General features: G+C 40.9%; 1 pseudogene; it reads right to left on the reverse strand.

Moving 5' to 3' along the window:
* Window positions 1-34,110: 34,110 nt before the first annotated feature.
* Window positions 34,111-35,669, reverse strand: LOC132504453 (RNA-binding protein with multiple splicing 2-like; annotated as a pseudogene).
* Window positions 35,670-60,830: the final 25,161 nt, after the last annotated feature.

Raw genomic sequence — 60,830 nt, forward strand, 5'->3', positions numbered from 1 at the left:
AGAAGATCTGAGTGCCTGGTGAATGTATTGCTAAACAGACACATTAGAAGTGAAGTTCTCTACCACTTCATTGAAACCAATCTTTTGCTATAAAAACAATGGATTTGCATCAAGCAAAATGTGAAAAAACACCATCTGACCTCAGGCCATGTAAATAACTTCAACAAGCAAAAGCTAAACCATACTGAGCCCATCTAACAAGAAACATATATTGAGAAATCTAGCATGTGGGAGAACTTCAGCAGATTTTTGAAAATCCAGCAAAAATGGGAACTGAACAGCTCAGATACACCTGATTTCCAGTCTTATACATTCCGGAAGCAAAGAATGGAAGGCTTATGGAATGCAATGAAAGTAACTTCACCTTGAGCCAAGAGTTTAGAGAACCAGTGCCATCCCTTTTCTCCTACCCTCCCGCTCCCTCAGTTCTTGAATTGAGGTACCATTGTTAACAAGCCAGCCATCCGCTACAAGATGAACACCACAGTTGTCTTTCCATTCATTCCCTGAAGAAACTGGAAGAGAAAAAATATATTCTTATCCTATTGGATAAAAATATCTCTTGATAAATAAGTGCTGGATTCTTAACAGGACATTGTACAACCAACACCAAAAGTATTCTTTCTTCTGCAAAACTTTAAGCACAATTTCAGGTCAAAGAGTTAAGAAACAATTTCCAAAAAACAATTCGGAAACTACATCCATCTGTCTAAAAAGACCTCGTTTCCAAAACCCTGTTGTTAAGCTTTTTGTTTCCCTGAAAATGTTTTTCTTTTCATCTCAACTTTTACCTAAAGCAAGAACCAAGATTTACTTACAGGAATAGCTCAGAAAATTTTTTTATCCCACAGTCCTTTTTCTTCTTGATTTCTAAGCATTGCTACCCACAAAGCAGGATCTTTCTGTCTGTGATAATTACTGCGTGCAAAGTTCTGATCCTTTTATGTGAAAATGTGTGTTTTTTAGATTAACATCAACTTTACATTCAGTCAATTGTTCAGAGTTCGAAGGCTTTAAACAGTCATCTTCATCCTTCCATTGCTGCCATGGAGACGTAAGCACCTAGCATGCAACCCCATGTCTCCTAAAAGGGACATTTGCTCTTTGTATTTAAGAGGTACATGGGGCACTGGGTGTCCTGAGAGTTTGGAACCATCTGGTACATGGCACAGAGCACATTCCAGATGGTGGACTCTAGCACGCCGTCCTCCGTCCAACTGGAGGGTGGCAGTTGGCTAATGAGGAACTCATGTATCAGTCTAGCAGCTGGAACTTGAACTCTTGGTCCAGAGAAGTAGTGTTTTCTAACTGGCCATAACTGAAGTCTCTCTATGATTCAGGGCAGTAAGTCCTTTTCTTGAAATGTACAAGTAATCAAGGCATGGAGGTGTTAAGAACAAGACAGCAGCCCCAAATGGAGCCACTTATGCTACACCCCACATCACCCCCACTGAGATTTATTTACAGTTCTAGCCTCTCCCAGAAATGGAATGTGAAACCAGTCCAATCAGGTTTCACCTGGTCAGCGCTAGGCCTGATCGACCCCTGCCATCCCCTAAAGGAAAGTGACCTTTCCACAATGAACCCACTTTTCTGCCTCCCTGTTTCCACTCCCTTCTCCTTTCATTTCACTTTGAATGTATTGATATTTGCCAAACAGAAACAGACTCACAGGCACAGAAAACAAACTTGAGGTTACCAAAGGAGAAGGGAAGTGGGGAGGGACACATTAGTGGCATGGGGTTAAGAGAGACAAACTACTATGTACAAATAGATAGGCAGCTAAGATATACTGTACAGCACAGGGAAATATACCCATTACCTTGTAATAACCTATAGTGGAATATAATCTGCAAAAATACTGAATCACTGTGCTGCACACCTGAAACTAACACAATATTGTAAATCAATTATACTTCGATTAAAAAAAAAAGTCTTTCATTTCTCTCTGCTAGATTGGATGCCGCCCGATTCACTGAATCAAGCCAGTAAGATCTTGAAAACTTATTCCGTTGAGTTCTGTTTTCCAAGAGAGGACAGGGTTGGGTCACCTCAGGGCTTCATTCACTTTGAGGCTGAGACAGCTAAAAAGAACCACCGCACAGAAGCAGAGCCCTAAGAACGGGGTAAGGAACAACTGCTCTTCCCAGGTGAGAACATGTAAAACCTCAAGCAGCTCTTAAACCTTTAGGCCGTACTTAGCTTTGTCTCAGTGCGCTCGGCTCTGGGCAAGGTAAGAGGGGCAGAGGAACTGACCGAGCTTCCGACGGCTCCAGCCGCCACCATTTTCAGAAGCTGATTTAAATAAAGCGGAAACTCGCAGAAGATGTCTCCCTGAAGTGCCCACAGAGTTTAAGGAGAAACAGAAACGTACCTGGCAGAGCCTGGCTGGGTCTGATTTGTCTGCGGAACCCTCCCGAGAAGTGAGCGGCTCAAGCACGCTGTCTACCTGGGATGACGACCTCGTGTGCGGGCGCGTGCGCGGGCGTGTGTGTGTGCGGGCGCATGCGCGGGTGTGTGTGCGGGCGCATGCGCCATGAGCGGCAGCCATGACGCCGCGCTGGGCTAACCTAGGAGGACGGGCACACGCAGGAATCATCGCCGTCTGACGAGAAGGGACAAAGGCATGTAGGAAAGGACACGTTTGAGGTGGGAACGTGAACAACTGGGGGGCGGGGGGGATGTGAGCGGGGACAGCAAATGCGAGTTGAAAATAATCAGTGTATTTGGTGAGGAGAACTTCTTAATACTTTTCAAAAAACCCACAAAACCCCAAGCGAAGAGCAAAACAGGTAAGAAAGAGGGAGAAAAGGGGGAAAGTCCGCGAACTCAGGTGTAAAAAGCCTTGTGGCACTGAACCCCGCGGGGCCCGGCCGGGCGGCCCCCCCAGCCCCACGCGGTTCCCCTTCTCTCGCCGTGTCCTCCGCGTGGAGTCGAGCTGGTTCCCGGGTTAGCTCCGGGCAACGGGGGGAAACGCTCTGTGGCGCTTCGGGTCGCCGCGCTGCCCGGGAGCCCCGGGCCTCCACCAGAGCAGCGCGCAGGCGCGCCCGTCCGGTCCCGAGGCTCCCCTTCGCAGCGCGGACGCGGGGCAGCGGGGCTCTGACGGCCACCCTCCCCCACCCCCCGGCAGGTGCGTCAGGTCTCGCTCTTTGGCGGCCGCTCACCCACCCGCCCCCTGTCGCCCAGCCGCTGTGCCCGGGCAGCGGGAGGCGGCGGGCGCGGCTCAGGAGCCCGGGCAGCGCGCGGGGCGGGCGCGAGGCCGGCCCACAGGCACGTTCGGCAGCCCCGCGACGCCGCGCAGACGGGGAAGAGGGAGGCGGGCCTCTGCAGGCGGCCCGGAGGGAGGCCGGTCCCGTGAGTCGCGCGGGCCGCGACGAGGACCCGGGTTTGTCCCGCGTCCTGGGACGTCACCGGCGGGCTTGCAGGGAGCAGGACGCCTCCGGCCTCAGCTGGCGCCTCAAGAGAATCGCTGACCCGCCTACCGGGTTCGCGGGAACGTGTGATGAGAACAGGAACACCCCAGTTCGGACGGCGACGACTCACGACGTCGGGCTTCCTGCTCTGGTGAGCGGGGTCTTCGGACGTCCCCCCGTGGCAGCCCCTCGCTTCGTCCGAAGGGACCCCTGGACAAGCCGGGCAGAAACCCTGAGGGCTGGAGCGACCCTCCAGGAAGCCGGCAGCCCGTCGCGGCGACAGGCTCCCCACCGCGGCTTGGCAGTAAAGCTTAGGACGGAGCACGTGGGGAGGAAGAGGGGGAAGAGTGGCCTCTCCAGTTCCAGCAAGGCCGGCTTTACCGATGTTGGCAAACGGAGTGACCTTCCTCAGCGAGGAAGCTCATTTCAGCCCGGTTCACCCAGCCGGGCTGGTGGGCAGCCACAGCAAGTGTCCTAGACCAGCGGCCCCCAACCTCTTTGGCCCCAGGGACCGGTTTCGCGGAAGACGACTCTTGCACGGACGGGCTGGGGACAGTTCGGGCGGGAACGGGAGCGCTGGTTCAGGGGGTCACGCGGGCGACGGGGGGCGCCGACGGAGCTTCGCTTGCCTGCCCGCCCGCCACTCACGTGCCGAACAGGCTGCAGACACACAGCACTGCCTCTCAGGAAAGAAGAGCGCTGCCACCCCCCGGAGCGAGTGAGGGCGCCCCCCGGGAAAGCAGCCCGTTCACTTCAGGCTGAGACTGTACTACGTGTTAACGTGGATTTACCTTCCTGTTCCATGACACGCCAAGACCTGTTTTGAAATTTAGAGATTACCGCAAGCGAGGCTTCGGTGCGTGGCAAAAGTGGGAGCCAGTTGGAGGTCCATGCCCCGCCTCCTGGGGCAGTGCCCACCTCATGGAAGCTGCCGCCCGGAAGGTTCTCAGGTAATGAAAGGACCGGCTGCCTCTGGAGCTTTTAAGAGGAGACATATGGAAAGTCTGAAAAGAAATGTCTGCAGCTTCCATTAAAAGCGTGCTCTTCCGAGGGAATCCCATGCGCTCCCAGTTCCGTGGAGGGAGCCCCTGGTGACCAGAGTTCGTTCACAAGGGCGTCAGGAGGAGGTAGGTGGTACTCTGGTCTTGAAGAATGAGTACGATTTGGGTGGGTGCTGTGCTCGGAAGTGTTTGTGTCTGCCCAAAATTCATATGTGGTAATTCTGACCCCCAAAGGGAATGGCATTGGGGGGGCGGGCTTTGTGAGGTGCTTAAATCATTAGGGTGGAGCCCTCACGCATGGAGTCAGCGCTCTTACACAGGAGGCGCCAGAGAAATCGCTAGCCCGTTGCGCCATGTGAGAAGTCTGCTGCTGTGCTGCCGCCCTGATCTCAGCCTTCCAGCTCCCAGAGCTGCGAGAAACAGGTTTCTATCGCTTAATTAGCTAACTAAAATGAAATTTAGAAATTATAATGTTTCAAAATATTTTATCAATTAAGCTATTTTGCTTTCCCCTAACAGTGTTCTGATTAAAAAAAAAAAAATCCAACCCTCTGACACGTTGACCTGACAACGTTGATGCTGCCCTCAGGGTGGCCTGCTTCCCAGTGTGAGAGGTGACACTCTAGGGCCATCAGTGCCGCCACTACCACCCCATGCCCCAAGAATCGGGTGCACACACCAAAAAGGTGTAAATGGAAGTCGGGCCTGGGTGGGGAGGGAGGAAGGAGGAGCTGAGAATCCTGCCCGGGTTCCACAATATGCCTGGATTTTCAGATGGCGCTCAAGTCCTTTACTGCACCCCTAACCCTACAGGGTGAGCCTCTATTCTTCCTGCAACCCTTGGGACTTGGGCTGATTCCAAGTTCTACAGCTGTTGCGCCACCCATCAGACCAACCTCTTTCCTTGCTTACTTTTGAAGAAATGCCATAAGCTGTGCATTCGCAGAAGGAAACCAAAAGGTCTTACATCATCCTATGTTGGTTCAGATGTATTGCTCATGAAGTTCACGTCAGTTTTTCTGTTTTGCAAAATCACCATGCTCGTAGCCAAATCAGCCATCAGCTGTTATCTTTTTAAAATTTCAAATACTGAAGTATTCTTGTTTTCCTGAAATGTCTGAAAAAGGTTATTTCCAGGCTGACACTCTGCTTGCCAGCTTTTATTTAGAAGCACATTTTTCACATATTCACTTCAATTCTCTAAAAGAGAAGAGGACCAAGAAAGTAAATAAAGCAGTGGCCGAGGTTACTACCCATCCATCAATCCCTGGGCCCTGATTAAGCCCAAGCCATGAAAACATAGCCTTTGAAGGCAGTGGCACCTGCCAGACCCTCTTTCAAAAGGGACCCTTGTTGCCCTTGAGGGTTTAGAATTGAAAAGGAAAGCTCTTCAAAGCCATCAGAAAGTGAAAATTAATCTAAGTGCATCCACGTAGCACAAGAGTGTCAGAATTTATAATTAGGGGTCATAAATCTTTTTGCCATGGAGCAAAAATAAATAAGCATGCGAGAGCCAAATCGAAAGGCAGTGGGCGTTCACACACTCCTAGTGTCAGCTTTAATTTATTTCTCTACTTGGAAAGGGGAGACTTTGAAAGCTGGCTGCCAGTCTGGAGGGAGCCCCCTCAACTCTTCTTCTGGCCCAGACAAATGTCTGAACGTTGAGGGGAGACATCCAAAGAATAACACAGGAAGCTTTTGACTTCTTACATTGAAAAAGAGCTCTTCACAAGGTAGGGGTGTGGTTGGGGGAGAGAAAACAGAAAGAGAAGAAACCTCTTCTCTAGGAATCTCTTTTGTGTAATTCAGAATACTCAGCACGTTAAAACCAAATACCAGGACTTCCCTGGTGGCACAGTGGTTAAGAATCCTCCTGCCAATGCAGGGGACACGAGTTCGAGCCCTGGTCCAGGAAGATCCCACATGCAGCAGAGCAACTAAGCTCATGCGCTGCAACCACTGAGCCTGTGTTCTAGAGCCCGCAAGCCACAACTACTGAGCCCGCACACCACAACTACTGAAGCCCACACGCTCTAGGGCCTGTGCTTCACAACAAGAGAAGCCACCACAATGAGAAGCCCTTGCACCACAACGAAGAGTAGCCCCCGCTCGCTGCAAGTAGAGAAAGCCTGCATGCAGCAATGGAGACCCAACGCAGCCAAAAATAAATAAATTTATATAAAAAAAACCCAAATACCAACAAACAAGTGAAAAAGAAAAGTCTGGTTTACAGTATGCTGTTGGATGCACCTAGAAGGGGCTTTGGAAAGACATTCACAGACCATTTTAACTGTATTGAGAACTCTACTAGGACAACAAGTATATGTATGTAAATATGTACATATGTATTCACACAGTGCGGAGGGCACATAATCATTTCCCTTGCGAATGGAAACGACGTCATTACAGCATTAAAACTGGAGGGGATCGATAGTAATAGAATTTCCTGAGAGCTCCACGTGGGGAAAGGTCAAGGAAAACAGCACCTGTGGAACCAATTACTTGTCATCAGACTCAGTGGCATGAAAATACACCCGTTCCCTCTCTTCTGCTGTCACTCACTTGAAGGCATCAAAACAGAAAGCTTCTTGTGAGCAAAGTAAAAGAGCCACTCCAGGAAGATTGCAGAAGTTCTCTGGGAAGATGTCTTCTGCAGCAACCTTTCGAGATTAGCACTATGCTAACAAGTTTATGAGCCGAGTCAGTGTCACACATGAAGCTGCCAGACTCCTGAGTCACCCCGAGCTTTCGTGTTTCAGTTTCCCTTGTCTATTAAATAAGAAGACGTTTCTGTCCTAGTGAATCATTTTTATGTTTACGATATAATGAATTAAGAGATTGAAAACACTTTTAAAGTATGAAGTGCCTTAAACATACGAGAAATGCATTGCTCTCAGATTACTGGGCAGAGAACACAGGGCACAGAGTCACCCACACAGGAGAGAAGGCTTTGCTGTCTTCTCATGGTGGCCAGCGTGGGGTGGAAGTTGGTACGTGGAGCAAGGAGCAGGTGACTCTGTGCTAGACTTGCATGAAGCCAGCTGGATTGGAAGGCGGGAGCTCACGGGCAGCGGTGGGCTTGTTTGATAGACCTCTCCACGTAGGAGACTCAGAAGAAGTCTGACTTGCTAAAATTGCAACCTCACTTTCCAGACCTGTCTGTCTTCCATCATCAAGAAGAGCTGAGGAGTTAACCAGCATTGGGAATTAGTCTTTGGGGAGGAAAATACCTGATCTTATGCTAGACTTTGCATCATTGCAGGAGGCAAAGCCCACCAGTTTATCTAAGGCCTACGTAGAATGCCAGTGCCATAGAGAACAGGGCACCTGTAACACTACTTGGCCGTGCTAAGTCGTGGCTCCCATGAAGAGTCTCTCAAGGACCAAGGGTCAGTTGAAAGGACCATCTTGAACTCTTCTGGCAAAGGAAGCAGGCATCTGCATGTAGTAACTAAGGGCTTAGGTTCTAGCCAGTCCCCCCACCCATTTCACCACCCTTCCCCTACACTCAGTCTGTCCCTAAGCTTAATCAGCAGTTAACCAGCTTAACCAGTGGCCTACTGCTTAAAAGTTTTATTTCATCTGAGAAGCCCACACTTCAATATTTGTAAAATATTGTGGAATAAATACTCTGCTATTCCGGGAAGCATGAACTAATCCAGGGGTACAATAACATTAAGAAATTCATCTTCTTTCTGCCGATGTCCTCCCCTTTAAGCTGGTCCCCGTGGTCACCTAATTCCACCAAGAAGAAAAAATCATTCCCTCTGTTCAGTAGGTTCATTTCTTTTTTTTTTTTTTTAACATCTTTATTGGAGTATAATTGCTTTACAATGGTATGTTAGCTTCAGCTTCACAACAAAATGAATCAGTTATATACATACATATATTCCCATATCTCTTCCCGCTTGCGTCTCCCTCCCTCCCACCCTCCCTATCCCACCCCTCCAGGCGGTCACAAAGCACCGAGCTGATCTCCCTGTGCTATGCGGCTGCTTCCCACTAGCTATTTACCTTACGTTTGGTAGTGTATATATGTCCATGCCTCTTTATCGCTTTGTCACCGTTTACCCTTCCCCCTCCCCATAACCTCAAGTCCATTCTCTAGTAAGTCTGTGTCTTTATTCCTGTTTCACCCCTAGGTTTTTCATGACATTTTTTTTTTAAATTCCATATATATGTGTTAGCATACGGTATTTGTCTCTCTCTTTCTGACTTACTTCACTCTGTATGACAGACTCTAGGTCTATCCACCTCATTACAAATAGCTCAATTTCGTCTCTTTTTATGGCTGAGTAATATTCCATTGTATATATGTGCCACATCTTCTTTATCCATTCATCCGATGATGGACACTTAGGTTGTTTCCATCTCCGGGCTATTGTAAATAGAGCTGCAATGAACATTTTGGTACATGACTCTTTTTGAATTATGGTTTTCTCAGGGTATATGCCCAGTAGTGGGATTGCTGGGTCATATGGTAGTTCTATTTGTAGCTTTTTAAGGAACCTCCATACTGTTCTCCACAGTGGCTGTATCAATTTACATTCCCACCAACAGTGTAAGAGGGTTCCCTTTTCTCCACACCCTCTCCAGCATTTATTGTTTCTAGATTTTTTGATGATGGCCATTCTGACTGGTGTGAGATGATATCTCATTGTAGTTTTGATTTGCATTTCTCTCATGATTAGTGATGTTGAGCATTCTTTCATGTGTTTGTTGGCACTCTGTATATCTTCTTTGGAGAAATGTCTATTTAGGTCTTCTGCCCATTTTTGGATTGGGTTGTTTGTTTTTTTGTTATTAAGCTGCATGAGCTGCTTATAAATTTTGGAGATCAATCCTTTGTCAGTTGCTTCATTTGCAAATATTTTCTCCCATTCTGAGGGCTGTCTTTTGGTCTTCTTTATGGTTTCCTTTGCTGCGCAAAAGCTTTTAAGTTTCATTAGGTCCCATTTGTTTACTCTTGTTTTTATTTCCATTTCTCTAGGAGGTGGGTCAAAAAGGACCTTGCTGTGATTTATGTCATAGAGTGTTCTGCCTATGTTTTCCTCTAAGAGTTTGATAGTGTCTGGCCTTACATTTAGGTCTTTAATCCATTTTGAGCTTATTTTTGTGTATGGTGTTAGGGAGTGATCTAATTTCATACCTTTACATGTAGCTGTCCAGTTTTCCCAGCACCACTTATTGAATAGGCTGTCCTTTCTCCACTGTACATTTCTGCCTCCTTTGTCAAAGATAAGGTGACCATATGTGCGTGGGTTTATCTCTGGGCTTTCTATCCTGTTCCATTGATCTATCTTTCTGTTTTTGTGCCAGTACCATACCGTCTTGATAACTGTAGCTTTGTAGTATAGTCTGAAGTCTGGGAGCCTGATTCCTCCAGTTCCTTCTTTCGTTCTCAAAATTGCTTTGGCTATTCGGGGTCTTTTGTGTTTCCATACAAATTGCAAAATTTTTTGTTCTAGTTCTGTGAAAAATGCCAGTGGTAGTTTGATAGGGATTGCATTGAATCTATAGATTGCTTTCGGTAGCAGAGTCATTTTCACAGTGTTGATTCTTCCAATCCAAGAACATGGTATATCTCTCCATCTATTTGTATCGTCTTTAATTTCTTTCATCAGTGTCTTATAATTTTCTGCATACAGATCTTTTGTCTCCTTAGGTAGGTTTATTCCTAGATATTTTATTCTTTTTGTTGCAATGGTAAATGGGAGTGTTTTCTTGATTTCACTTTCAGATTTTTCATCATTAGTGTGTAGGAATGCCAGAGATTTCTGTGCATTAATTTTGTATCCTGCCACTTTACCAAATTCATTGATTAGCTCTAGTAGTTTTCTGGTAGCATCTTTAGGATTCTCTATGTATAGGATCATGTCATCTGCAAACAGTGACAGCTTTACTTCTTCTTTTCCGATTTGGATTCCTTTTATTTCCTTTTCTTCTCTGATTGCTGTGGCTAAAACTTCCAAAACTATGTTGAATAAGAGTGGTGAGAGTGGGCAACCTTGTCTTGTTCCTGATCTTAGTGGAAATGCTTTCAGTTTTTCACCATTGAGGATGATGTTTGCTGTGGGCTTGTCATATATGGCCTTTATTATGTTGAGGAAAGTTCCCTCTATGCCTACTTTCTGCAGGGTTTTTATCATAAATGGGTGTTGAATTTTGCTGAAAGCTTTCTCTGCATCTATTGAGATGATCATATGGTTTTTCTCCTTCAGTTTGTTAATATGGTTTATCACATTGATAGATTTGCGTATATTGAAGAATCCTTGCATTCCTGGAATAAACCCCACTTGATCATGGTGTATGATCCTTTTAATGTGCTGTTGGATTCTGTTTGCTAGTATTTTGTTGAGGATTTTTGCATCTATGTTCATCAGTGATATTGGCCTGTAGTTTCCTTTCTTTGTGACATCCTTGTCTGGTTTTGGTATCAAGGTGATGGTGACCTCGTAGAAGGAGTTTGGGAGTGTTCCTCCCTCTGCTATATTTTGGAAGAGTTTGAGAAGGATAGGTGTTAGCTCTTCTCTAAATGTTTGATAGAATTCGCCTGTGAAGCCATCTGGTCCTGGGCTTTTGTTTGTTGGAAGATTTTTAATCACAGTTTCAATTTCAGTGCTTGTGATTGGTCTGTTCATATTTTCTATTTCTTCCTGATTCAGTCTTGGCAGGTTGTGCATTTCCAAGAATTTGTCCATTTCTTCCAGATTGTCCATTTTATTGGCATAGAGTTGCTTGTAGTACTCTCATGATCTCTTTTATTTCTGCAGTGTCAGTTGTTACCTCTCCTTTTTCATTTCTAATTCTATTGATTTGAGTCTTCTCCCTTTTTTTCTTGATGAGTCTGGCTAGTGGTTTATCTATTTTGTTTATCTTCTCAAAGAACCAGCTTTTAGTTTTATTGATCTTTGCTATTGTTTCCTTCATTTCTTTTTCATTTATTTCTGATCTGATTTTTATGATTTCTTTCCTTCTGCTAGCTTTGGGGTCTTTTTGTTCTTCTTTCTCTAATTGCTTGAGGTGCAAGGTTAGGTTGTTTATTCGAGATGTTTCCTGCTTCTTAAGGTGGGCTTGTATTGCTATAAACTTCCCCCTTAGAACTGCTTTTGCTGCATCCCACAGGTTTTGGGTCGTTGTGTCTCCATTGTCGTTTGTTTCTAGGTATTTTTTGATTTCCTCTTTGATTTCTTCAGTGGTCACTTCATTATTAAGTAGTGTATTGTTTAGCCTCCATGTGTTTGTATTTTTTACAGATCTTTTCCTGTAATTGATATCTAGTCTCATGGCGTTGTGGTCAGAAAAGATACTTGATACAATTTCAATTTTCTTAAATTTACCAAGGCTTGATTTGTGACCCAAGATATGATCTATCCTGGAGAATGTTCCATGAGCACTTGAGAAAAATGTGTATTCTGTTGTTTTTGGATGGAATGTCCTATAAATATCAATTAACTCCATCTCGTTTAATGTATCATTTAAAGCTTGTGTTTCCTTATTTATTTTCATTTTGGATGATCTGTCCATTGGTGAAAGTGGGGTGTTAAAGTCCCCTACTATGAATGTGTTACTGTCGATTTCCCCTTTTATGGTTGTCAGTATTTGCCTTATGTATTGAGGTGCACCTAAGTTGGGTGCATAAATATTTACAATTGTTATATCTTCCTCTTGGATCGATCCCTTGATCATTATGTAGTGTCCTTCTTTGTCTCTTGTAATAGTCTTTGTTTTAAAGTCTATTTTGTCTGATATGAGAATTGCTTCTCCAGCTTTCTTTTGGTTTCCATTTGCATGAAATACCTTTTTCCATCCCCTTACTTTCAGTCTGTATGTGTCTCTAGGTCTGAAGTGGGTCTCTTGTAGACAGCAAATATATGGGTCTTGTTTTTGTATCCATTCAGCCAATCTGTGTCTTTTGGTGGGAGCATTTAGTCCATTTACATTTAAGGTAATTATCGATATGTGTGTTCCTATTCCCATTTTCTTAATTGTTTTGGGTTCGTTATTGTAGGTCCTTTTCTTCTTTTGTGTTTCTTGCCTAGAGAAGTTCCTTTAGCAGTTGTTGTAGAGCTGGTTTGGTGGTGCTGAACTCTCTCAGCTTTTGCTTGTCTGTAAAGGTTTTAATTTCTCCATCAAATCTGAATGAGATCCTTGCTGGGTAAAGTAATCTTGGTTGCAGGTTTTTCTCCTTCAACACTTTCAATATGTCCTGCCACTCCCTTCTGGCTTGCAGAGTTTCTGCTGAAAGATCAGCTGTTAACCTTATGGGGATTCCCTTGTGTGTTATTTGTTGTTTTTCCCTTGCTGCTTTTAATATGTTTTCTTTGTATTTAATTTTTGACAGTTTGATTAATATGTGTCTTGGCGTATTTCTCCTTGGATTTATCCTGTATGGGACTCTCTGTGCTTCCTGGACTTGATTAACTATTTCTTTTCCCATATTAGGGAAGTTTTCAACTATAATCTCTTCAAATATTTTCTCAGTCCCTTTCTTTTTCTCTTCTTCTTCTGGAACCCCTATAATTGGAATGTTGGTGCGTTTAATGTTGTCCCAGAGGTCTCTGAGACTGTCCTCAGTTCTTTTCATTCTTTTTTCTTTTTTCTGCTCTGCAGTAGTTATTTCCACTATTTTATCTTCCAGGTCACTTATCCGTTCTTCTGCCTCAGTTATTCTGCTATTGATCCCATCTAGAGTATTTTTAATTTCATTTATTGTGTTGTTCATCGTTGCTTGTTTCATCTTTAGTTCTTCTAGGTCCTTGTTAACTGATTCTTGCAATTTGTCCATTCTATTGTCCATTCTATCTCCAAGATTTCGGATGAACCTTACTATCATTATTCTGAATTCTTTTTCAGGTAGGCTGCCTATTTCCTCTTCATTTGTTAGGTCTGGTGGGTTTTTATCTTGCTCCTTCATCTGCTGTGTGTTTTTCTGTCTTTTCATTTTGCTTATCTTACTGTGTTTGGGGTCTCCGTTTTTGCAGGCTGAAGGTTCGTAGTTCCTGTTGTTTTTTGTGTCTGTCCCCAGTGGCTAAGGTTGGTTCAGTGGGTTGTGTAGGCTTCCTGGTGGAGGGTACTAGTGCCTGTGTTCTGGTGGATGAGGCTGGATCTTGTCTTTCTGGTGGGCAGGTCCACGTCTGGTGGTGTGTTTTGGGGTGTCTGTAGACTTACTATGATTTTGGGCAGCCTCTCTGCTAATGGGTGGGGTTGTGTTCCTGTCTTGCTAGTTGTTTGGCATAGGATGTCTAGCACTGTAGCTTGCTGGTCGTTGAGTGAAGCTGGGTGCTGGCGTTGAGATGGAGATCTCTCGGAGATTTTTGCTGTTTGATAGTATGTGCAGCTGGGAGGCCTCTTGTGGACCAGTGTCCTGAAGTTGGCTCTCCCACCTCAGAGGCACAGCACTGACTCCTGGCTGCAGCACCAAGAGCCTTTCATCCACAGGGCTCCTTAATTTGGGATGATTCGTTGTCTATGCAGGTATTCCACAGATGCAGGGTATATCAAGTTGATTGTGGAGCTTTAATCCGCTGCTTCTGAGGCTGCTGGGAGAGATTTCCCTTTCTCTTCTTTGTTCTCACAGTTCCCAGGGGCTCAGCTTTGGATTTGGCCCCGCCTGTGCGTGTAGGTCGCCGGAGGGCGTCTGTTCTTTCCTCAGACAGGACGGGGTTAAAGGAGCCGCTGATTCGGAGGCTCTGGCTCACCCAGGCCGGGGGGTAGGGAGGGTCACGGAGTGCGGGGCGGGCCTGCAGCGGCAGAGCAGCCTGAGGGCGCCGTGCGCTCTCCCGGGGGAGCCGTCCCTGGATCCCGGGACCCTGGCAGTGGCGGGCTGCACAGGCTCCCCGGAAGGGCGTGTGGCTAGTGACCTGTGCTCGCACACAGGCCTCCTGACGGCGGCAGCAGCGGCCTCAGCGTCCCATGTCCGTCTCTGGGCTCCGCAATCTTAGCCGCGGCTCGCGCCCGTCCCTGGAGCCCTCTCAAGCAGCGCTCTTAATCCCCTCTCCTCGTGCACCAGGAAACAAAGAGGGACGTAAAAGTCTCTTGCCTCTTCGGCAGGTCCAGACCCCTCCCCGGACTCTCTCCCGGCCAGCCGCAGCGCACCAACGCCCTGCAGGCTGTGTTTACGCCGCCAACCTCAGTCCTCTCCCTGCGCTCCGACAAAAGCCGGAGCCTCAGCTCCCAGTCCCGCCCGCCCCGGCGGGCGAGCAGACAAGCCTCTTGGCTGGTGAGTGCTGGTCGGCCCCGATCCTCTGCGCTGGAATCTGTCCGCTTTGCCCTCCGCACCCCTGTTGCTGTGTTCTCCGCGGCTCCCAAGCTCCCCCACTCCGCCTCCCGAAGTCTCCACCCGCGAAGGGGCTTCCTAGTGTGTGGACACTTTTCCTCCTTCACAGCTCTCTCCCGCTGGTGCAGGACCCGTCCCTATCCTTTTGTCTCTGTTTAGTTTTTTCTTTTGCCCTAACCAGGTACGTGGGGGGTTCCTTGCCTTTTGGGAGGTCTGAGGTCTTCTGCCAGCGTTCAGTAGGTGCTCCGTAGGAGTTGTTCCACGCGTAGATGTACTTCTGGTGTATCTGTGGAGAGGAAGGTGATCTCCGCGTCTTACTCTTCCGCCATCTTCCCCTTCAACCGTAGGTTCATTTCTTATGGGTCTCCCTCACTCCTCCTGTACCCTTTATTTCTTACCACAAAACCCTAGGGGGGGGGGCATCAAGCAATAGACATTTATTTTTGCTCAAGTTCTCTGGGTCCACTGGGCATCTTTGCTGATCCAGGCAGGCATGGCTGACTTCAGCTGGGCTCATGTGGTCAGTCGGCAGGTCAGCGGGGGCAGCTGGGAGGAGCCACCTCTGTCCCACATGGCCTCTCGTCCGTCCTTCACCCAGGTAGCCCGGTTGGTTCGTACGGCTACTGGGCAGGAGCACACAAAGCCTCTTTAGGCTGGTACCTTATTCTTCTAGAGCATTCTGTTGGCTAAAACAAATCACAAAAGTTGGCCCAGATTCCAGAGGTGCAGAAACAGGCTCCGTGTCTTGGTGGGAGGAGGTCACTTCTAAATCACACTGCAAAGTGTATGGATCCAGGGAGTGGAGAGTTGGGGCTATTTTTATCATCAGCTTTACCTTTAATAGATGGGACAAATAAGCCTTATGTTCCACATTAGAAGAGAATGATAACTATTTCTGTGCTTTTGCACAGATGTTTGTCCTGTCTAAATTCAAAGGTAATAATTTATTGAGTATGGAAGTCTCCAACAGCAAGTCCCCAAAGGAAAATTGCTATATTTTTTTTTATGAGGGGAGTTTTCTGAGGGACTTTAGCCTCCTAGTGACTAAAAATCCTTTCATTAACTGGGACAGGTTGTAGACAAGAAGAAGAAAAAAACCCTTAATCTCAGGTTTAAAGTTTGGGGCGTTTTTTTTAATCCTTTAAGGAAACGCAAAATCCTTAAGGAAAAGCAACTTTGCCAAAAGAGAATGGACTTCCCACAATGTCTGTTAACAGTGGAGGGTAAGATTTCGAGCTTCTTGGTTGATGTAAGCCTGTCTGTTCAGACTTCTGACAGCTTCCTGATAACACAGACCTGGCGGGTTTTCATATACGCGTCCACGCTGTTAATGTGCATATATGTCTTTTAGGTGTCTGGATCCAATTTGACAGCCTTTTGGATCTCATGTAGCATAACTGTCTATTCACTGATGTAATAATTTTAGGAGATTGGAGAGCCAGGGTTGAAAATGGTCTTGCCAAAGCCAAGGGAAATCTGGTCTGGGGAGAGGGCTTTCTGCGGTCCGTTTTGCAGGGAGACCTGCCTGAAACAGAGGTTGGGGTCACTTCCCACTTCCTTTTATTGGAATGGGCTAGCCCTATGGTAAAGAGATTGTTGGTCACTCTGTGTCCAGTCCCTTTGCCATGTGACTTTTTGTTCTTCCTTCTAAGTGCAGTGTTCTTCTTCCCTTGATTTTGGGCTCTGCTATGTTGCTTGCTTTGTCCAGCAGGCTATTAGCAACATGATGCAAGCAGAGGCTTGCTTTCTTGAGCCTCTGTCATGAGAAGAACATGCCTTGGGTAACTGAACAGTCCCAGGAAAACGAGAAACACCTGGAAGATGCTTGAACTGCTGAAATCATCCAAGCTGCCCCATTTGGCCTAAATTTGAAGCAGCACCAGCTGACCAGCAGATACATGATCCAGAAGAAAAGTTTATTTTTTTATGCCACCACGTTTTGGGATGGCGTGTTATGTGGCAGTGTTTCACAATAGCTCACTGATACTAGCCCCCATGGAAAGTAGAACAGGTTATAAATTACAAGTGGAAACCTGACATTTGGTGTATAATACAGGGTACTTACGGCTGCAAAATTTGGGAATTGTATTTTATCAATGTGACTTGATTGGTCCTCACTGACATTCAGTTGGCACCCAAGATTCCCTCGGTAACTGAGATACCAAATGGATAAACTGGATAAAAGAAAATTAGATATTTCATTTTTTCCCCATTTTTACTACAGAATTACCGTACCCCAAAGAGAATAATGAGCTGTTATACAACCATCGCCCAGCTTCAACAATTACCAGCATTTTACAAAATTTGTTGCTGCTACCCTACCCATTGTTTTCTTGAAAATTAGCTCTTTTCAATTCCAGAACCACTAGAATTTAATTGGGTGAGTCTCTAGAGTCACTTAAAGTAGAAAAGACTCTCTCTTAGGATCGCTTGGGTTCTTAAATTTGAGTTCAGGAGCTTCTTACGTCTTCAGAAATTTATGCAAAAGTTTGTGTATGTAAATGTTTCGGGGGAGGATGTCCCTGGTTTCCATCAGATTGAAAAGATATGATCTGCTTTTCTGCACAAATACCAGCCATTTTTGCCTGTTCTCACCCAACCTTGCCAGATGGCAGCATCTCGCACCCTCTGCAGGCAGAAGGTAAAGCATCAAATCACCTCAGCCCCAGGAGAATGGCTCCCTCCCTAGATGGGCAGAATCGTTGATTTGCTTATGGAGGCACAGAACTAAGGCAAAGTGTCAGCTTTAATTTTAGTAGCACTACAAGTCACAATCCTTTAAATATCAGGAAGAAGAACTCTGCCTTTCAATGGAAATGTCTTGGGTGGCTTAAGGGTTCATCTTCTAAATCTCAGCTGTCTTAACAATTTCGGATGTGGCCGCCAGCAGCCTCATCAGTGGAGAGGAAGCACCTCCGGGCAGGTAGACCAAGCCCAGGGCTGTGGTTCTTGCAGTTTGGAGAACGTACAAATCACCTGGAAGACTTTAAAATCCAAGTTTCTGGGTCCCTTTCCAGACCTACCAAATTGGAGTCTCTGTGAAATCTGCGTTTTTAACAAGTTCCCGTGATCGGTAGCAACTGGTCCACAGACCAGTCCACTGGAGAAGCACGGTCTGAGGGGCACCCAGGTCCAGAGTAACCATCTGAAGCTTAAAATAAATCTTCCTGTCTTGAATTCATATTTCATTTCAGTCTGTAAATGGGGGAGGATTTAAAAAAAATAAATTGGAAAAAAAAACCCTCTAAATTCTCTACCAGCCTAGAAATCTGATTTCCAAGATTTCCAATTTCCTTTAGGGCCTGTGCACCTCTACTATTTTGTAAGTGCAACTGCTGTTGCACTGGGCTGATCCTAAAGGTTTAGGCTCTGCAGGAATTCTCATCAACCCAAACTGGGGAGAGCAGGCCAGGGACAGGGGCCACCAAAAGTTATTCATGCTACACAGGTGGCAGTGGCAGGCATGGGACATATAGTCGAGCACGACTTGAATTTCTAAACCAGTTCTTCCCAGGAGAAATATCACAAAAGCAATGGGAGCTCCAGAAATCATCTTCAAGTACAAAAGAGAACAAGAGCATGAGTACAGAGCTCCAAGGGACAGTAATAGTTGGTCCTCCCCCTCCGTGTTCAACATCAAGGCCACTGGTGCAATGTGGGTTTCATTAATGGCTCAAAGACAATATTTCACAGAGTTATAGGTTGAAGATGTTATTGAAAAACCCATGTTGTGCTTTTTATCCCCACCTATCCTCTCCCCCAGGGTTTTCTTAAATCATTAAACTTTTTTAAACGTGGTTCCATCCAAGTGGTCATATTTCTAAGGATCTGGGGCAATGCACACCAGGGCCAGTGAAACCCAAAATGGTTTGGTAGAAGGATGATGCCATTTCCTCTGCCTCTTGGGGCTACAGGGGGGAAAGCTGTCAACCCGTTAAGTACATAAGCAGGATCGTGTGGGTGGCCCCAGAGAGAGACACCTGTTTTGCTACTAAGTGCAGGATCACAAACACAATTTTTCCTTAATACTATCCTATCTGAAGCTCCGCCAGCACTGCAAGGCCAAGGAAATTTCTAGAGAAATTTAGAGCAAGATCTCACAAGGTCTTAAAGGCGTAACCTTGGGAAAGAGCCACTGCCTTAAAAGAAAAAGTCTATGGACTTTCTTTTTCACAGATGCAGACTATTCCATGTATGGCTACACTATTTACTGGTGGACATTCAAGTTCTTTCCAGTCTCTTTTCCTATTGTAAACAAGGCAGCAATAGATAAGTAAATATATGCTAATGTAAATTAAAATGCTGCTTTGATTTCCACAGGATGGATTCCTACAATCACTGTGAATGGGTTAAGAGTGTTTATGAGCATGGACATCTGGTATTTTAATAAATATTGTTATTTTCAAAAATTACAATAACAAGTCTTCCACCAGGAGTAAAGTGCCTGTTTTCTCACATTTCTGTGATCACAGGTTATTTCTCGTCTCCTTCCTCTCCTCTGATAGGCGTAAAATGATCTTATTGTTCTTTTTATCTGCATTTCTGTGTGTCAGGTTGGCCATATTTGTATATGTCTACTGGTCATTTCATAGATATTTTCTCTTTTGTGAATGCCTGCTCTCATCCATATTAGGTTCATTTTCTTATGAATCTGCAAAAGCTGAATAACATTAACACTTGGTCTTTTGCATATGTTAATAATGTTTATTCCCAGAATTGTTTGTCTTTTAATTTTGCTCTTAAACTTGTCCTTTGACACAGAGAGATTTTTTAATTTTTAGGTAGTCAATTCTTCATGGATTCTGGCTTACGCCACCCAAAGTTATAAAATATGTGTCTTAAATTTTCTTTTAAAATATTTACTGTTAAAAAAGTAAAAAACTTTAACCCATCCATCTTAAATTCATTTTTGTGTGTATTATGTGAGGTTTGGGTCTTGGCTTATTTCTTCTGATATGTAAGGCCAATCACTACAATGTTGTCTGTAAACATCACACTAGCCTCTGGTGAGCCAGGATGCCATGGGGTCATATATTAAATTCCATGGATCTGTTTCTAAACTCTCTTTTTAAAATGCCTGTGCCTGTGCTACACTGTTTTGTTTACAGTACCTTCATAGTAAAATTTAATAGTCTCTTACTTTTTCTAAAGATTTTGGGGCAACTTTAGCATATTGATTTTTACACAAAAACTTTGTCTATTAAAAAACTGCCTACTGAAATTCTGATTGAAATTACATCTTATGTGATTAAGTCTTCCCATCCAGAAATATCTGAGATTAAGATCTTTCCATTTATTCAGATCTTGTCTAATGTCCTCTAATACTGTCTTATAATTGTCTTCATTTGGGTTATTAGTCCACAATTAGGACTCTGCTGCTAATATGAATGAAATTTTGCCATGCAGGCAATAATAATCCTCCTTATTCACAGATTCCATATTTGCAAACTCACCTACTCACTAAAATGTATTAGTAATCTCCAATCAATATGGCTGTGCTTTCTCCATCATTCACAGACATATGCAAAGAGGCAAAAAATTTGAGTCACCTGATGCTCAAGTTCCCAGCTGACGTTGAACAAAGCAACACTTTGTAAACAATTGTCCTTGTCATGGTATATTTAGTGCCATGCTTTTGTATTTTTGTGCTTTTTGTTGATGATTTTGCTGTTTAAAATGACACCTAAGCATAGTGCTGAAGTGTCATCCAATGTGCCAAGGTGCAAAAAGGCCATGATGTGCCTTAAAGAGAAAATCTGTGTATTAGAAAAGCTTCATTCAGGCATGAGTTATAAGCATGAGTTGGTTGTGAGTTCAGTGTTAATGAATCAACGATATATATTAAACAAGGTTTCTCTAAACATAAACACACATAAAACAAGTTTATGCACCGATCAGTTGACAAAACGTTATGATCAGAGTCTCACAGGAACCTGACCATGTATTTCTCCTAGGAGTTCAGTATTAACTAATTCAGTGTTATGACAGTTTCATAGAAAATAACAAGAACTGGCTGTATGTCTTTACTTGTTATCCTTATATCAGATTTTGATATTAAGATAAAGCCAGCTTCATTAATTAACAAGCTTTGAATCCTTTAATATGGTCTAGAGTAGTTTAAATATATAAATTCTTTTCTTTAGGGCAATCTGTATTCAAGGCTGAATACTCACTCCTTCTTCTATTTTCCAGCCCAATTACATCCACCCATATTGTCAGAGGTTCTTCAATGATATGGAGATAATCCCTTATGTATTTGTATTAAATACCTTATTATTTTAGTTAAATAGTAAATTTCCAATAATATAGTGTTGCTTCAAATTTGAATATAAACCCCATCCCATTATGAATTTCCTCCTGACAAATTAAAATTTGAAGATTAAATCCTAAAGAGATCAAAATCCAAAATTCTTGTTATAGCCCAAAAGAAAATATCTAAAAGTTTTTGCCCTTGTGTGTTAAAAGTCCAGAGAAATAGAAGTTTAACATTCTTCTTTCTCCCTAATGTCTGATTTTGCTATCACTAGACGGTCCTCAGTGCCTGGGTAGAGTGAGTGTTGGTCAGCAGCTGCAGACTGGGATGTCCTCTGGAAGGTGTGGCTCACCTCATACCACAGGTTGAACTAGGCTCTCATATACCCTGCCTTTGAAAAGCCCAACGTGTTCAATGAAAGGTAAGAATATCACAACATTGGCTTTATTTTCTTTAATTAATTTTTATTGGAGTATAATTGCTTTACAATGTTAGTTCCTGCTGTGCAGCAAAGTGAATCAGTTATACGTATACATATATGCACTCTTTTTTAGATTTCCTTCCCATTTAGAGCACCTCAGAGCACTGAGTAGAGTTCCGTGTGCTATACAGTAGGTTGTCATTAGTTATCTACTTTATACATAGTATCAGTAGTGTATATGTGTCAATCCCAATCTCCCACTTCATCCCAACAGCCCCCCACTTCCCCCTTTGGCAACCATAACTTTGTTCTTTACATCTGTAACTATATTTCTGTGTTGCAAATAAGTTCATCTATACCATTTTTCTAGATTCCATATATAAGCAATATTATACAATTTTTGTTTTTCTCTGTCTGACTTACTTCACTCTGTATGACAATCTCTAGGTCCATCCACGTCTCTGCAAATGGCACTATTTCGTTCCTTTTCATGGCTGAGTAATATTCCATCATATATATGTACCACATCTTTTTTTTTTCTTTTCTTTTGTGATACGCGGGCCTCTCACCATTGTGGCCCTCTCCCGTTGCGGAGCACAGGCTCCGGACGTGCAGGCTCAGCGGCCATGGCTCACAGGCCCAGCTGCTCCATGGCATGTTGGATCCTCCCGGACCAGGGCACGAACCTATGTCCCCTGCATCAGGAGGCAGACTCTCAACCATTGCGCCACCAGGGAAGCCCCACCACATCTTTATTCATTCCTCTGCTGATGGACACTTAGGTTGCTTCCATATCCTGGCTATTGTAAATAGTGCTACAGTGAACACTGGGATGCATGCATCCTTTCAGATTCTGGTTTTCTCCAGGTATGTGCCCAGGAGTGGAATTGCTGGGTCATATGGTAGCTCTATTTTTGGTTTTTGAAGGAACCTCCGTACTGTTCTCCACAGTGGCTGTATCAATTTACATGCCCACCAACAATGTAGGAGAGTTCCTTTTTCTCCATGCCCTCTCCAGCATTTATTGTTTGTAGATTATTTGATGATGGCCATTCTGGTATGAGGTTATACCTCATTGTAGTTTTGATATGCATTTCTCTAATAATTAGTGATGTTGAGCAGCTTTTCATGTGTTTGTTGGCCATCTGTATGTCTTCTTTGGAGAAATCTCTATCTAGGTCTTACACCCATTTTTGGATTGGGTTGTTTGGTTTTTTGATATTGAGCTGCGTGAGCTGTTTGTATATTTTGGAAATTAGTCCCTTGTCAGTTGCTCATTTGCAAATATTTTCTCCCATTCTGAGGGTTGTCTTTTTGTTTTGTTTATGATTTCTTTTGCTGTGCAAAAGTTATGTCCCATTTGTTTATTTTTGTTTTTATTTTCATTACTCTAGGAGGTGGGTCATAAAAGATCTTGCTGTGATTTATGTCAGTGTTCTGCCTATATTTTCTTCTAAGAGTTTTATAGTATCCGGCCTTACATTTAGGTCTTTAATCCATTTTGAGTTTAATTCTGTGTATGGTGTTAGGGAATGTTCTAATTTCATTCTTTTACATGTACCTGTCCAGTTTTCCCAGCACCACTTATTGAAGAGGCTGTCTTTTCTCCATTGTATGTTCCTGCCTCTGTTGTCATAGATTAGGTGACCATATGTGCATGGGTTTATCTCTGGGATTTCTACCCTGTTTCATTGATCTATATTTCTGTTTTTCTGCCAGTACCGTACTGTCTTGATTACTGTAGCTTTGAAGTATAGTCTGAAGTCAAGGAGCTAATTCCTCCAGCTCCATTTTTTTTCCTCAAGATTGCTTTTGTGGGACTCCCCTGGCAGTCCGGTGATTAAGACTGTACGCTTCCACTGCAGGGGGCATGGGTTCAATCCCTGGTTGGGAAACTAAGACCCTGCATGGAATGCGGTGTTGCTTAAACATAAAATTAAAAAAAAATTTAAGAAAAAAATCTAGAACAAAAATTGCTTTTGCTATTCAGAGTCTTTTGTATTTCCACACTAAATGTAAATTTTTTTGTCTTAGTTCTATGAAAAATGCCATTGGTAATTTGATAGGGATTGCACTGAATCTGTAGATTGCTTTGGGTAGTAGAGTCATTTTCAGAGTACTGATTCTTCCAATCCAAGAACATGGTATATCTCTCCATCTGTTTGTGTCACCTTTGAGTTCTTTCATCAGTATCATATAGTTTTCTGAGTACAGGTCTTTTGCCTCCTTAGGTAGGTTTATTCGTAGGTAATTTATTCTTTCTGATGCAATGGTAAATGGGCATGGTAAATGGTAAATTGGTAAATGGGTGACATCTTTAGGATGTTCTACGTATAGTATCATGTCATCTGCAAACAGTGACAGTTTTACTTCTTCTTTTGCAATTTGGATTCCTTTTATTTCGTTTTCTTCTCTGATAGCCGTGGCTAGGACTTCCAAAACTGTGTTGAATAATAGTGGTGAGAGTGGACATCCTTGTCTTCTTCCTAATCTTAGAGGAAATTCTTTCAGTTTTTCACCACTGAGAATGATGTTTGCTTTGGGTTTGTCATATATGGCCTTTATTATGTTGAGTTAGATTCCCTCTAAGTTCACTTTCTGGAGTGGTTTTATTATAAATGGGTGTTGAAATTCATCAAAAGCTTTTTCTGCATCTACTGAGATGATCACATGGTTTCTATTCTTCAGTTTGTTAATGGTGTATCTCATTGATTGATTTGCATATGATGAAGAATCCTTGCATCCCTGGGATAAAGCTCCCTTGATCATGGTCCTTTTATGGTGTTTTTATGGTCCTTTTAATGTGTTGTTGGATTTGGTTTGCTAGTATTTTGTTTAGGATTTTGGCATCTATGTTCATCAGTGATATTGGTCTTGCAATTGTGTTTTGTGATATCTTTGTCTGGTTTTGGCATCAGTGTGATGGTAGCCTCGAAAATGAGCATGGTAATGTTCCTTCCTCTGCAATTGTTTTGGAACAGTGTCAGAAGGGTTAGCTCTTCTCTAAATGTTTGATAGAATTCACCTGTGAAGCCATCTGATCCTAGACTTTTGTTTGCTGGAAGATTTTTAATCACAGTTTCAAATTCATTACTTGTGATTTCTCTGTTCATATTTTCTATTTCTTCCTGGTTCAGACTTGGAGGGTTGTACATTTCCAAGAATTTGTCCATTTGTTCTAGGTTGTGCATTTTATTGGTCTATAGTTGCTTCTAGTAATCTCTTATGATCCTTTCTATTTCTGTGGTGTACGTTACAACTTCTTTTTCATTTCTAATTTTATTGATTTTGGTCCTCTCCATTTTTTTCTTAATGAGTCTGGCTAAAAGTTCGTCAATTTTGTTTATCTTCTCAAAGAACCAATTTTTACTTTCATTGATCTTTGCTGTTGTTTTCTTCATCTCTATTTCTGCTCTGATCTTTATGATTTCTTTCCTTCTACTAACTTTGGTTTTTTTTTTTGTTGTTCTTTGTCTAGTTGCTTTAGGTGTAAGGATAGGTTGTTTATTTGAGATTTTTCTTGTTTCTTGAGGTAGAATTGTATTGCTGTAAACTTCCCCCTTAGAACTGCTTTTGCTGCATCCCATAGGTTTTGGATTGTCGTGTTTTTGTTGGCATTTGTCTCTAGGTATTTTTTGATTTCCTCTTTGATTTCTTCAGTGATCCATTGATTATTTAGTAACATATTGTTTATCCTCCATGTGTTTGTGTTTTTTACAGTTCTTTTCCTGTAATTAATTTCTAATCTCATAGTGTTGTGGTCAGAAAAGATGCTTGATGTGTTTTCAGTTTTCTTAAATTTACTGAGTCTTGATTTGTGACCCAAGATGTGATCTATCCTGGAGAACGTTCTATGTGCACTTGAGAAGAAAGTGTATTCTGCTGCTTTCAGATGGAATGTCCTAAAAATAACAATTAAGTCTATCTGGCCTAATGTGTCATTTAAGGCTTGTGTTTCCTTGTTTATTTTCTGTCTAGATGATCTATCCATTGGTGTAAATGGGGTGTTAAAGTTCCCCACTATTATTGTGTTACTGTCGATTTCCCCTTTTATGGCTGTTAGCATTTGCCTTATATATTGAGGTGCAACTATGCTGGGTGCTTATATATTTACAATTGTTATGTCTTCTTCTTGGATTGATCCTTTGGTCATTATGTAGTATCTTTCCTTGTCTCTTATAACAGTCTTTATCTTAAAGTCTATTTTATCTGATATGAGTATTGCTACTCCAGCTTTCTTTTGATTTCGATTTGCATGGAATATCTTTTTCCATCCCCCACTTCCAGTCTGTACATGTCCCTAGGTCTGAAGTGAGTCTCTTGTAGACAGCATATATATGGGTCTTGTTTTTTAATCCATTCAGCCAGTCTGTGTCTTTTGGTTGGAGCATTTAATCCATTTACATTCAAGGCGATTATCGATATGTATGTTCCTATTACCATTTTCTTAATTGATTTGCGTTTGTTTTTGTATGTATTCTTCTTCTCTTGTGTTTCCCACCTAGAGAAGTTTCTTTAGCATTTGTTGTAAAGCTGGTTTGGTGGTGTTGAATTCTCTCAGCTTTTGTTTGCCTGTAAAGCTTTTGATTTCTCCATTGAATCTGAATGAGATCCTTGCTGGGTAGAGTCATCTTGGTTGTAGGTTTTTCCCTTTCATCACTTTAAATATATCCTGCCTTTCTCCTGGCCTGCAGAATTTCTGGTGAAAAATCAGCTGATAAGCTTATGGGGATTCCCTGGTAGATTATTTATTACTTTTCCCTTTCTGCTTTTAATATTTTTTCTTTGTATTTGGTTTTTGTTAGTTTGATTAATATGTGTCTTGGTGTGTTTCTCCTTGGGTTTATCCTGTATGGGACTCTCTGTGCTTCCTGGGCTTAACTGACTATTTCCTTTCCCATGTTAGGGAAGTTTTCTACTATAATCTCTTCACGTATTTTCTCAGACCCTTTCTCTTTCTCTCCTTCTTCTGGAACCACTATAATTCGAATGTTGTTGCGTTTAATGTTGTCCCAGAGGTCTCTGATTCTGTCCTTATTTCTTTTCATTCTTTTTTCTTTATTCTGCTCCATGGCAGTAATTTCCACCATTCTATCTTCCAGCTCACTTATCCATTCTTCTGCCTCAGTTATTCTACCACTGATTCCTTCTAGTGTATTTTTCATTTCCCTTATTGTGGTGTTCATCACTGTTTGCTTGTTCTGTAGTTCTTCTAGGTCTTTGTTAAATAGTTTTATATCTTCTCAATCCATGCCTCTATTTTGTTTCCAAGATCTTGGATTGCGTTTACTATCATTACTCTGAATTCTTTTTTAGGTAGATATCCTATTTCCTCTTCATTTATTTGGTCTTGTAGGTTTTTACCTTGCTCCTTCATCTGTAACATATTTCTCTGTCGTCTCATTTCTGCTGATGGGTGGGGCTGTGTTCCTGTCTTGCTGGTTGTTTGGTCCTAGGCATCCAGCACCGGAGCTTGCAGGCAGCTGGGTGAAGCTGGGTCTTGGTGCTGCGTTGGGGACCTCCAGGAGAGCTCAAGCTGATTAATATTTCCTGTGGCCAGGAATTCTCTGGCAATCCAGTGGCCTAAACTCAGCACTCCCACCACAGGGGTCAATCCACAGGCCCAATCCCTGGCCATGGAACCAAGACCCCACAAGCCACATGGCATGGCAAAAAAAAAAAGAAAGTACATAAACCCCAAGACAAATAACAAAAACAAATAAAAACAAAAACAAAACAAAGCAAAAAACAAGAAAACAAACAAAAAAATCCACAAAACCAAAACAAATAATAAAAACAAAACTAAGAAAAGCAAGACAACAAAACAAAACAAAAAACTAACTAAACAAGAAGCAAAGAGAACAGAAACAAACACACAAAAATGACCAAAAAAGATAAAAACAAAACACAACAAAAAACAATAAGAACAAACAAAACAAACAAAAAGTAGCAAAAAAGAAAAACAGAAAACAAACAAAAAAAGAACAAAACAAGAAAAAATAAAAATAGAAAAGTAAAAATATATTAAAGAATAAAAATAAGACAACAATAACAAAACACAACACAACAACAAAAAAAAAAAGAAAAGAAATTTCCTGGGGCCTCTGCAAGCAGTGCCCATGATTCCACAGTGAGCTACAGCCAACCACTGCCTCCCCAGGGCACCCTCCAAAGCCTTTCTTTTTCCCAAGCTCTAGGTATGTCTCTGGATCCGCTGTGTCAGCCCCACTTCTGTGTGTGTTTCTTCCACCAGTTTCTGCTCCTGAAGCTGCCCCAAAGCACTTATGCCATTTCAGGCCAGCAGGGGCACAGGCATCAATGTGGGTGGCCGCTGGCGCCCGCATAACCAGAGGTGGCTTTGGTAGGGCAGTACTCAGGCCCACTGGGGCATTGGCTTTAAAGCTGCCAAATTTAGGAAGCAAGCCAACTGCAGACCCTAAGTACAATTATCCCAGAGAAAATCATGTTCCCAGAACCTAGTGCTTGTTGCCAAAGCCCAAAGCAAAAACTTATTTGTGTCTGAAGAGGGAAAGAATGGAGAAAATTTTGATTCAATACACCAAATAGTATGGTTAGTCTACGTCAGTTGACCAGTGTTTACAACCTGGGAGTTTAAACTCCATTGGAAAAAAAAAAATTTCTAGCAAGAGGGTAAGTTTGGCACCATGCATTAACATACTTAGGGGAGAAAGCCACCTATATATACTGTATCCCCTTTCAAAAGTGGCATTTTAAGAAATGCTATGCTCTTACTAATGTTTTTGTAATGATGCAGTCCCAGGCACTGAGTTTTATTATGGAACCTTCATTCCTCATCCAACATATTCAGTCGTCTTCATTTCTAATTTTCCCTTTGGGCCACTCAGTGTTGGGATGAGTGTGGCTCTGTCCAGGGTCATACTTGGCATTCTCGAGTGAACAGGCATTTTCTCTTTTCTTTTCTTTTCTTTTCTTCTCTTTTCTTTTCTTTTCTTTTCTTTCCCTTCCTTCCTTCCTTCCTTCCCCCCCTCCCCCTCCCCCTCCTTTTCTTTCTTTTCCCCGGGCTCCAGTATTTATTGTTCCAGGAAGTTAACTGGAAGGTAAGCTAAAAAGAATTTTGCTGGGAAGACTTGCACAACATTTACACAAACCCATTTCCTAGAATGTGCTCTGAGAAAAGACTGCATGGGAGAATAAGTAAGAGAAACATTTCATTTGCCTCTCTGTGTAGGAGTGAACAGGCATTTTCAATGCTGTGCTACAGTGACTCTGTGCAGAAGCCTTTGAAACTTGCTTCTGGGGTGGTTTCTCTTTCATTCCCCATGTCTGCTTCAGCTGGAAGATCAAAGCTGGTTCTGATAACTGGACTCCTAGAACCCTAGTGAAAATCATTCTTCTACTGTAGGCTGCTCCTTAATACAATAAGCTGTGCAGTTTGGGTCCTGGGCATCTAAAGCTATGTTAAAAGCATGTATAATTGATGGATCATGTATAGAGTAGCCAGCTAAATATTCTCAGCTAAAGTATTCTCAGCTAAATATGAATTTCTGATAAACAGATACGTCTGAGCATATCCCAAATACTGTGTGAGATGTATCTAAATACTAAATTTTTGTTGTTTTTTATTTGGAATTCAGATTTAATTGGGCATCCTGTATTTACATTTGCTCAGTCTGGCAACCCAAATCTTGAGCTAACTGGACACCATGTGGTGGGGATGACTCTTCAACCCAAGGACAGGCACTTAAGCCAAAGGTTGTCCCTTCCACACTTTCTTCCTTGGCACTGAATGGACGATGCCTTTTGGAGCAAACTGGTCTGCTTAGCTAGGTGCTGCTTAGCTAGGCTTGGAAACCACATCAAGCTGGAATCTCACTAGTGCCCTGTGGCATAGGTGGAATGCAGCTCCCTTGCAGTTTAAGAGTGCTAAATGTTGTTCCCACCACCAATGCCTTAGGAGGTCTGACCCCACCTCAGTCTTTCCTGAAAACCCTTGTTTCACTGAGAATCAAGGTCATGCTGCACCAGCCTTAGCATTAAACCCTTCCCGTGAAGATGGTGGACTAGGAGGATGCAGGGTTCCTGTCTCTGCACAACTAGGGCACCTACCAGGCACTGGTGGGGGGCCACAGACACCTAAGGGGACAGGAGAAACCCCTGAGCAACCGGCTGCACCACAGCTTGCAGGATCTAGGTACCCAGGCCAGGGGTTGGGCCTGAGCTCCAGCAGTGGGAGCGCCAAGTCCCAACCACTGGACTGACAGAGAAACTCAGACCCCAGGGAATATTAATCAGAGCAAGGTCTCCCAGAGGTCCTCATCTTGGCACCAAGACCTGGCTCTACCCAACTACCTGCAAACTACAGTGCTGGAGGCCTCAGGCCAAACAGCCAGTAAGACAGGAATAAAGCCCCACCCATCAAAAAAATAAGATGACAAAATATATATATATGTAACAGATGAAGGAGCAAGGTGAAAACCTACAAGACCAAATAAATGAAGAGGAAATACCAACCTACCTGAAAAAGAATTCAGAGTAATGATAGTAAAGATGATCCAAAATCTCTGAAGTAGAATGGAGGCATGGATTGAGAAATTACAAAAATGTTTAAAGAAAGACCTAGAAGAACAAAAGAAGAAACAAACACTGACAAACAACACAAAAACTGAAATGAAAAATACACTAGAAGGGATCAATAGTAGAATAACTAAGGCAGAAGAGCAAATAAGTGAGCTGGAAGATAGAATGGTGCAAATAACTGCTGAGGAGCAGAGTAAAGAAAAAAGAATGAAAAGAATTCAGAGACCTCTGGGACAATATTAAACCAACATTCGAATTATAGGGGTCCCAGAAGAAGAAGAGAAAGAGTAAGGGTCTGAGAAAATATTTGAAGAGATTATACTCAAAAACGTCCCTAACATGGGCAAGGAAATAGCCACCCAAGTCCAGGAAGCACAGAGTCCCATACAGTATAAATCCAAGGAGAAACATACCAAGACACATATTAATCAAACTAACAAATATTAAATTCAAAGAAAAAATATTAAAAACAGCAAGGAAAAAGCAACAAATAACATACAAGGGAATCCCCATAAAGTTATCAGCTGATTTTTCATTAGAAAAATCACTCTCTGCAGGCCAGAAGAGAGTGGCAGGATATATTTAAACTGATGAAAGGGAAAAACTTACAGCCAAGCTTACTCTACCCAGCAAGGATCTCATTCAGATTCAATGGAGAAATCAAAAGCTTTATAGACAAGCAAAAGCTGAGAGAATTCAGCACCACCAAACCAGCTTTACAACAAATGCTAAAGGAACTTCTCTAGGTGGGAAACACAAAAGAAGAAGAAAACATACAAAAACAAACGCAAATCAATTAAGAAAATGGTAATAGGAACATACATATCGATAATCGCCTTGAAAGTAAATGGATTAAATGCTCCAACCAAAAGACACAGACTGGCTGAATGGATAAAGAAACAAGACCCATATATATGCTGTCTACAAGAGACCCATTTCAGACCAAGGGACACATACAGACTGAAAGTGAGGGGATGGAAAAAGATATTCCATTCAAATGGAAATCAAAAGAAAGCTGGAGGGCTTCCCTGGTGGCGCAGTGGTTGAGAGTCTGCCTGCCGTTGCAGGAGACACGGGTTCGTGCCCCGGTCCGGGAAGATCCCACATGCCGTGGAGCGGCTGTGCCCGTGAGCCATGGCCGCTGAGCCTGTGTGTCTGGAGCCTGTGCTCCGCAACGGGAGAGGCCACAACAGTGAGAGGCCCGCGTACCGCAAAAACAAAAACAAAAAGCTGGAGTACCAATACTCATATCAGACAAAATATAAAGACTGTTATAAGGGACAAGGAAAGATACTACATAATGACCAAAGGATCAATCCAAGAAGAAGACATAACAATTGTAAATATATAAGCACCCAGCATAGTTGCACCTCAATATATAAGGCAAATGCTAACAGCCATAAAAGGGGAAATCGACAGTAACACAATAATAGTGGGGAACTTTAACACCCCACTTACACCAATGGATAGATCATGTAGACAGAAAATAAGTAAGGAAACACAAGCCTTAAATGACACATTAGACCAGATAGACTTAATTGTTATTTATAGGACATTCCATCTGAAAGCAGCAGAATACACTTTCTTCTCAAGTGCACACAGAACGTTCTCCAGGATAGATCACATCTTGGGTCACACATCAAGACTCAGTAAATTTAAGAAAATTGAAGACATATCAAGCATCTTTTCTGACAGCAACACTATGAGATTAGAAATTAATTACAGGAAAAAAACTGTAAAAAACACAAACACATGGAGGATAAACAATATGTTACTAAATAATGGATCACTGAAGAAATGAAAGAAGAAATGTAAAAATAGCTAGAAACAAATGACAACGAAAACATGTTGATCCAAAACCTATGGGATGCAGCAAAAGCAGTTCTAAGGGAGAAGTTTATAGCAATACAATCCTACCTCAAGAAAGAAGAAAAATCTCAAATAAACAATCCAACTGTATACCTAAAGCAACTAGACAAAGAAGAACAAAGAAAACCCAAAGTTAGTAGAAGGAAAGAAATCATAAAGTTCATAGCGGAAATAAATGAAATAGAAATGAAGAAAAGAATAGCAAAGGTCAATAAAACAAAAAGTTGGTTCTTTGAGAAGATAAACAAAATTGATAAACCTTTAGCCAGACTAATCAAGAAAAAAAAGAGAGGACTCAAATCAATAAAATTAGAAATGAAAAAGGAGAAATTACAACTGACACCACAGAAATACAAAGGATCATAAGAGACTACTACAGGCAACTATATGCCAATAAAATGGACAACCTGGAAGAAACGGACAAATTCTTGGAAAGGTACAACTTTCCAAGATTGAACCAGGAAGAAGTAGAAAACATAAACAGACCAATTACAAGTAATGAAATTGGAACTGTAATTAAAAATCTTCCAACAAACAGAAGTCCAGGACCAGATGGCTTCACAGGTGAATTCTATCAAACATATAGAGAAGCATTAACACGTACCCTTCTCAAACTCTTCCAAAAAATTGCAGAGGGAGGAACACTCCCAAACTCATTCTAGGAGGCCACCATCACCCTGATACCAAAACCAGACAAAGATATCACACACAAAAAAGAAAATTACAGACCAATAGCACTGATGTACATAGACACAAAAATCCTGAACAGAATACTAGCAAACAGAATCCAACAACACATCAGAAAGATTATACACCCTGATCCAGTGGGATTTATCCCAGGGATGCAAGGATTCTTCAACATATGCAAATCAGTCAATGTGATACAGCATATTAACAAATTAAAGAATAAAAACCATATGATCATCTCAATAGTTGCAGAAAAAGCTTTTGACAAAATTCAGTACCCATTTATGATAAAAACTCTCCAGAAATTGGGCATAGATGGAACCTACAAGGCCATATATGACAAACCCACAGCAAACATCATTCTCAATGGTGGAAAATCCAAAAGCATTTCTTCTAAGATCAGGAAGAAAACAAGGATGTCCACTATCACCACTGTTATTCAACAAAGTATTCGAAGTCCTAGCCATGGCTATCAGAGAAGAAAAAGAAATAAAAGGAGTACAAATTGGAAAAGAAGAAGAAAAACTGTTACTGTTTGCAGATGACATGATACTATATATAGAAAATCCTATAGATACCACCAGAAAACTACTAGAACTAATCAATGAATTTGGTAAGGTTGCAGGGTAAAAAATTAATGCACAGAAATCTCTTGCATTCCTATACACTAACAATGAAAGATCAGAAAGAGAAATTAAGGAAACAATCCCATTTACCATCACCACAAAGAGAATAAAATACCTAGGAATAAACCTACCTAAGGAGGCAAAAGACCTGTATGCAAAAAACTATAAGACACTGATGAAAGAAATCAAAGATGACACAAACAGATGGAGAGATATACCTTGTTCTTGGATTGGAAGAATCAACATTGTGAAAATGACTATACTACCCAAAGCAATCTACAGACTCAGATTCAGTGCAATCCCTATCAAATTACCAATGACGTTTTTCACAGAATTAGAACAAAAAATTTCACAATTTTTATGGAAACACAAAAGACCCCGAATAGCCAAAGCAATCTTGAGAAAGAAAAACAGAGCTGGAGGAATCAGGCTCCCTGACTTCAGACTATACTACAAAGCTACAGTAATCAAGACAGTATGGTACTGGCACAAAAACAGAAATACAGATCAATGGAACAGGATAAAAAGCCCAGAGATAAACCCACGCACATATGGTCACCTAATCTATGACAAAGGAGGCAGGAATATACGATGGAGAAAAGACAGTCTCTTCAATAGTTGGTGCTGGGAAAACTGAGCAACTACATGTAAAAGAATGAAATTAGAGCACTCCTTAACACCATGCACAAAAATAAACTCAAAATGGATTAAATACCTAAATGTAAGGCCAGACACTGTAGAACTCTTAGAGGAAAACTGGAAAAACTCTCTATAACATAAATCACAGCAAGGTCTTTTTTTTTTGATGATTTTTAAATTTTGCATTCCATATATTATCCAGTCTCACATGCTCACAGGATCAGCAATTACAATAGCCACCTTGTCTCCCAGGTCTGAAAATGGCAAGACAGCCACAGCTGCAGCCAAAGGCAATGCACTGATGTGCTCACGAAACAAAAAATTGCACAATTTTCCTTCATTTTTCTTAAACTAATGGCTGACGCTAAGGCTCACTGCTGGAGAACGGAAACCCTTTTCTTCTTCATGCCTCAAGCTAAAATGTTAAACTTATCGGACAGGGCGGACAAGGTCTCTTCAATAATTAATTGCACACACACACGAAAAATCCTTTATGTTGCATAAATATTTCGTTACACAGGGTACAAAAATACTTTCACTTTTTGGTTGGTTTTGAAGTTTGGAAATAATGAGGAGCCATGGCAAGGGTGGGGTGCGCCATGGAGAGGTAAGCGAAATTGGGCAGAGAAAGGCTTTTCCTAATGGCTGTTGGCCCATCTGAGAGGGAGGAAGCAGAGGACCCCGATTTGAAATGACCAAGAAAACGCTGTCTTGGTTGGTTGGTCCTTCCTGTTCAGCCTGGAAGTATGTGGATGATGGAGGGCACCAGCCGCCGGGCGGAACTGGCTGCAAGACTTGGTCCACACTGAAGCAGGGTGGGTGCAGGAGAGGGGGTGAGGGGAGAGGGGCAGGGAATTATGAACCATTAGTGGGCAGGACTTGTTGCTATGGTGACAAAATGTGAGAACAAACTGTACACTCACATATATACCAGTTTAAGTGTCTTAATCCATGCCAGGAAAACATGCAAAACTAAACGCCTCATTTCTTTGAGGCGGGGCTGTGGAAACAAATTTGGACTGGGGGTCAGGCCTTGCTGAGTCCCAACGAGACCTCCGAGCTGGGTCTGGGTGTCCTGGTGAGAAGGCCCCTGAATCCTGCTGTGAGGCCTTGGAGAGGGGCTTTGGGGCAGGACAGGGCTGAGGAAAAGGAGAGAAAGGAAACAAAACAGTCCACTGAGTCGGGCTTAAAACTCAGTCTTTGGAGGGAAGCAGCAGCTCTGCACGGGCCGCCTGGGGGCAGTGGAAGCTCAGGGTGGCTTCCTCCCCACTGGGGCGGGGGCTTCGAGCCGTGGTGACCAGACTGAAGAACTAACAGAACTGACGATATTTCCATTCTTGCTGGGTGGTATCAGAGGAAGGGTACCAGTGCACCTGACCATGTAGGGCGGCAGCGGCAGCAGCAGTGGTGGCTGGGTAGGTACACGTAGCATGTGAGATGGCTGGGGTCAGCTCTGTGGTGTACAGAGGGTAGGGGGCCCAGGCATCTAGGGATGCAGGAATCAGAGTGGCCCCCATCAGGTCATAGGGGTATTGTGCGATGAAGTGTGCTCCTAGGGCGGGGTGAGCATTGGTGGGATTTGGTGTAGCCATTAGCTTGTTCTTGGCCATCTTGGTGTTGGCTTTGGCAAACTCTCGCCTCAGGGTCTGCGGGTTCTCGGGGTCAAAGCGAATACCATTCAATGCATTCTTGGCTGCTTCTGTTCCTGCCCGGCTGTCAAAGATCACAGAACCAACAGGCTGTCTCCATGTGAGCTTGATCAGGGACCCTTCATACCCCTGAATGGCCTGAAGAGCAGGTAGAGTTCTCTGGGTTTAATATGCACAGGGAGCCCACGTCCGGACCTCCTCCTCCTCCGGGGTGCCGCTGGAGCCCGAGCCCGTGCTGGTGCTGTGCTCGCCGCCTGGCTTTGGGCTGCTCATGCTGCGGGGGTGGAGCGGAGGTGGGAAGGGGCGAGGGGAGCTGGGCGCTTCGGGGTAAGGGGCTGTGGGGGGGCAGCCGCAGCGTCGGACTGGGTCACATCAAGTTTGGCGGGTGCAAGAGGTGGGGAGGGGGTGAGGCACTGGGAACCGGAACCCACAGCACGATCTTTTACGACCCACCTCCTAGAGCAATGAAAATAAAAATAAGTGAATATGACATAAGTTAACTTAAAAGCTTTTGCACAGAAAAGGAAACCATAAACAAGATGAAAAGACAACCCTTAGAATGAGAGAAAATATTTGCAAACGAAGCAACGGACAAAGGATTAATCTCCAAAATATACAAGCAGCTCATGCAGCTCAATACCCAAAAAAACCAAACAAGCCAATCAAAACATGGGCAGAAGACCTAAGTAGACGTTTCACCAAAAAGACATACAGATGGCCAAGAGGCACATGAAAAGCTGCTCAACATCACTAATCATTAGAGAAATGCAAATGAAAACTACAATGAGGTGTCACCTCACACTGGTCAGAAGGGCCATCATCAAAAAGTCTAGAAACAACAAATGCTGGAGAGGCTGTGGAGAAAAGGGAGCCTCCTGCACTGCTGGTGGGAATGTGAACTGACACAGCCACTGTGGAGAACAGCATGGAGGTTCCTTAAAAAACTACAAATAGAACTACCATACGACCCAGCAATCCACTACTGGGCATATACCCTGAGAAAACCATAATTCAAAAAGACACATGCACCTCAATGTTCATTGCAGCACTATTTACAATAGCCAGGACATGGGAACAAGTTAAATGTCCATCAAAGATGAATGGATAAAGAAGATGTGGTACCTATATATGATGGAATATTACTCAGCCATAAAAGGAAATGAGATTGGGTCATTTGCAGAGATGTGGATGGACCTAGAGTCTGTCATACAGAGTGAAGAAAGAAAGAGAAAACCAGATATCGTATATTAACACATATATGTGGAATGTGGATAAATGGTACAGATGAACCTATTTGCAGGGCAGGAATAGAAATACAGATGTAGAGAACGGACGTGCAGACACGGGTGGAAGCGGAGGGCAGGATGAACTGGGAGATTAGATTTGACATAAATACACCACCATGTGTAAAACAGAGAGCTAGTGGGAACCTGCTGTATAGCTCAGGGAGCTCAGCACGGTGTTCTGTGACAACCTAGATGGGTGGGATGGGTGGGGAGGGAGGTCCAAGAGGGAGGGGCTATATGTGTACATCTGGCTGATTCACTTCACTGGACAGCAGAAACTAACACAACACTGTAAAGCAACTCGACCCCAATAAAAACAAACGAAAAGAGAAAAACCCCTTCCTGTCACAGAAGCCTCCACAGCACCGTCTGGCTCAGGCTCACCAGCCCACACAGCAGCCGCACTAGGGAATCTCAGCCCTGACTGATGCTGTACAACTGCTCGTCTGCATAAAAAGCATCCCTTGTGTGTGGATGAAACCACTCTAAGTGCAGTAACCCGCAACAGGGTGATGCCACTTGACAGCCTCTTGAAGAACTTGAGTGTTAAACATCTCACTCAGTCTGTACTAACATTGACCTAATAGGACTTCCAGAGTCAGAACAGAAAGGAAAGGAAAAAGTATGACTTCACTCTAGAAGAAATAGAAGTTCAAGTTCTGTACACGTATGCAAGAAATGCTCAATTTCATTTATAAATATTTTTTAAACTAAAGGAAGGAGATAGAGTTTGAGGCCTATATATCTGGCAAAAATTAAAAGATTTATAGCACTTGATGTCATCAAGGGTGAGAGAAAATGGCTATTATCATATGGTCTTGGTGAGGGTAAATTTGTATGGCCTTGTGGGATGGTAAAAATTGCATAAAAGTAGTACTTTATAATAAAGGAAAATTACAAGAGTCCAAATGTCAATGACTAGGGAGTAATGATAATGGCACAGTCTTAGGGAAAGTGGGATGAGAGCGATGAGTGTGTAATGACAAGGAAATGCCTGTGATACGTGTGTATTCCCATTTCATTGCTTAGTTTATCTGGATTTATAGACAGCTAGATAGATTGATAGGTAATATATGTTCCACTTGGCTGCTAAGTTACCTAGAGTACTGAGGACAAGTAAAAGCAGTCTTGCCCAAATTTCAACCAAATGTAAGTCCCAATCAGCTCGAACCCTGCAAGTCAGTTTCTTAATGATAATATATGACAATTTGGGGGGTCATGGGCCACCCATCCTTCTACTCTTGGTCTTCCTTGAATAGGGAACAATTCACTGCGAGCCTGAGCTCTTTCCCACAGGAGGTGAGGTTACCAGGTTTGGTGGGGCCTGAATGTATACAATTTGACGGTCTCCTCATTCAAAAATTAAAATATCTTACTTGTGCAAGTGTTTAAACTCATATGACCATGTGAATCCACTGCCCTGGCACCTCCCAGGACCCAGGCAGAGACAGAGGCCTGAGAGGCCCAGAGTTCAAGGGTGTGACTGGAGCTCAGTCAAAGGGGAGCCCAGTCTGGGAGCATCCTCCAGGTGCGCAGTTAGGTGGCCAGCACTCAGCTGCGACACCCCTCCGTGGGGAAAGGGAGAGCTTGATCCCCACCCCAAGCCAGGTCAGGGTGGCTCTGTGGAGAACGCTTGAAGAGACTGGCGGTGTCTGCTTCCCAGCTGGAAGAGTCTGAAGGCAGGAGGCGTCCGGGGCAGACTGCATGGCACCCGGACGGTGGAGGCTGCAGTGGGCAGTAGTCTGCACTCTCGCTGCCTGGGGAATTCGAGTTCCCCGGGATGCTTGGCGGGCAATTGAGCATGTGCCACCTTGAAAGGCCCACAACCAGGGGACTTTCAGGCCAGACGAGGAGACCTTGAGAAAGAGGCGGGGTATTGTGCTGGGCAAGCGGGAAACAGGACGAAGATGGAAGGGGCCAGCCAGAGAGCGCCGGGAAATAATACAGGGCAGAGGCCCCTACTGGGCATCTCTGCAGAGTTTACTAAGATGCTCCAGAAGAGCCAGCGTCTGGAGGTCTGCCTGACAGAGGGCAACCCGCTGTTGCAGAGAGAACTGTAAACAGCACCGTCTGGATGAAGAGGACTTTGCCTTTTTCCTCTAACCCGTTTCCTCCTTCCTTGTCCCGCCTCCACTTAGGAGAGCATGAGTGAGGGGAGGAGAAGTGTGAGGCCAGCAGGAGCATTAGTGAAGGCGCCGCCCCACTGCGGGTTCCGCAGCCCAGCTTCGGGCCGAAGAGCAGGAGAGGCTCGCGGCTGGAGGCGAGGCTGAAGCTTTTACGTTATACTGGATTGGACTAACAGTGTCTGGAAATGTGGCCGTTCTCACGGCCAAGAGTGAGCTGAAAAGCAGGGAAATGAGTCGTCACTGATGAGCAGAGCAAAGGGAGGTCACAGAGAGTTGGTTTAAAGGCAGTGATGAGAAAAGAAAGTGTTGTTTCCTGATTGTACCCTCATTCTGTTCAGCCCACTAAGTCAGTCAGTTACACAGAATATAGTGCTCATTCGATTAAAAAAAAATCTTGTAAGACTGGTTATGATGGAGGATGCGCCCACTTTATCATAGTAACATTGCACTAAGACATGGTGATTCGTAACAGAACTTGCAGCTCACGATCATGACACGTGGTCCCCTCAACTCACATTCATAGTCTGGACCACTGTCAACAAAATATTTACAAAGTTCCCTTTCATTCATTCCCTTGATTCCTGCCTTTCCATCTTTTCCTAAGAAAGGCAACCAGAATTTATAATCATAATTGACACTGATTTCTTTATGGTTTGCTTTCAGCTGAATGACATGGGTGAGACTGAGGGTCTCTAGGGCAACAGAAACGTGTGATTGCAGGCTCTGGTGCTGGCCAAAACTTCAGGAGAACAGTCCCAAATTTTGTTACCAACATATATAATTTCCAAATATCTATAAACATTTAAAACGCAGGAATAGATTCTGCTTTCCTTTTAGCAGAGTTTACATAAACTTCCCCATTTAGTAACAGTGTGCCTTGACTCTCTTAAAATTTTCTTACATTTTGCTTTTCATATCACTGTGAAATGATTTCAGCATCCACCCAAGTAGATGCCATTTTCTAAAGCTGATATATTTGTCCCCCTTCAGTGCCACCCCCAAAACATCTAAAGACATCACTGTTCCCTGCCAAGACACTTTCATCCAGCAAATAATCGTTTGCATTATTTTTAAGAGCCAGTCTAGACATTAGAGATTTAATAGCAACAAGACAAAGTTCTTGCTTTTATGGAACTTCCATAGTGGACAGTTAATCACGATAAATTGAGAGATAATAGTAGTCAGTACTCTCCAGAGAAAACCAATATGATAGATAGGTAGATAGATAAATAATTAGGAATTGGCTTTTGGAATTACGGAGGCTGGCAACTCCAAAATTTGCAGAGCCGATGTCCCAGTTTGAGTCTGAAGACCAGTAGGCTGCTGTAGAACCAGGAAGAGCTTATGTTCCAGTTTGGAGGTCATCAGGCAGGAGAATTCTCTCTTATGTAAAGAAGGATCAACTTTATTAGCATCTTCAACTGATTGAATGAGGCCCACCCATGTTATAAAGAGCAATCTGCTTTATTTAATCTACCAATTTAAATGTTAGTCTCATCCAAAAATTCTCCCACAGAAACACCCAGAATAATGTGCGACCAAATATCTGAGCACCTCATGACCCAGTCAAATTGACACATAAAATTAAGCAACACAAGAGATAAAAAGTTGAAAAATAAAATGTTTCATGACTCTTAGGCTACAGAGAAATTAAAGCTGTGACCTTCTCACATGGTGATATGAGAAAAAGTGACTGGGGAAGGGAAGAGATTAAAATAGGTATGTGTTTAAGTTACAGTACTGTTCCAGACTTTAAATGCATTAGCATTCAAATGCCATCCTGTGGCTGATGATTCACGTTGGGTTTTACTTGTTTCATGTCATTCATCTCACATCTGTTAAAATCTGTTGGACTGTCTGTTGGAGTCAATGGAGTTGCTCTCTTAAGCCCCCAGGGTTTTTGCTCATATTTCACGTGTATTAGTAGCAGTAATTCCATGCTCGATGGGTTCAGGGTACAGCCATGCCAGCTTTACTCCAGGATCAAATGCCTTCTTTGGTTATAATGGATTTAATTCAAGCACACTATAAAATAAAATATTCATGGTCAGTGTACATAAGGATGCCATAACAGAAATATTTACACACTTAAACTGACATACAGAATCACTTTACAACCCTTATGTTTAGTGCAACAATAACATCATTACATAGAATAAACAGGACTGAATCATTTCCCAAATTCTGGGCCTCCATAAATAGCAGTCTGCATTCTTGGCCCAGTGTTATAATCTTTGCTTTGTAACTTTATGCAATCTAATAAAAGACTTATGATAAAAATGGTCTTGGGCATGGCCCATAACCCATGATTTGTCTTTAAGACATTGTCATTGTCATTATTGTGTAGGCCAAATCTTTACATTCTTTTCACACACAACTACCCCCCACCACCTGCATTGTTCAGAAGGCCCACTAAAGTCAAGAGAATTAATTGCTAGCTTTTTCTTTAATATGTAAATGTATCAAATCATCACTTTGTACACCTTACACTTACACAATACTATATGTCAATTAAATCTCAAAAATAAATTTTTTAAATTCTATAAATTAAAAAGTTTATTAAATAATGAGATTACACTAAAGATTATGTATAAAATAAGTAAAAAGTACATATAAGTCAAACAATTTAAATGCCTATGTATATTAGTTTCCTATTGCTCTGTAGCACATTACCACAAGAAACATCCTTTTACTAGCTCCCAGTTCTGTATGGAAGTCCAGCATGGTGGGACAGGGTTCTCTGCTGAGGGTATCACAGGATGAGGTCAAGGTCATGGCTGGGCTGAATTCTCATTGGCAGCTCTGGGGAAGAATCAGCTTCCAAGCTCATCCTTGTTGGCAGAATTGTGTTCCTTGCAGCTGTAGGGTTTAAGTCCTCACTTCTTTAACGTGTGGCCCCTCTATCTTCAGGACAACAGTGGCATGTCAGTCAAATCCTTCTCATGCTTTGAATCTCTTGACTTCCTGCTCTGCATCTAGCTGGAGAAAATGCTTTGCTTTTAAAGAGTTTAAGTGATCAGGTTTGACCACCCAGACAACCTCCCTTTGGATGAAGTCAAAATCAACTGATTAGTAACCTTAACTATGTCTGTAAAATCCCTTCTGCAATATTCAGTGACATAATCACAGGTGTAACACTAGGGACAGAGATCACTGGGGCCATCTTAGAGTCATTCTTACCACACCTTGTAGCCAGCACCCAGGTAAAAAGGTGGAAACATTGTCAGTCCTCTGTGAGTGCCTCCCTGATCTTAACCCTTTCCTACAATCCTGAATTCTGGATCTAGCCTCCCCTTGCTTTTCTTTCCCCCTCATCACATTTGCATGCGACATGAAGCAGTAGCATTCAATAATAAGTACATAACTGCAAACTAGATCTAGATGAAATAACATGAAACTAACCTTTTGAGTTTTGCATCTATATGGATGCAAGCAGGTGTAGTTCATAAATGTCTATTACTGATTATAAGAATAGACCACAATTACTATTATTATTTTTTTTTTGCAGTATGCGGGCCTCTCACTGTTGTGGCCTCTCCTGTTGCGGAGCACAGGCTCCGGACGTGCAGGCTCAGCAGCCATGGCTCACAGGCCCACCTTGGATCATTTTCCTTTTCCCTGAAAAACATCTATTAGAATCTCTTACAGTGGGGGCCCCTCTATTTTTACCCAACAATCTTATGTCAGTTTGACTGAAAAGGCTTTATTGACCCTTATTCTTGAAAGATAATTTTTGTAGGTACACAACTCTGGTTGACAGTTCCTTTTTCTTATCACATTAAATATATTTTACCACAGTCTCTGGATTTCTACGTAGCTGTTAGGAAGTAGGAAGTCAACTGACAGTTAAGTTGCATTCATTGGTGGTTAATATGTTACTTCTCTCTGCCTACAGTTACCAAGACAGTGGTACTGGAATAAAGATAGACAAATCACTAGAACAGATTAAAGAGTCCAGAAATAAATCCACACAAATACAGACAACCAATTTTCAATACAGATGCAGACGCAATTCAGTGGTAAAGGGTGATCTTTTCAACAAATTGCGCCAGAACAATTGGATACCCACGTGCTAAGAAACAGCAAAAACCTTTCACCCATGCCTTGCGCAATATACAAAAATTAACTCAAAATGGACCAGAGACCTAAATGGAAAGCCTAAAGTTACAAACTTTTAGAGAAACTATAGGAGGAAATGTATATGGCCTTAGGTTAGGCAAAGATTTCTTAAATATGATACCAAAAGTACAATCTGCGTAAGTACAAATTGATAAATGGGGTTTCAGCAAAATTGAAAACAACTTCTCTTCTAAATACACTCTTAGCATAAAAACACATGCTACAGATTGGGAGAAAATATTTACAGATTATATATCTGATAAAAGACTTGTACCTAGAATATATAAAGACCTATCAAAACTCAATAATAAAAAAAAACCTTGACTATAAAAATGACATAAGACTTCAACAGACACTTCGACAAAGAAGATGGCAAATAGATACATGAAAAGATGCTCATAATAACTAACCCTCATTAGTTATTAGGGAAATGCCAACTAAAACTACAAGATACCATTACTCACCTACTAAAATGGTTGAAATTAAAAAGATGAATGGGTAAAGAAATTGTGCTCGATCCATGCAATGGAATACCATCTGCCAATAAAAAGGAATGGCCTATTGATACATGCAACATCATGAATGAAAGAAGCCAAAATTACATGGTATGATTACATGGATATACAACTCTAGAAAATAGAAACAAGTGTATTGGGACAAGAAGCAGATCCATGGTTGCTGAGGGTGATGGGGAGAATCAGAAGGGAAGGGTTACAATGGAGCCGGAGAAAACTGGGGAGTGCGGCTGTGTTGGTTAGCTTGACTGTGGTTAGGGTTTCCTAGGTGTATAAATATATCAAAACTGATCAAATTGTTTACTTTACACGTCCAGTTAAATGTATAACAATTTTACCTGAGTAAGCCATTCAAAAAACAATAGAAGGCAATTTACTCTGAATTTTATGAATTAAAAAATACCAAACAAATTATTTGCCAGCTGCCTGGGCACCTGCAAATAGAGGCACATCACAGAAGAGAGTTGCCACAATTGTTTTGCTAGTCAAACTCAGGTGAACACAATTGAATAAATAAAAAGTTTCATGCATAGTCTTTTATTTATTTTACTTGTTTGCGTATGTATTTATCATAGTGTTATGAAGAGTCACAGTTGCCTGGCCAGCTGCAGAACTGTAACTCTGATCATCACTTCTACCCATTTCTTTCCCTGGCCCTTAAACCCTGCCTCAAAATACCAACCACTCTGCATTTTCTATTTAGCATCCTCTTTATGTCTTAGAATACTTTAATCTAACATGACTAAAAAAAAAAGTTGTTTAGTTCTAAATGTCCTTTGAGCTTAAAAAAGAAGGGTGGGGGGCAGGTATTATGCTCATAGCAGCACTATTCACAATAGCCAAGAGGTGAAAGCAATCCAAGTGTCCACTGTCGGGAATGGATAAACAAAATGTGATATATACGTATAGTGGAATATTATTCAGCCTTAAGAAAGAAGGAAATTCTGACACATGCTACAACATGGATGAAACTTGAGGTCATTATGTTAGGTGCAACAAGCCAGTCACAAAAATACAATTACTGTGTCATTCCACTTGTGTGATGTATCAAATTCACATAAACAGGAAATAAAAGGGTGGTTACCAGGGGCTGGGAGGAGGGGCACAGGGGAGTTGTTATTTAATGGGTATAATTTCAGATTTGCAAGATGAAAAAGTTCTGGAGATATGTTTCACAACAATATCAATATGCTTACTACTGAACTTTACACTTAAAAATGGTTAAGATGGTAAATTTTATGTTATGGGTCTTTTACCATAAAATTAATTAATTAGTTAATGCAAAAAGGTTATCAGGCTAAATGTAGCCTTTTTTCCCACTGAACACTACTAAATTATAATTCATGTTGCTGTATGTTGTAGTTATTTTTACTGTTGTAAGATACTATTTTCCTTCTTTCTACTTTCTTTGGTTTATTTTGGTGGTTTATTTTGCCTCACTCATTTTCAGCATTTTTTTTTAAATTTATGCATTGATGGCTATAATTTTTCCTCAATATATGTTTTAGTGTAATATAGCTAATATACCACATGTTTTAATATGAATTATTTCTGTTATTTGCAGAACATGTTCTAAGTTACATTAAGACTTCTTCTTTGACCCATGGGTTATTATTTTTATTACATAAAAATTATCAAAAGTATACTTTTTAAATTACAAACACATTAGGATTTTCTAATAACCTTTGGGTTTCCAGCTCAATTCATTGTGTTCAGAGAACCACAATATGTGGGTCATTTTTCAAATGTTCATGTGATTGAAAAGAACGTCATTCTTCTTTTTTTTTATTTTGGAGTATAGTTACGTTGTGTTAGTTTCAGGTGTACAGCAAAGTGAATTAAGTTATACACGTATCCACCCTTTTTTAGATTCCTTTCCCATATAGATCATTACAGAGAACTGAGTAGAGTTCCCTGTGCTATACAGTAGGTTTTTATTAGTTATCTATTTTATATATATTAGCGTGTATATGTCAGTTATTTTCTAATTTTGTTCACAACTTTATATTTAAACCATGAGCTTTTTAGAAGTATAGATTGTTTAAATTTCCAAATAATGAAAAATTTCAGTTTCTTGTTTTGGAATTCCTCAAATGTTTCCTTCTTAATAAGGGCACCAGTCACTGTTTTTAGGGCCAGTATAATACTTGTTCTTTGAAATTTGCTGAAATTTGCTTTACAGCTTAGAAAATAATGAATTTTTATAACATTATATGTGTCTATCAAATCAAGCTTAATTGTGTCATTCAAATCTATATTTTCTTCTTACATCAACAAGAGATGTTTGGTAAATTCTCTACCATGACATTGGATTTGCCAATATCTTCTTACAGTTTTATAAATTTTTGAATATTCAAATTAATTTATTAGGTGTATACATGTGTGGAATTTTTATATCTTCTTATGAACTGAAATAGTATTGTATAGTAAACCTCTGTATCCCTAATGATGCTTTTTGTTTTAAAGTTTTTTAATATTTTTTATATTAATACAGTCACACCAGCTTTCATTTAATTAGCATTTACCTAACATACATTTTCCATCCTTTTACTTTCCAACTCTCTATAGCTTTATGTAGGTCTGTCTTACAAATCAGTATATGGCTGGATTTTAAAAATTCTACTCTATCACTCTCTCTTTTTTCATTGGCAAGTTTAGTTCATTTATATTAACTGTGATTATCATCTTACTTTTTTACATTCAATTTCCCTCCTTTTGCTATATTCTTTTTCCTTACTGTTTTTTTTTATTTGATATCTGTATCTCTCTCTGTATAGTTTTGTGGGGCTGCCATAATAATAAAGTACCACAAACTGGATGGCTTAAAACAACAGAAAAATACCGTTTTACAGTTCTAGAGGCTAGAAGTCTGAAACCAAGGCGTTGGCAGGGCTCTGCTCCCTCTGGAGGCCCTGAGGGAGAACCTTCCTTGCCTCTCACCTGCCTCTGGCAGTTCCTGTTTGTAGTTGCGTCACTCCAATCTGTGTGTTATTTTCACATGGCCTTCCTCCCTGCATGTCTGTGTCTCTGCATCCAAATGTTTCCTTTTTTCTTTTTTTTTCTTGGCCATGCCACACAGCTTACACGATCTTAGTTCATCTGTGAAAGCATGGAGTCACAACTATCGGACCGCCAGGGAATTCCGCAAATGTTTCCTTCTTAATAAGGGCACCAGTCACTGTTTTTAAGGCCCATCCTAATCTAGTATGACCCTCATCTTAACTTGAGTACACGTACAAAGATCTTATTTCCAAATAAGGCCGCGTTCACAGGTACTGGGGGGTTAGGTCTTGAACTATCTTTCTGGAGACAAATTCAACCCACAACACCCTCCTTTCAAGATTAGAACTTTAAACACATTTTCATCTTCCTTTCTTTCCCTTTATACCCTGTCATCTTGGTCTTGTGATATTTCTTAACATTTAGATCCTGGGCTGTTATGTACACAATTTCTCTCTTCATTTTGCTTATCTTTTTACTTTTATTCTGTTTTATTATATTGTGGGGTTTTTTTACACAGTTATTTGATCATTCTAACTTTCCATATCTATTTGTAGCATTTCCTAGATTTGTTCCTCTTCACATTTGAAGGCTTGCTTGAAAACCGTTTGTGGATCTTTGTGTAGTGACCCTTTTGAAGCCTTGTATGTCTGAGATTGTTTCATTAAGCTCTGACATACACATGGAAATTTCAAAGGATATAAAATTCTAGACTAAAAGTTTTGTGCTTCAACCCATTGAAACATTACTGTCTTCCTGCATCTGTTTCTAATGGGAAGAAGAAGAACATCATTTGTTTGAAGGTCACGTGTTTTTCTTTTTTGAAGTTTTAGGAGCCTTTGTAATCTGAAGTCTTTCTCATTTCTTCAATTCTGGGGAAAATTCTACATCGTTTCTTCACGTACTTTCTTCATTATTATTTTTCTCTCCTTCTAGAATCAATTATAGTAGACGTTAGCACTCTGTCCTCCATATAGCTTAGCTTTTTTTCTATGTTTTTATTTCTTTTCTATTTTGTATTTCTTTGTCCTCTCCTGCTTTCTTCTTGGGAGAGTTTTTCAATCTGTTTAACTCATCAGCTGGTTCTTCTATTATTTATGCCAGTGTGTTCTTATTTCAAATTATTTTCTTTTTCATACTTGATATTTATATTAGGTTCTTTTTATGTTTTTGTGCCTATATTGTCCATTTATATTTTTTCACATATGTATTAAGTCTGTTTGTTTATTTTTTGGCTGCACTGCACAGCTTGTGGGTTCTTAGTTCCCCAACGGGGGATTTAACCTGCGCCCTCTGCAGTGAAAGCATGGAGTCCTAACCACTGGATGCCAGGGAAGTCCCTTAAGTTTATTTAAATATCTTGGTCCATTTGTTTCTAATACTCCCAGGGATCTCTGGTTTGTTATTTTTCTTTTGAGATAATTACACTCCACAAATCTATCATTATTTTAGCTAATGAAGTCATACTCCCCAGGGGTATCTAATAATGGATGATAGGAAAGGGCTCAAAAACGTGCAGGAGCCCACACCCTGGCTCTAACATCCTGAGTACAAGGAGTAAGCAGGGATGAGCCTTAGAGTGGAAAGTCCCAGGAGTCATAAAACAAGTTAATCACCCACTTCTGTCACCAAGCAGCACTTCAGGTCAGGACTCGTGCATGTTGATGCCCAGATCAACAGCCCAGACCAATTAAATCAGAACCCCTGGGGATCTTGAGGTGGGGAAACTAATCCATTTCAGACTTCTGGCACCAGAACTATAAAAGAATAAATGTGTGTTGTTTTAAGCCACAAGTTTGTGGTCATTTGCTACAGCAGCAACAGGAAACTAATACAGCTCAGCTTTCCCTTTTTACTTCAGTCACAAGAAGCGTATATCAATTTTTATAATTAAAAAATAAAAAGGAAAAGGGATTATTTCTGATTATTAAAATTATCTTTGTATCCTGTGAGATTTTTTAACATGTATGCATTACATGTTCAAAAATAAAATATTTACATTAAAAAATAAGCTGAAGGATGCAGATTTATGTTGTTATCCATGGACCACACAGCAGTCTGACATGTCCAGGAGGAATGTGGGTGTCATGGGCCAAACAGCCCAGGAACCTTGCCTTTGGCAACTTCATTTTTGTTTTTTATGTTATTGTTTGTTTCATTTGTTTGGTTTCCTGGAACCGTGTTCCTGGTGGAAATATAGTATCTCAGAGGTGTATAATGACCTACCAAGGAGACAACGTTGTGATTTCAGTGTGTTAGCCTGCAGCATTGTTAACCAGCCATATTACCAACAACTTTAATAATGACAAAAAAAACAACCACCTTAGTGAATATCAGCTTTCTGTGTGATGAGGGTATTCACAGCTACTCTCTCCTTTACTAGTGTTGGTCCAAAGATGTGGAAATAACCCCAAGTAAATCTGACCCAGTTTCTTCTTTGTTCCATTTTTTTTCTTGACAACCCAAGCCCCTGAAGACTGGGACATCCCCAGTGCCTTAGACCCTGCCCTTACAGTGTTGCCCCCCCATCCCAACCCCACCACCACTTCCAGAATGTCCTTTTTATACTCCCAGAAACACTGTACTGCTTTCCCAGAAAAGGAAGAGACCCAGGACTCTCCATGCCTTCCTTCACTTGGTCCAAACTGTAATGTATGCAGCAAGAATTCCATGATGTTTGTACAAGGTAGTTGGCATTTTCCTAAATTCAAGACTTGTCTTCTTTTACTCCCCACTCCCCAATTTTGTTTCTTTAGTCTTTTTTTGTTTTTTGAGAGTGTTTTTTGGGTCAAGAATGGGAATCAGTAGTATGTAACCTTGCTCTTATGTGTTCATATTCCTTGGGTATCCAAATTTTCTAATTTTCCTAAAATGACTCTGTATAGTTTAATTTAAAAATAAGTTTCACCTAAATTTATTTTTAAATTAATGTCATTAAATTTTATCCTAGTGTTTTGCAGTCAATTAAATCTTGCAACAAATATTTGAGCTTATAAAATGTTCTGGGATGACATCAGCTAAGTTGCAATTGTCTGTTTAAATCGAGCTTCTATTGTTCCTTTAACTATGACAGTTATATGAGCCAACCAGAATGTACCTCTGCTCAGGAGAATATAGAATTCCTTTAACTATGACAGTTATATGAGCCAACCAGAATGTACCTCTGCTCAGGAGAATATAGGCAAAAATGATACATTAATAAGTTTTAATTTTACTCTGAGGCATTCTTTTTGAGTTTCAATCCAAAACTATTATAAACAGGATAAAAACGTCAGCATTTAGATTAATAGCAGGATTTGTGTAAAACATTTCCTTAATTATAATCTACTTAAATGTGTGTGTGTGCTGTTTAAGCGATTTTTTTTTTTTTTTTTTTTGCGGTACGTGGGCCTCTCACTGTTGTGGCCTCTCCCGTTGCGGAACACAGGCTCCGGACGCACAGGCTCAGCGGCCATGGCTCACGGGCCCAGCCGCTCCGCGGCATGTGGGATCTTCCTGGACTGGGGCAGGAACCCGTGTCCCCTGCATCGGCAGGCGGACTCCCAACCACTGTGCCACCAGGGAAGTCCTGTTTAAGTGATTTTTGTTGTTATTGGTTTCCAGAGAGAATCCCTTACTTGTGTTTCTTATATGACAATTTTGTGTTTCTGGGATGCAGAGTTGAAAAATATGGTGGCAGTTGTTCTGAAACACTTGTCTTCTTATTTTGCTCTTTTAAATTTTGCAGTCAAGCAATAATTCTCTTTTAGAAATACGTCTTCAAAAAAATTTAAATCTCAGTAAATCATGCAGAAGTAGAAGTTGACAAGACTGGAGGAAGTTCAGTGAATCTTGAAGGAAAAGTTTCAAAAGATAAAAGCAAGTAAATACTGCGAGGGTGTTTACTTCCTCTTGAAACTTAGAAAGACCTGAGCCATGTAAGTGCTACATGAACCCAAGATGCTGGATTTTTTCACTTTTCTGCTTTTTGAGAGACTGGAGACAAAGCCCACCTATAACCATAGCAAGAGCTCTCGGAGCCAAGGTGGAGCTTTATCATTTCAAAAAAGACCAATTTTGATTATAAGAGCCTACACATGACTCAGACCAAAAACCTTCATACTCTAGAGACTCAAAAACATCCTAGAACTGGTCCCATTTTGACCAAAATAATAATAACAACAACAGCAGCAGCAGCAGCAGGAGAAATAAACCATAGTATCAAGGTATGATGCCAGTAAGGTAACTCATGTCACGTAAATGAAGAAAAGGAAGTAGAAAAAAGGAACTAGTCACTTTGTGCAAAAACTGGGCCATCCTGGGAAGTTGAGACAGTCCTATTTGCAATAAAATGTTCAAGAGTTGGTAATATAGCAATGTAATCTGTGGCTGTATTCCTCAGGAAGTATTTCAAAACTGAGATTATCTCTTAGATCCAGAGGTGGAGAGGAGAAACAGAGGAACAACAGCAATAACATCAAAAACCCAAAACCAAAAAACTGATGGTATAAGTAGAAAACAAATCATAAAATGGTAGCTATGCATACAACTATATTAATAATTGCATTTCATGTAAATATACCAAAATATTCTAACTAAAAAGACAGAGATTGTCAGATATGATCTTTTTTTAAAAAATGAAACAGTTATATGCTGTCTACAAGAGACACACTTTAAATTTGAAGACACGCTAGATTGAAAGTAAAAGGATGGAAAGAAGTATTCCATGAAATAAAAAGCTGCTGTGTCTATGATATCAAAGTAGACTTCAAGAAAAAGAGAATTTTATCATTTTACAATGATAAAAGGGTTGATTAATCAGGAAGGCAAAATTCTAAATGTGTATGCACTTAATTTTGAAATACACATTTGGAATTTTGTCTTCTTAATTAATCAAAGCAAAAATTGAGAGAACTAAATGGAGAAATAGAGAAACTCACTATTGTAATTGGAGAATTTAACCCCATTCTCAGTGATAGATAGAACAACTAGACTAAAACTCCTTAGAAGTATAGAAGACACCTGAACTATACTATTAATCACTTTTATCTAAATTGATATTTCAGAGCTCTATTCTCAATATATGGAAAGTTTGCTAAAATAGAGCATATGTGCTGGTACATAAAATAAAGTTCAATAAATTCCAAAAGATTGAAATTTTACACAAAATATTCTCTGTCCACAATAGAATTAAATTGGAAATTAATTACAAAAATATATCTAAAATGTCTCCATATATTTGGAAATTAATACACATCTGAATAATATATGGAATGTATAAGTATCCTTTCTTCCTCTGTTTAGCTGTCACAGTTCTTCTTTTATGAGATAAGCACTGTTGCCAATTTCTCATAAATTCTTCTGGAGGTAGTCTATGCATTTTCAAACATTTATATATACCCTTCTTTATACAAATGCCAGCATACACTATGTTGCAACTTGTTTCCTTCATTTAACAAAGGAAGTCTTTCTATAATTAGTATATTTAAAGATGCCTCATTTGTTACAGTGTATGGTTAAACCATATTTTATTTAACCAGTTCTCCATTGATGGTCATTTGTGTTGTTTCCAATGTTTTGCTTCTATCTAGGGGTGGAATTGCTAAGGTCGAAGGGTAAGTGTATTTCAATACATGATTGAAAATTCCACACCACCTTCTCTAAAGTTGCACCAATTTATCCTCCAACCAAGAACATGTGAGTGTGAAAAAAGAAACAGACTCACAGATATAGAGAACAAACTAGTGGTTACCAATGGGGAGAGGGAAGGGGGGAGAGGCAATTGAGGGGTAAGGGATTAATAGACACAAACTAATAAGCTACAAGGATATATTGTATAACACGGGGAATATAACCAACACTTTATAATAACTATAAATGGAGTGTAACCTTTACAAATTATGAATCACTATTTTGTACACCTGTAACTTATATAATATTGTACAGCAACTATACTTCAATTTAAAAGAAGAATATGTGAGTATGTAGAGCTCTCTTTTAAAGTATGTATACTCCTGGAAGAGCATCAAAGTAAGAACGTCTTAAAATTCTTCTTTGGAACTAGGAGTTGGAATGGGTGAACACGAACAATCAGTGTGTGAAATAAACTTATATTTAAAAATTCTACCAGCATACACTACTACCCACTTTCTCTTTGCAGAGTGCCCCCAGAGCATTTCCCCTGATGTGAGTTAATACAGGGATCTGGGAACACATGGGCCTCTCAGCCCAACATCCTCATCTCTAGACATGGTACGAACCCTGCTTCTGCCATTGAATTTGAGAAGAAACTCTGCATTTCTGCCTGAAAGCCCAGGATAGTTTATCCCTTGGCAATGCAACCAGGTGTGCACATTTTTTTAACAAATGTTCCTATTTAGCTTGTGAAGAAAATCTTAAATTCAACTCAGCCTCTGTCACTGATGAGATGAAAAGTCTAGAGCAATATGCCAGAATCTTGCTCCTGTTCCTGGAATACCACACTCCTACCTAGAGCAATATCCTGTCAACAAAGTGAACATTACAGCTCCTTGATGTGTAAAATAGTGCTCAGTTTGATCCAAAGGAGACGATGTGGACCATCCTTTACTACTGAAATCAAAACTGTTGTTATCAATACTTAGTGGTTATTGGAAGGTACATTAGTATACCTCAAGGTTATTAGAGGCTTGAAATATGTTTGTTCAAAAACAAAGTAAATTTTTTTTTTTTTTTCTGGTACGCAGGCCTCTCACAGCTGTGGCCTCTCCCGTTGCGGAGCACAGGCTCTGGACGCGCAGGCTCAGTGGCCATGGCTCATGGGCCCAGCCGCTCCGCGGCATGTGGGATCTTCCCGGACCAGGGCACGAACCCGTGAGTAAATATGTTTTTTTAATTAATTAATTTTATTTTTGGCTGTGTAGGGTCTTTGTTGCTGTGTGCGGGCTTTCTCTATTTGTGGCAAGCAGGGTCTACTCTTCGTTGTGGTGCGCGAGCTTCTCATTGCGGTGGCTTCTCTTGTTGCAGAGCACGGGCTCTAGGCTCGTGGGCTTCAGTAGTTGTGGTGCATGGGCTCTAGAGCGCATGCTCAGTAGTTGTGGCTCGCGGGCTCAGTAGTTGTGTCTCACAGGCTCTAGAGTGCAGGCTCAGTAATTGTGGCACACGGACTTAGTTGCTCCGCGGCATGTGGGATCTCCCCGGACCAGGGCTCGAACCCATGTGCCCTGCATTGGCAGGAGGATTCTTAACCACTGCGCCACCAGGGAAGTCTTATTGCAAAATAAGAAACTGATATATTGTATAACACGGGGAATATAACCAACACTTTATAATAGCTATAAATGGAGTGTAACCTTTACAAATTATGAATCGCTATTTTATACGCATGTAACTTATATAATATTGTACAGCAACTATACTTGCCAGTTAAATCTTTGATATTAGTGATTTCCTATGTTTTATTCCTCTGATTTATATAGCCAGCTGGTCAGACTCACAGGCGATAACCTTGAGCTTAAGACTGGTGTCTGAAGTGTGTGTGTGTGATGGGGGAGGGGCAGTCTTGTGGGACTGAGCCCATAACCTGTGGGGTCTGATGCTGTCTCCAAGTAGATAGAGTCAGAATGGAATTATTTGTAGGACACCCAGCTGGTATTGCAGAGTTGCTCGGTATGAGAAAAACACCCACACAGCTGATGGTCACAGAACTGTTCAGTGTGAGTAGAGCTAGGAGGAGACACAGAGGACTTTTCTCTATACAAGGTGCTAGGAAAAGATTGATAGAGTACATCTAAAAAGAAAAGTAGAAGGATAAGACCTTAGAAGAAATTAGTAAACTAGAAAGAAAACATACACATACAAACACACACAAAAACAAGAAAAGCAAAAACTAGGGTCTTTTGGCAGCTTTTTTTTTTCTTTTGAAATAACAAAACATTGGAAACAACTTCAATACCTATAAATAAGAGAATAGGTAAATAAAATGAGACCTATTAGTAGAGTGGAATAGAATGATGTCATTTAATGAATGAATGGGAGCATGAGTAAATCTGAAGAGCAAAGTTGAAGAACAAAATCAAGTTGCAAAATGACATGTGCATAAAGTCCCAAGTACATCAAACAAAAATGTCTATTTTATGACTGTACAGAAACTTCCTAAGAACCAAAAGTCTGGATAGAAAGACACTTACCAACTTGAAGAGAGTGGCTAGTTCTATGGAGGGAAGAAGGGAGAGAGGATGAGATCAGGAAAAGACAAAAAAGGGGCTTTAAACATACCTGTCTATTTTTTAAAAAAATATCTGAAAACAACAAGGCAAACATTAACATTTGTTAAATCTGGATCTTAAATGCATAGATGTTTTGCCCTCTATTTTCTGTCTGAAGTATTTTGTAATTAAGAAAAATATTTTATAAAAGAAAAACTTGTGTTTTGACCAGGAGCTTATGTGAAATTATGTTTATTTTATTAACTTGTTTATCATACACTGTCTTCTTAAATATTACAAAGTTAAAATTTAGCTGGCTTCCATCCAAAACATGTGATAAATGAGTTTGCTGGGGTTTGACACTCTGTTCTTTATCTGTCTTTGGCTTGTCTGCCCTTTCTTGGGAGCACAGTGTTGTGGAAAGAACCTTGGCCAGATCAACAATAACAAAGAAAAACACTCTGTTTCCTATGTAGAGGAAGGATGGCATCCTCAGATAATAAATGTTTAATTCTATCAACAACTCAGGTTAAATATATTAATTATGGGCTCTATCAACAAATTTCACTGTTTCAGAAAGATGCATCTGTTCTATACACAGAAAAGCAAGCCATCCTTCAAACATGAAAGCTGCACAGGACGTACTGTGCTGGAGAAGGCTACCCCCTTCTGCAGCTAAGTGGCAGAACCCTGCCATGTGGTTCTCATCAAAGTCCTCAAAAGTGCGTTTCACATCATAATCTAAAGAGACGACCCTAGATTAAATGCAGGCCCAACACATATACATTTCAGGGTTTGGTTGAGGTATTTCGATTGTATAACATATGTAGTCATTTCTGGTACATAAATTGGATTGTTACAGGCCCTTACAGAATCCATAAAGAACCCTCCTACTTTTTATATTCTTTCTGACAATACTTTGTGTAAATCATTGACGTTTATCCCTTGAATTTTGTTAATTGGCTGGTATGGCTTCTGTGTCCTTGTCAGGTGACTTTGGGATATTACTGTTGAGCAAGGAGAGAGGAAAGGAACACATGAGCCCCATAGGGATGGTGCGAGTGCTGGCAGGGTGGATGAGGGGAGTGGGGAAACCAACAGGGAAAGGGCAGAGAATCCACCCCAAAGCTAGGATACCCCCTCCTTACCTGCTCCTGAGACTACCCCCTCCTATGTGTCACCAGCCAAAGCGACCCAAACCTCTCAGCCCCCAGAAGGAGACAGAATAATGGTCCCCCAAAGAGGTCCGCATTCTAACTCCCAGAATGAGTGAGCATGTCCCTTACATGGCAAAAGGGACTTTGCAGAATTGACTTAGGTAAGGGTCTTGGGTTAGGGAGGTTATCCTATGATCTGGGTGGGCCCAATGTAATCACAAGGGTCCTTATAAGAGATGGGTAGGAGGGTCAGGCTCACTGAAGGAAATGTGGTGATGAAAATAGAGATCAGAGAAAGATTCAGAGGAGACAGACAGACAGATGGATGGAAGACACTGGCTCTGAAGGGGGAGGAGGGGCCCTGAGGCAAGGAATGCAGGTGCATCAAGAATCCAGAAAAAAGCAAGGAAATGGATTCTCCCCTGGAGCCTCCAGAAGGGACACAGCCCCGCTGACACTGATTTTAGGCCTTCTGACCTCTTGTACTGTAAGACAATGAATTTGCTGCTTTAAGCCACTAAATTTGTGACAGTTGGTTATGGCAACAATAGAAAACTAATACCTCTCTCCACCCCAGTGAAAAGTGACTGACTTATAACTCCATTCCTTCAAATCTTGATGGCCTTTCCAGTTTTCAAAGTTTGTGTTTTATGACTACTGACTAGGTGGCTACGAGGAAACCTTGCTGTTGTGTTTTAATAGGCTGAGCGCACTTTACTATAAACAAATTATGAGTCTAATGTGAAAGACTTTCAGAGCTAAAGGCACTGGGGCCACAGAAGTGGGGTAGCATTCCACTTACATTTCAGCAGACAAGAAAGATGGGAGCCCCACACCCACAAGACAAGGTAGCCACTTGCATGAACACCCTCCTTGTCTTTCTTACACAACCTTGGGAATATATTTTCAGTTCCAGGAAAACAAAATTTCTCAACTAGCTGAAGCACTGAAACAAAACTCTCTCCTCATAAATATAAGCATATTTCTAAGAACCACATATACCTGAGAAAATATGAAACAGAACTGACACTTGAGGAAACATAATTTGCAAAGGAGACCTGAGGAAAATAATCATAAGTATCCTCAGAGAGATGAGAGGTTATCACAATAAGAAAGAAAAAAAATGGTATTAAAAAAGTGATCAGAGTAGTTGGAAAATAGAAACAATTATCATTCCCCAACTTGACAAACAAATCTCAGTACATGAGTTGAATTATGTAATGGAAATAAGTGAAGATTAAATTGGTAACCTGGAAATGCAAGCTGAGGTATTCTTCTGGAATAGAGTGCAAAATAAAGAGCAATGAATTTTGAGAAAAAGAGGCAAGGAAAACAGATACAAGAGTCCACGGAAAGTCTAGCAGGACTTGTGGGGGAAAGTCATACCAGATACATCTAACTGAGATTTTTGTTAAGGATAGAGCTATTTAGGTGCCAAAGAAGAAATAAAGGAAGGAAGAAAGGGGGAGAGGGAGGGAGGTAAGGAGGAATGAAAGAAGGAAGAAATGGAGAGAGGGAAGGAAGGAAAGAAGGGAGGGAGGGAGGGAGGGAGGAAAGAAGAGCAAAGTGCTAAACAGGCTACCTACAAATATTTTAAGTAGACTAGCATATGACCTCACATCTGCAAGCTATCCATAGAGGAATATATTATTTCTATAACAAAATCATTTTAAACTTAGAATTCAAATACAGAACCAAACCATCATATAATTTTGAAGGCACAAAAAATATTTTCAAATTACAAAGATTCTGTAGAAAGTTTACTTCTCATGGAACCCATTCCTAAGGAGTTACTAGATGACGTACTTCACTAAATAACAGCAGCAGGGACTTCCTTGGTGGTCCAGTGGAAAATAATCCTCCTTACAATGCAAGGGACGTGGGTTCGATTCCTGGTCAGGGAACTAAGATCCCACATGCCGTGGGGCAACTTAGCCCACGCACCACAACTACTGAGCTTGCACGTCTCTACTAGAGAGGCTGTGTGCTGCAAACTACAGAGCCCACGCGCCCTGGAGCCTGCTCGCTGCTACAAAGATCCTGCACGTCTCAACTAAGACCTGACGCAGCCCAAAATAAATAAATAATCTTAAAAAAAAATCTTAAAAAAATTAACAACAAAGTTGGAAAAAAGCCATCATGGAATTCAAGAAATAATGGAAAGTAATGAAACCAGTAAGATCATGAAATTTTACTTCTATATGGCTTTGAAGCATAATACGACTTAAGAAACCATTACTCTAAAAGTAGAGGAATCATGGTTTTAAAATAATAACAATCTGCAAATAACGATGTCACATGCTTTTCAGAAAATCAATGCAATGAGTAGACAAAAAGAGGGATTGAAAGTGCCAAACCACTGACTGTTCAGCTTCTGAGGGAAGCAGTAAAAAAGATGGATTGTCAATGTTGATAGAAAAACACAAAGTTACCAATTTGGATAATAATAATAAGATGTATAACTTTCAAACCACAAAAATATTGAAAAAGGAAGGATAGAAGGGACGGGGGAGAAGGAGGAAAGGAAACAGGAAAAGAAACAAGAACACTTAATAGGTTAAAATAAAAGTAAAATAAATGGGAAACGTACATCAAGGTAAGAAGTATAATACTAAATATTTCAATTAATGCAGTAAAAATAAATGGGTTAAATCCAGTGTGTGTGTGTGTGTGTGTGTGTGCGTGTGAGCAGGAGACAGAGATTCTTAGACTGACCTTAAAACAAAAACAGAAATGAAATTTAGCTGTACACTGTTTACAGAATACACACATAAATCAAAATGACACAAAAATGGAAAATAATGGGGTAGAAACAGATAAACCAAGTAAATGCTAGCACTTTGGAACTATTAATGTCAGCCAAAACATAATCAAGCAGAAAACATATTTTGTTTAAAAGATACAAATAAGAGAAGTGCCTTCTGTGGAATAGGGAGAGACAGAGAGAGGAATATAAGGGTGGCTCGACATACAAAATTTGATCAATATAATACAGCACATTTACAGAATGAAGGACAAAACGAACACGATTATCTCAATTGATGCAGAAAAGGTATTTGACAAAATTCAACACCCTTTCATGATTAAAACAAACAACACTCAACAAAGTAGGAAGAGAAGGAAATTATCTCAACATAACAAAAGCCATATGTGAAAAACTCAGAGTGAACATCACACTCAATGAAAGCTTTTCCTCTAAAATCAGGAACAAGGCAAGAATGCCCAGTTTCACCATTTGTATTCTACATAGTTGTAAGCTCTAGCCAGAGAAATTAGGCAAAAATAAATAAATAAAAGAGATCCAAATTGGAAAAGAAGTAAAATTATCTCTGTTCACTTATGATATGATCTTCTATGTAGAAAACCCTAAAGATTACTCACACGCACACACACACACACACACACACACATGCTGTTAGAACTAATCAATGAATTCAGGAAGCAACAGGATATAAAATCAATACACCAAAAACAGTTGCATTTCTATACACTAGAATGAACAATCTGAATGATAAAAACAATTCCATTTACAACAGCATCAAAAAGAATAAAATACTTAGAAATTAAGTCAACCAAGAAGGTAAAAGACTTGTACGATGAAAACTATAAAACGTTGCTGAAAAATACTAAACAAGATATAAATAAATGGAAACACATTCCATATATATTGATTGGAAAACTTAATATTGTTAAGATGTCAATACTACTCAATGCAATCTACAGATTCAATGCAATCCTTATCAAAATCCCAACGTCATTATTTGAGAAATAGAAAAACTCATTCTAAAATTTCTATGGAATCCCAAGTGAACTTGCATAGCCAAAACAAGTTTTTATAAGAAGAACAAAGCTTTGGAACTCAAAATTCCTGATTTCAAAACTTACTACAAAGTTACAGTAATCAAAACAGTGTGGTACTGGCACAAAGACAGACATACAGACCAATGGAATAGAATAGACAGCACAGAAATAAACCCTTGTATATATGATCAAATTATTTTTGACATGGCTGCCAAGACCATTCAATGGGAAAAGGATAGTGTTATCAATAAATGGTGCTGGGAAAACTGGATATCCACATACAAAAGAATGAAGATGGATCCTTACCTAACATCATACACAAAAATAAACTCAAAACGGAGCCAAGGCATAAATGTAAGACCTAATACTATAAGACCTAAAACTCTTAGAAAAAAGCATAGGTAAAAATCTTCACAAATTGGATTTGGCAATGATTTCTTGGATATGACATCAAAGGCACGGAAAACAGAATAAAAATTTTTAATTGGATTTCATGAAAAGTAAAAAATTTTGTACATCAAAAGACTATCAACAGAGTAAAAAGATACCCTATGGAAAGGGAGAAAGTATTTGCAAATCATATATCTGATAAGGTATTAATACCCAAAATATAGAGTACAACAACATAAAATTTAACAACATGAAAACAAACAACCTCGTTCAGAAATAGGCAAGGGGAAACTGGAACACTTGTGCATCGCTAGTGGGAACGTAAAGTGGTACAGCTACTGTGGAAAACAACATGGCAATTCCTCAAAAAAATTAAAAATAATATTGCCACATTTTCAGCAATTTCAGTTCTTGGCATATACCCAAAATAGTTGAAAGCATGGTCTTGAAGAGATATTTGTACACCCATGTCAATAGCAGCATTATTCACAACAACTAAAACTTGGAAGCAACACAAGCGTCTATCAATGAATGAAGAAGTATAATGTGGTATAACCATACAATGGAATATTATTCAGCCTTATAAAGGAAGGAAATTCTGCAATATTCTTCAGTATGGATGAACCTCAAGGACACTATGCTAAGTGAAATATCTAGTCACAAAAAGACAAATATGAAATGATTCCACTTACATGAAATACTTAAGATAGTCAAAATCATAGAGACAGAAGTTAAAATGATAGTTGCCAGGAACTGGGGGGAAATAAATGGGGAGTTACTGTTTACTGGGTGTAAGATTTCAGTTATACAAGATGAAAAGAGTTATGGAGATGGACAGTGGTGATAGTTGCACAACATTATGAATATATATATAA

Source organism: Lagenorhynchus albirostris, chromosome 1 (assembly GCF_949774975.1).
Source record: "Lagenorhynchus albirostris chromosome 1, mLagAlb1.1, whole genome shotgun sequence".
Taxonomy (NCBI): domain Eukaryota; kingdom Metazoa; phylum Chordata; class Mammalia; order Artiodactyla; family Delphinidae; genus Lagenorhynchus; species Lagenorhynchus albirostris.